Raw genomic sequence first — 72089 nt, forward strand, 5'->3', positions numbered from 1 at the left:
TGAGAGATAGATAGAGAGAGAGAGACAGATAAAGAGAGAGAAAGATGTAAACACCTCTATATATGGTGGGTTCATACCACTGGTAGAGGTGTGCTTGAGAGATGTAGTTCATAGTGACTAGTGAGTGATGTATTTATGGAGTTTTAGATCTAGTACACTTTTTGTACTCATTTACTATGATCGAATACACATTTTAGCACCCAAATCTATGTCTTCATTGTGTGTTCTTTAAATCCGCATGCCAAACCAATGTTCATAATTCACTACATTTGGTATCAAAGCAAGTCTTCGAAGATCAACATGATTTTTTGAAGAAACGGTTCTCGGTTTGGCTATATTCATCACGATTGGAGCATTTATGGTGAGTCTCTCTATGATCTCTCTAAATCTCATTGCTTCGTGCGTTGAGTTCTTGATTTGTGATTGTTTTGTCTCATTGGATCGAAATTCCTTTTAACCCCATTGATTGATCCATTTTTTGTTACCTAGATCAAAAGTTTAAAAATAAAAATCCAATTCTAATTTTTTTTCAAAGTTACTATTCATAATCACATTTGAGCCCAAATATATAATTGTTTTTGTTAAATTTCTTGATCTAATCAAATACCTTTCCATTGAGCCCATTAATCGGTTACTATTCGAGCCCAATCCAAGTCGTAATCTAGTTACTGTTCATCAATTGTTATTGTCGTATTCCTATGTTCATTCTCAACTTCAGTACTCAAATCGATCAAAGCAATTAAATCATTTGTTGATAGTTTTTTAGTTGACTTGAAATCGGATATGTACTGGGATTGATTTCAACTTTTTGTTGATAGTTTTTTAGTTGATTTCGAAAATGGTTGGGTTAATGGTCGAATGTGTTTGAGTTTAAACTAACATCGAAAATGCATGTATGATTGCTTGAGTCAAGCAATTCGACATGTGATGGTTTCCTTTGATTGTTCGCATCATCTATGTTTGTGTGATTTTGTTTGGTCATACGAGTTGATATGGAGTGCGAATAGTGAACAGATGAAGTTTAGATCGAATGTACTTGGAATCAAAGTCGAGTTCAACTTTGATTATTTGGAATCTATGCCGATTTCAGAATTCCAAATCGGAAAAACAATCAGATGGGTTTCGAGGTTTAAGAACAACATAGTGATGGCTTCGCAAATAGGAACAAAAACTTTCCAATCTGGGTTTCTGATGTTGGTTCGATATAAAATGGAAGTTGATTTTGGTGTGAAGAATTGACTGTTGAAAGGTTTGTTGTCGAATGGGAAGTTGAGATCAAGACTTGGAGTTCGTTGTTGGTATTGTGATCTTGGAGATCGAATTCAACTGTTGTTTGGGTTAGAGTCAATAATCGATGTCGAGGTCTTAGTATTGATGGATTGAATGTTAATATAGATGGAGCAAATGACTTTATTAGAGTCGATTGCATATGTGGATTGGTGATAATTGGAGTCGACTTTGATGATGCTCGGGTATCAATAGTCGATTTTGGCAAGATGGATTGGCATCGAGATCGAAGGCAAGTATTTTGGATCGATTTGGGTTGAAATTTTGGAAGTAACGGCTTGTTGTTCAATTCTATTTTCAATCAAATAACGAAAGTTTTTTTTTATCATGAAGGTTTTGATAACGAAAGTTTTTGATCACTATAAGCAAAGATTTTTGATCATGAAAGGCATTGGAAGTCGATTTTGAATTTTATTAGTCAATCTCATTCTTCGTTGTGACACAAAGGAATTGTGGAAGAAAAACAAAATGTTTCGATATTGGCCCCTTAAGTTTCGAACATATAGCATAAATGGTCCAGGTTCGCAAGTGCAGCCAGAGTTGGAGAAGAAACCAAAAAGTTTCGAAATTCACCCTTAAGCTTTCGAATGTTTGATAACTTTTGTCTACCTTTGAAAGTTGGACTGATTTTCGAAAGTTTGGAAGTGAAGAATGCAGACGTTTTGAAATTAGTTCCTGAAGTTTCAAAATTTTGGCAGACCATACCCAAATTCGAAAATGGACAAATTTTTTGATAATTTAAAGATTGTACATTTCAGGCCCCTGCATTTAATGCAAACTGACGCTTTCTACCTAGTTTCGCAAATGGGGGAGAGTTTCACATTTTTGGCTGTTTTGGGCGCACCAGGTCAACGAAGAATTTTGAAATTGACAATTTCTACCAAATTTTGAGAAATTTTGTCAAAGGTCGTTCATGGACGAAGCTAAAAATTGAAGATTTTTTTGGATTTTCTAGATTGAAGCTAAATGTTTATGACATGTGTTAAGGGGGAGTTTTGGCTAGAAAAATTCTGAATAGAGCACTTTCTTATTCCTTTTTGGGATTTATAATCAATTTTCGATTATAAAAAAGGGGAGAATTTTATATGGGAATTTGAAAGTTGAACTTTTCATATTACGCGGGCTTGAAGACTGAAGTGACCTTGAATATTTGAAGTACATGAGATGATTTGATTGGAGATTCGGAAGTGATTTCGGTTCATGATGAGTTTGAACTTATTGAAGATTTTTGGGGTGTGCTTTTGTGCTCAACTTTAGGGTGATCATTTGGAGATTTAGAAACTCCTAATTATCCGTTGATGCTCGGTTCGTATGGTCTCACATTCTAGAACCCAAATTAAAGAATCATGGAAGAATTGAAGATTTGAAGTTCATCTCTACATATGTTATGCTTGAGGCTCGATTCACGTAGTTGCTTGATTTTGGAAGATTTGAAGTGGGTCATCCATTCATAACTTTGAGGGCGAGAATGTTGGGTACAAAGTTATCCATGTATGACTTTGTAAATGGTTTGACTTTTGTAGACCCACTTGCATGTAGTACATTAGCCTTGTGACATGAGATATATATATATATATATATATATATATATATATATAGAGAGAGAGAGAGAGAGAGAGAGAAAGAGAGAGAGAGAGACATGTAAACACCTCTATATAAGGTGGGTTCATACCACTTGTAGAGGTGTGCTTGAGAGATTTAGTTGATAGTGATTAGTGCGTAATGTATTTATGGAGTTATATATCTAGTACCTTTTTGTACTCATTTACTATGATCGAATACACTTTTTAGCACCCAAATTACCGTGTTCATTGTGTGCTCTTTAATTTCGTATGACAAACCAATGTTCATAATTCACTACAAATCCTCCAAGTATTAAAAGGAACAGATGAAATTCGACTTATATGCTTGTACTAACTACTTGTTAAATCATATACAATAGCATGTTTTATAACACCAAGTTACTGATGTGTTTCCATACTATCAATCAACAACCAACTTGTAGTCAACAACTCATATATCTTGGTTTGAAGACTATACAATATTATCATCTCAAAATCACTAGTGATAAATTCCATGAAGTGATTCATGTGAGCGTGGGTTTCATCCAATACTCAAATCTTATTTCAGAGCACTCATGAATGTTGTAGCAAACTTTTGCTATATCTAAACACTTTAGACAATCTACAAGCCAAATTCATGAAAGTCTTGCCTCAATACCTACTTCTAAAGTATGATTGACTGTGGATAGTTTGAATAATCTTATTATTCTTGAAGTCAAAATGCAAAATGACACAACAGTAAACAATTGACACAAGATAGTAACTTTACTCATAAATAAAACTCGTTTTATTTAATCATAAAATGCCAATTATATTTTATCTATTACAAGTTTCTAAATAGCTCTCTAATCATTAAAACTAATGTCGTCCTTTAGTCCAACGCTCCTCGCATGTTGCAAGTACTTAACCCTACTCAGTCCCTTCGTAAGGGGATCTGCTAGGTTCTCCTTTCACGATATCCTCTTTAATACGATGAATATTACTTCTACTCGATGTCTTATGAAGTGATATTTTCTATCGATGTGCCTGGATCTACCATGATCCCTTGGTTCCTTAGTTAAGGCGACCTCACCCTCATTGTTACAGAAAATCTCCACAGGCTTCTTTACTGTTGTGTACAACTCCAAGGTCTTTGATGAAGTTCTTCAACCATATCGCCTCCTTCGACGCTTCGCTTGCTGCTATTGTGACAACCCGAAATTTCCATTCGGTCAAACCCTAAAAGTCAACCACTTCGTGTCATAAGTCAATGTCATTATTTCTTATTTTTAAGAAATATAAAGTTCGTTTGATTATTTTAATATTATTTTTAAGCGAACGGGTGTAAGAAAGTGCCGTCTCGGGTTTTGATTTTTGAAAACCGCAAACACTTCGCGTATTAGAAACACCCGACCAAACTTTCATGTTTGGGTCGAAAAATCATCCAAAAATCCATAAACTCATGCTTATACATGAGTTTACTCCCCATTTGTGTTTACTCCCCATTTATCAAAAGAGTAAACTCCAAAAATATTCTCTGAAGTATCATCCAAGTTTTTATTCCAAATCTTCAAACTAGTAAGTGTTTCTAGTCTTTCAAGTTAGTATATCACTTAATCTAGTGATTTTACATCCTTTAATCCATTCATTTATGTGTTTTGATTAGTTTTTCCAAAACACCAAGAACACACACTAGTGTTCTTGGACTTAAAGTTCATTCCAAGCTTCCCCAATGTAAGTACTTCTATCCTAGAGTCATTTTAAGCTTGCTATACATGTTTATACCAAAGAAAAGTCCCAAGAACACCAAAATAAATGTGTTCACAGTTTTGGGAGATCGCAAAACCGTAAACACCAAGTATTGGGTCAAAATGGTGTGTTAAGGTGCCTAGATGCTTCATTATACCTTAAGGACTTGTCTAGATTCATCCTTGATGAGTTTATCACCCAAAATGCACCAAAACCTTCCATTTTCATGTGTTTACGGTTTAAGGATGTCCTAAAACCGTAAACACCTCAAATGTTGTGTAAATGTCCCATAAGTGTGCCCAAGTCCCAAATCTAAGCCCTAGTTGATGTATAGAACATCCTTGACATGTTTAAACCTTTCCTTCTTGTGTTTAAGCCTTGAAAAAGCACCAAAACCCCCAATTTTATGTGTTTATGGTTTAGGGATGTCCCAAAACCGTAAACACCCCAAAAAGTGGGTAAATGTCCATTTAAAGTCCCATAGTTGGTTCTTATGGCTAAATATAACCTACACTAGTGCCATGATTGAGCTAAGAACTTGAAAACCCCAAATACCATAAATTAGGAGTTTAAGGTAATAAACTCATGAGTTTAAGGTAGTAAACTCATGAGAAATGGTCCTTAGACTGTAAACTCCATTTAGGAGTGTTTTGATGCCACACAACACTTCCTAAGGCTAATTCGTGAAGTAGGAATGCTTGGAATAGCCTAGAAGACTTCAAATCACCAAATGGTCAAAAGATTTGGAGTTTACGGCCATAAAATCAAGAGTTTACGACCATAAACTCAAGGGGTGTTGATCCTTAGGGAGTAAACTCATTTTAAGAGTTACCCTTGAACCCCAAACACACTAGCCTTTCCCTACAACACTTAGATGCAACCCTTGAGACTTTTAACACTTGTATAAAGTGTTTAACATGTCCTAGATTGTTTTAACTTTGTTTATTAGTTGTTTAAAGATTAATTATGTATATAAATATATCCTTATATGTTATTAGGATCTTTGTGCGTGTCTAAGTCTTCACTTGACACCAAGCACTTATCCGCCACTTCTTTCCGATCCACTTACCACAGGTGAGTTCATACCCCTTAATCAATATTTTAAATGTTTTTAAATGTTATATGGGGGGGGGGGATACAAGTAGAATGATGCTAGTTATTATATCAATCACATGTGATTAATAAGTAGAATTATGCTAGTTATTATATCAATCACATGTGATTAATATGCAACATTCAAATGATTTACTACACAGTAACTGTTTTACCAAACAAGTTCTTCAAATGATTTTCTAAAATGTTTTATATGTTTCAAAATCCTTATTAAACTGTTCATTACACACTGTATGATCCTATTTCAAACCATTTTACTCCGATCTGTTTTACTCCCAGCTGTTATCAAATCGTTTTACTTCAAACTGTTTTTACTTCAAACTGTTTTATAGATTGACATCAAGTCGATCTTTTCTTAGATAATAATTATGTTCAAAGGTTTTACAAAACTTATTTTGTACTTTTATATTATCAATTGCATGCCTATATATATGTATAGTTATATAAGAAATGTTTAAAAGACTTAGGAAGGCTATCCACACTATTTCCTTTTCCTCGATTTGGATGTGGTTTGGTGGGATATCGGGTAGCCGTCCGAAGGTCGTTTCAATATTAATTATATATCATATGTACATATATAGTCATAAAGGTCCTTCCAGTTCATCAAATGCCCTTGGGTAACAAGGGTATACATCCATGTCCATACGTACCAGTTAGATTACTAGTAGACTACCATGGGGGTAGTTTAGGAAGATACTAGAACTATTGCTAGATCACGATATCATACAATGAGTCAGTTCATTCATGAGTCAATACTTTCTAGAACATTACAGTACATTACTGTACATGCTAGATAGAGAGAGAACACACGTTATAGCTAGCACACGTAGAACATTATAGTACATTAGTATACTATTACAGAGATACATATACATGAGTACACACACATATGTACATTGACAAAATTGTGATCCACTGTATCGGAGCATGCCTTAAATGTCATGGCCCGAGTTGTCGCCATAATTATCTTGAAGGGAGAGCGTGAGTTTACGTTTAGATCTATACTGGATTGACTATCCTACACCTTGCTGCTAGCTACAGCTGGACCTGCAGGTCTGCGGGTGCCAAACATCATTTCTTTTTACGACCATTCATTTGTCGTTGTTATCCAGTCGATAGTATGGTACAACAAATCACATGATGCCTTAATATAAATCTGGTTTAAGGTAGTTAGTACGGCAGTAGTTCTTATAGCACTACACCATAGTACTATTTCATTTTCCCATTACATTCACTTCGTGAACATTCACACGACGCACGGTAATGTAGAAACTATATTTTTGGTTAATGATAGTCATACTTGGGAAAATACATACTCTTACAAGAGACACACATTCAGAGCAATTAGGTCTTGGTAGAAGACTACATTCAGAACAGTTAGGTCTTGGTAGAAGACACCATCATTATACTAGTAGGAATCATAGGGATTTTTAGGGTTTTTCAAACATTTACAGTTGTTTTACAAACATTTTCATACTTACAGTTCATATACACTTTCAATACTTACAATTCATACATACAAATCCTTACATACAAATTTATACATACAAATACTTACTTACAAACTAAGACACTAAAATGCTTATGATCTCACCAACTTCAAAGCTGATACTCGCTTTCAAAATTACTTGTACCCTCAGGTCATCTATAGACAGGTACCGATGCAAGGTTTAGAGAAGATGGAGCTTGTTCAAGACTCATCTTTCATTTTGATTCATGCTTTAGTGTCTATTATAATTTGACAGAACACATTTGTATAATAATTATTTTATTAATGCAATGGATGGTGTTGTTGCTTGTTTACTACTTTTCATTGTTGTGATACTGTACATGACGTCCTCCGCCCCATAACGTTTCCGCCGTTCTTGGTTTTGAGGTGTGACAGATTGGTATCAAAGCATTGTTGGGCAATGCAAGTGGGCTTAGAGACATATGGTCGAAACTGGGAAGATATAGCCTGATCACCTATATTATCCGAGGGTTGACTAGCATGTGCCTAAGTTTAATTGTGTGGTTGCAACAATGCTAAAATCTTACCAACCCTACCACAATGAGAACAGTAGAACATAACATTAAACTTAAAATACTATAGGAGTATTTGGTGTTACTATAAGTAATTCATACTTGAGAACTAAAACGGAATCTTCATTACTAAGTTGATAGTTCCTAAGTGGATACACTAAGGCTATATGTAATTAGGATGTTATAGACTTAGAATCCGTGAAAATTTTACTTTACCCCTATTCTGTGTGAATTTGGAGTTAAGGTCACTTATTCGAAGGCCTATCCTGTTTCAATTACATATAACTGGTATGCACTTAACAAATAGCGATGTAACTGATGAAGATTTTCTAAATAATTATCTAGATAGTTCGTCTAATAATTATTTTCTTAACCCAATTCTCGCGTAGATAACATGGCTGGACACCATCCCCACGGCAACCTGTTCCTTCCGAACGAAGTTATTGCTGGATGGTTTGAAGAAGAGCCAGAAAATGATCATCCTATCCCTCTGAATGATCACCATGATGAAGACCTTTCAGATGGTGCTAACTCCGAACCCGAGGTTGAAGATTTACCCCCGACAGCTCCCTTTCCAATTCCTAACCCTCGTCCGGCTTTTCATGGCCCGACGCCTCCATGGGTGGAATGTTTGGAAACATGGAGCGAAGGCCAAGATCAACCTATGCCGTTTAATGGAGACCGAAGCTTCTACAACGTAAGCGACGGGAGCACAGCAGATAGATTTCTACCAATACTGATCCGTAGAGTTGCCCGAAACGAGATTCAGGGCATGACAGCCCTACAACGTATCACAGAAGTTGATATAAATGGAGGAATGCATATGCTTCGCACCAGTTGGCTTGAAAATGCTCGTGAGAGGTCTGAGAGAGACCATGAGACCTTGCTGCAAGCACTAGCTGAAACTCAAGCCGAAGTCATAGAGATCCGAGTACGCCAGAGGGTGTACGAAAGATACCTTCTCGATATGGAATGCCAACTAGCTGAACTGAGAGTTCACCAGAGGGATGACCGTCGCCAGGAGTAGATGCCTTACTTTATCTTTCTGGTTAAATCAAATCGTTTTTTTGTCTATGCCCGATGTGGCATTTTCTATGAAATTATCTTGTAACGACCGAAAAATGCAACCAATTTTAAAATTTTCAAAACAGCTCGATTCCATTAAAATCTTTACAAAAAGGTTTTCAGTACAAAACACTTAATGTGTTCCCAGAATCACAATACTACGAAATCATGAGGAGCGGTACGATCACGCCTTCGCCTTGCCACAAACTCCTGAAGAACCTGAAAAACATGAAACCACAACTGTAAGCCTGAAAGCTTAGTGAGATACCCCCAAAATACCAACCACATATACGCCCTTCCAGGCCACGACCTTCCGGTCCAAAACATATTGCCTTCCGGCCCATAACATATTGCCTTCCGGCCCATAACTTATTGCCTTCCGGCCCATAACATATTGCCTTCCGGCCCATAACATAACAACATACATAACATAACAAAACATAGAACAACCATGCATACCGGGTCACATTCCAGTCCTAGCAACCGTGTGCACATAACACATAATCATATAACAGTTCACAGTTAGCAAATCGGTCAAACAGATCACATAACATATCATCACCTTAACCAAGATATCGGTCTAGCCGATCACTAGCATACATCCCCCTACGACTCATCCAACATACCAATTACGCACATACGCCTTTCCAGGCCATGACCTTCCGGTCCATATCACAATGCCTTTCAGCCCACAACATATAACGCCTTCCGGCTCACAACATATAATGCCTTCCGGCTCACAACATAATTCCTTCTGGTCCATTTCCCGCAATATCATAACAACAGACAACTATCCGGATTTCCATCCGATAAAGGGTCGGCCTTGGTGCCTTAAACCCTATTGATATAGTGAGGATAACTCACCTCGAAACTGCCAATTTGTGACAACCCGATATTTCGAGATAATGTAATGTAAAACCAATCAAATTTAGTTCAAAATATGACTTTCCTAAAATCTTATTTGGGTTAAATAAAGTAGTAGGAATCGTATCAAGGTTTTCGTACATATAAAGAACCCTAAAATCCGAGTTAAAACGAAGAAGTTATGACCAACCGAAGATTCTCGGCAAAACCGGCAACACCGATTAAAAGAAAAATGCGAAGTTTCAATACAATAGTTTTTAGCCTTAAGTATCTAAATGAAAGTTATAGATAACCTCAAACCGTGAGCGTACATAAAAAGAACGTCCAAATCTGACTTTGGATGAGGAAGTTATGATTTTTCCAAGATTCGGGTATAGTAGTAGACAGCTAAAAACTCGAAATAGAGCTCGAGATACTTTTGACCGAAACAACCTAAATGAGAATCTAAGGTCTCAACATTAGTAGCGCAACGGCGAAAAGTCTGACAAAAACGGACACCAGATGATGAAGTTATGGATTTTTAACGGACTTTTCGTGTCCCGGCCCGTTAAAAATAAATAATTAAAAATAAAGTCAAAATTTGCCGATGAAGTCTAAATGAGAGTTGTAGATAACATTTTCAGCTATGCGTGCATATAAAGAACGTTGAAAACGGAGCTCGTATGCGAAAGTTACGGATTTTACAAGTTCGGGGTCCAAAATCCGAGGCTGTCAGGCCCCCACGACGTGGCACAAGCTTGCCGCGACCCGGCAAGTGACTGAGGGCGTCCAATCAATGGAAGAGGATAAGTTTGACTCCCCACGACGTGGCCATCACTTGCCACGACGTGGCACACCCCAAAAATGCCCCTATAAATAGATTTCCAGGGCTCCGAGTTCCATTGCTCAGTTCCCTTCTTTCTCGCGCCGAAAGTCTGCGTTTAAGCACCCGAGACCCTCCCAAAGCCCCGATTTTCACCTTCAAATCCCGAAGGAAGGTTTTGTGTTCCCGAGATTCCCGAGATTCCCGAGAATCCCGAGATTTTTCCCCTGCTTCCAACTCTTCCTGTCGAAGTTCTGCTCGATTCTTCTCTAGACTATTTCAAATCAACCACTTCAATCAAGTGAGTTCATACCCCTAATCAATATTTTAAATGATTTTAAATGCTTTAATGGGGGGGGGGGAATACAAGTAGAAACAAACATGTTATTTAATCATTGATATGTATTTTATAACTGTGTTTGTCATTTAACATATTTCACATGCTACAAAATGTGATGCATGAAATGGTTTTACATCTTAAAAACACATTGTTACCAAATGTTTTACCTTTGAAATGTTTATTAAAATGACATCAAGTCATTGTTAATTATTGTTCAAAACCCATAGATGTCTTACAAAAACCATTTTTCATTCTTGAACTAAACTATGCATATACACTTATATTCTTATATATGTATTGATGTTATAGCGTACATCTTTCATTTAGTTTCCCACACTCTTGAGTAGTAAGAGTGTACAAACCTACATGATCATCTAGTTATATTACAGTAGATTATCATAGGGATAATTTGAAGATATCAAACATTACTTCTATTACAAGGAATCACACAAGAGTCAGTTCATTCATGAGTTCTTACTAGAACCTTACCTGATACATGAGTACCTTTACATATGCTTACATGATACATGAACACATTACAAGAGTACCTTTACGTAGATACCTTTACCTGTGTATACTTGTTTATAGTGAATATTTGTATCTCAAATTGCGAGGATGATTTATTAGTACCTTCTGTGTAAATCTTCCTGCCTATCCCACAGTACCTCGGGATATCTAAGACAGGACCCTATCCCACAGTACCTCGGGATACCTAGATGGGCCTCTATCCCACAGTACCTCGGGATATACGTACGGGACTAACCATTCCGGAACCCATCTGTTAGCAACATTGGGTGATGAACATCTACGGATGCCTACGGTTATTACTTATACTAGGAGTACTTTTACGGGGACTAACCCTTCCCTCGCCCGACTGCTGCTACAGAGGACAATTGGACAATCTTCGGATGTTCATTAGGTTATATAAGTACATGTTAGCACCAGTACCTCCGGCTAACATTTACTTTATTACGTATTTCCTATTACTTTATTTTGTGATACCTTTCGTATAAACGATGAGTTAGACTAAGCACTTTTAGTACTAGTCAATACAAAGGAAAAACCACACTTCATACTTAGAAAACATTCGGGTCTTGGTAGAAGACTACACTTCATACTTACAAAACATTCGGGTCTTGGTAGAAGACTACACTTCATACTTACAAAACATTCGGGTCTTGGTAGAAGACTACACTTCATACTTAGAAAACATTCGGGTCTTGGTAGAAGACTACACTTCATACATACAGAACATTCGGGTCTTGGTAGAAGACTACATTTCATACTTATAGAAAATAAGGGTTTTTCTAGGGATTTCATACTTACCTCAACATTTTCATTTAAAGGTTTACATGGCTTTCATAACAGATTTTCACAAACAAGGCAATGACACTTATATACTTATGAATTCACCAGCTTTAAAGCTGATACTCGCTTTCAAAATAAATTGTATTCTCAGGTCATCAGTAGACAGGTACGGAGGCCAGGTTTTGAGAAGACGGAGCAGACAAGTCTCGTCTTTTATTTTTTTTGTATATTTTTGGTGTCTTATTACAAATAAAGAACACACATGTATTAAACTTTACTTATAATGCAATGGATGATGTTGTTGCTTGTTTATTATATTACACTGTTGTGATACTGTACATGACGTCCTCCGCCCCCGAACATTTCCGCCGTTCTGGTTTGGGGGTGAGACACAATTGAACAGATAACCCAAGCTGCTCCGATCACTGATACGATCTCCACCACCGGACAACCACCAATGCACTGAACTCAAAACATTAATCAACAATTACCAAAATGCCCCTGGAAACCACTGGTCAACCCTTGGTCAAAGACAAGGTCAAAGTCAACCCCTGACTGACTCTACTCGCCGAGTCAACCCGATGACTCGCCGAGTCCCCATACTCAGAACTTCCCTCAATCCGTGACCTAACTCGCCGAGTCACCCCGAGACTCGTCGAGTTCAACAACTCTGAGTCCACTCGCACACAACTCACCGAGTCATCCTTGACTCACCGATTCTCGACTCGACCAGAAAATATTGGGACTCTTCGACAAGACTCGCCGAGTCCAAGAACAGACTCGCCGAGTCTAAGGCTATCTTCAACCTACTCGCCGAGTTGTTCATACAACTCGCCGAGCTTCAGGCCATCTTCATCCAACTCGCCGAGTTGTTCTTCCAACTCGTCGAGTCCCAGCTCATCTTCAAGCAACTCATCGAGTACACCCATGTGACTCGCCGAGTACCACCGGTCTGAATCCATTCAGAACCATTCCAGGCCATGCAATTGCTCCAAAACATAGATCTAGCCTCCTACAACTCATCCATCACGTAAAGTGGCAAACTTTACGTGAATCCCAAGAGATCTATGCATTTTGCACATTAGGGCTAAGGTTTGGGACATGATAGCTGCATCCAACACTCCACACACGGACTTTCATGCATTCCAACTCTTCTCCATTACAGATCTGAGGTAGCAACCTCAGATCTAACCTCTAAACTCTAATACATCCAAAGATGTGATCCCTAATATCCACAAAATGAAGAAACAACATAACAACAGCCCAAGAATGAGATATTACCTCCAAGGGACGCCCCAACTGCAATGAAACTCGAATCCAAGCAAAGCCCCTTGCTCCAAGCCTCTCTTTCTCTAATATCTCTTCAAAAACCACCTCTCCAAGCTCCAATTTGCTCAATAATGGTGCTTCTCCACGATTTTAGGGTTTCTGGGACTCAAGGGGGAATAAAGAGGCTGGAAGGAAAACATAATGTTCTTTATATAGGGCTCAACCCCGAGAATTAGGGTTTTCTCCACTCAGCGCCTACTCGCCGAGTCCACCTCATTTACTCGCCGAGTCGACTACTTAACACGCGACCAATTCGCGACCCTACTCGCCGAGTCCATCTATGGACTCGCCGAGTCACTCTTTCCCAATTTACTCTTTTAGCCCTTCCACTCTACTCTTGATATTTCGGGATGTTACAATTCTCCCCCACTTAAATTAGGCTTCGTCCTCGAAGCCTACAGCAATTCAATTCCAAAGATACTCCCACAACGCGCCACCTGGCCTTAACCGGGCCAAGTCCCTCGAGGCACACCCATCGAAACTCAAAACACCCTTTCTCTCTCCTTACGGTGTCCTGACCACTGTCTCGAGCCGGGCACCGACTGTACCCTCTGATAATCACACTCAATAACCGAGAATTTACCCATGACGCATCACTGTCCCAAATCCCAACAATCACTCGACCCATAAGGGCTAGAAAGCCATGAACCATCGGATCCCCGATCCGAATCCCACTCTATCTATTCCGTGACGCCGGAAAGACCCCTTCTCAATCTCAGAGCAACTCCCACAAGTTCTCCTCTTGCATTCACATACACATGCTGAACTTTCTCCAGCACTCCCAGGTTGGGAAAACCTGATACGCTGATGATATCCTCCAACATCCCCCAGGATGAACCACTAATACATATCCAATACCCTGATCAGAATCACACTGAGAGCCCAAGACTCTCTCCCTGCATCCCTTCCAAGTCTCTTGGCTCTACATCTGCGGAATTCCCTCCGCGATCTCAGCAGACATCCCAAACCGGATGAGCTTCTATTCCACTGCCACAAACACGCTGCTCAAAACCATACTCGAAATACTCTCATCATAACTCTGCTCTTCCGCTTTCACTTCCATGAATGTGCTCTTCCTCTCAGAGCTACACTCCTCTCCCTCTTTCCTTACCAAGGAAATCCACTTGGCTGCCTTGTCACCATGACAAGTACCACGGTGCTCACCTAACGCTGCACCACCCCTTTAGCGTAACCGCTATCCATGCAACACATATGCCCTGAATCTGCTCGCAAGGACTCTCTAGTCCATGCACCATCTCTACTAAACAAGATCAATACCCGGAGCCAGACCTTCTCGTGCTAACACATCACAACATAACCAATCCATTTCCTCGGACCGATCCGATAATACCTGCAGAGTCTTCAGCATGACTAGACCACCTCACCAGGTCTTTAGTCTGGCTGAACCGTCATCCCGAGCATCCGGTCTGACTGATTCGCTTTCCGGCCGTCAGTCTTTCCGGACCGCTCAAACAACACTCATCATTCCGAGCCATCCCTCCGGGAATCCTCCCATTCATACTGTTCTCGCCCTCTAAGGGTTCCGAACTCGATCTCCAACACACATACTCAATCCCGGCCCGATTCCAGGCCTTCCACACTCAAATGCCCCAGGTCTGTAATCCGCTCCGAACGCCTGCTACTCACCCATACTAGCCCACTCTCGGCTGAATGAAATACCGCCGAAATCCCAAGCAGCTAAACAGCCTCTCAGGTCCATCGATCACCCGGAGAATCCTCCGATTCTCCCCCACTTGGACACTAACTATCATCCACCGGTCGCCATCACCGACCTCCCAGAACAACTCTTTCACGAGGAAAACAGTTACACGCAGACTGCTTCCCACAAGCATAAACAACCCCAACGAGATCTCAAATCAACACCGATCGACCTGCTCGAAGGAAACTCAATCTGCATCTAACCACTCCTTAGAAAGCAGATGCTACCCGGCCTGAATCCCAATGCCGGGTTGCTACTAATAACCCTCATGAATGATAACCAACGGAATTCCCAAAACAATAACCCATAACCAAAACCACAACCCGCTAAATGACGAATACCGCATCGAAAACCACACAAAGATACCAGCACAAAACACTAAACTATAACCATACCAAACCTTCAGGGAACAACAGATACCAAAACGAAAACCCGAAACACAAATCCATAATCATGCCAAACCCTCAAGAAACAACGGTTACCAAAACGAAAACTCTCCAACGGGACTAGCAGATAAATGATACTCCATAATAATCATAATTCCACAAGGCAACAAGAAAGAAACATACCCACAGCTGCACCCGGCACTGCTCTGACCTCCTCCGCTGCAAGTTGAAAAGCATGACTCTAAGCCCTTGGGGCTCCGCTCCACTCGGACCTCCACCCGATCCTCAACATGGCCGGTGCTGGAGCCTGCACCGGTCCTGCAACAAGCTGTGGACAGTTGACCCTCAAATGCCCAACTTGATGACAATGATAGCAAATCCTCAAATCCCGAACTGGCGCTGACTGCCGACAATCCCTCGCATAGTGCCCCTCCTTTCCGCACTTGCAACATGCACCACCGGACCAACAAACTCCGGCGTGACCCTTTCCACACTTCCCACAAGTGTGACTACCCTGCTCTCCTACCCTGGAATCGACGGTCTTGGACCGTTTCGGTGCCGACTGCGACTGCACCGGAGCCTGCCTCAGCTCACGCAACTGCAGCTCAATCTCTAACTCACGCTGCCTAGCGGCCTCCTGCAACTCCAACAAGGTCTCGCACCTCTGCGTAGACACCCACTGTCTGATTTCCCTCTTGAGCATACTTAGATATCGGGACATCATAGCCTGCTCCGAAGCATACTCAGGGCAAAACATCGCCCTTACAGTGAACATCCTGGTGATCTCAGTCACCGACTCCGAATCCTGCTTCAGCTTAAGGAACTCCTGAGCCAATCTCTCCCTCTCAAACTGCGGAACATAACGAGTGATGAACATCTCTCAGAACTGATCCCATGATACCGCAGCCCTCTGTGCATCTGAATATGACCCCATGGTCAATCTCCACCAATCCTTCGCCCCGAGCCTCAACAGGTTCAGAGCACACCTCACCCTCTGATCAGCAGAGCATAAACACGTGAAGAAACACCCCTCCACGTCTGATAACCATCTCATAGCAACAATCGGGTCCTGAACTCCATCGAATGTGGGAGGCTTCGTATAATAGAAGTCCCGATACTGAAAACCCCGACTAGCTCCTCCCCCTGCCGCTGCTACAACCGTTGTAGCCGCCGCGACAGCCGTCTCTGCGAGAGCTGCATAGCGCTCATCAAAATAATCAACCATGGCGGTCTTGATCGACCCAAACAACTCCGACAACTCAGCCCGGAACAACTCAGCAATCTCATCACACAGGATCTCACGAATCCTCGCATCCAACTCGCTCATGCTCATCTGACCGGTGACCTCGGGCGGCACCGATCCGCCAGGAACTCCCTCTCCTGCTCCCGATCCTGATGCGGATCCACTCTCATCATGCCTCGGAATCTCCATACTGAGAAACACCACACAAAAACTCAGACTCATCCCACTAACCTGGGATCCAACTCTCTCAACCCCCACCCTAGAGATCATGGTTTCCCTGATACGCGTATGGGTCCTGTGCTTTTAGTAGTACGGGCCCATACTACCTTCCACACCTACCCATATTTGTATGAAGTACTACCACAACACCCTAGAGAAACATGCATAATAACTCTCAACCCCTCACCACTAGAGGAACACTGAAAATCTCCCAAAGGGAAACCCTAGGCTACAGGCATCACAAAATCAGGCAATATATCATGAAATCCTAAAGATTCCTAGCCTAACTCTAGCATGCTGCTCTGTCAAAGCTCAATAAAACAAATGTCATGAATGGTAATTTGGGGTTACTTACTGGCTCCGGCTGATCGTACCTCCGCGTCCTCCTTTTACTTAATTTAAAAAAAAACATTTTAATTCCTCTTTTAAAACCTTCCTCGATTTGAGACTAGAGTCACACGAGTGTTCCTCCAATTCACTCAAACCAAGGCTCTGATACCAACTTGTAACGACCGAAAAATACAACCAATTTTAAATTTTTCAAAACAGCTCGATTCCATTAAAATCTTTACAAAAAGGTTTTCAGTACAAAACACTTAACGTGTTCACAGAATCACAATACTACGAAATCATGAGGAGCGGTACGATCACGCCTTCGCCTTGCCACAGACTCCTGAAGAACCTGAAAAACATGAAACCACAACTGTAAGCCCGAAAGCTTAGTGAGATACCCCCAAAATACCAACCACATATACGCCCTTCCAGGCCACGACCTTCCGGTCCAAAACATATTGCCTTCCGGTCCATAACATATTGCCTTCCGGCCCATAACTTATTGCCTTCCGGCCCATAACATATTGCCTTCCGGCCCATAACATAACAGCATACATAACATAACAGAACATAGAACAACCATGCATACCGAGTCACATTCCAGTCCAAGCAACCGTGTGCACATAACACATAATCATATAACAGTTCACAGTCAGCAAATCGGTCAAACAGATCACATAACATATCATCACCTTAACCAAGATATCGGTCTAGCCGATCACTAGCATACATCCCCCTACGACTCATCCAACATACCAATTACGCACATACTCCTTTCCAGGCCATGACCTTCCGGTCCATATCACAATGCCTTCCGGCCCACAACATATAATGCCTTCCGGCCCACAACATATAACGCCTTCCGGCTCACAACATATAATGCCTTCCGACTCACAACATAATTCCTTCTGGCCCATTTCCCGCAATATCATAACAACAGACAACTACCTGGATTTCCATCCGATAAAGGATCGGCCTTGGTGTCTTAAACCCTATTGATATAGTGAGGATAACTCACCTCGAAATTGCCGATTGAACAGATAACCCAAGCTGCTCCGATCACTGATATGATCTCCACCACCGGACAACCACCAATGCACTGAACTCAAAACAATAATCAACAATTACCAAAATGCCCCTGGAAACCACTGGTCAACCCTTGGTCAAAGACAAGGTCAAAGTCAACCCCTGACTGACTCCACTCGCCGAGTCAACCCGATGACTCGCCGAGTCCCCATACTTAGAACTTCCCTCAATCCGCGACCTAACTCGCCGAGTCACCCCGAGACTCGTCGAGTTCAACAACTCTGAGTCCACTCGCATACAACTCACCGAGTCATCCCTTGACTCACCGATTCTCGACTCGACCAGAAAATATTGGGACTCTTCGACAAGACTCGTCGAGTCCAAGAACATACTCGCCGAGTCTAAGGCTATCTTCAACCTACTCGCCGAGTTGTTCATACAACTCGCCGAGCTCCAGGCCATCTTCATCCAACTTGCCGAGTTGTTCTTCCAACTCGTCGAGTCCCAGCTCATCTTCAAGCAACTCGTCGAGTACACCCATGTGACTCGCCGAGTACCACCGGTCTGAATCCATTCAGAACCATTCTAGTCCATGCAATTGCTCCAAAACATAGATCTAGCCTCCTACAACTCATCCATCACGTAAAGTGGCAAACTTTACATGAATCCCAAGAGATCTATGCATTTTGCACATTAGGGCTAAGGTTTGGGACATGATAGCTGCATCCAACACTCCACACAGGTACTTTCATGCATTCCAACTCTTCTCCATTACAGATCTGAGGTAGCAACCTCAGATCTAACCTCTAAACTCTAATACATCCAAAGATGTGATCCCTAATATCCCCAAAATGAAGAAACAACATAACAACAGCCCAAGAACGAGATATTACCTCTAAGGGACGCCCCAACTGCAATGAAAATCGAATCCAAGCAAAGCCCCTTGCTCCAAGCCTCTCTTTCTCTAAGATCTCTTCAAAAGCCACCTCTCCAAGCTCCAATTTGCTCAACAATGGTGCTTCTCCATGATTTTAGGGTTTCTGGGACTCAAGGGGGAATAAAGAGGCTGGAAGGAAAACATAATGTTCTTTATATAGGGCTCAACCCCGAGAATTAGGGTTTTCTCCACTCAGCGCCTACTCGCCGAGTCCACCTCATTGACTTGCCGAGTCGGCTACTTAACACGCGACCGATTCGCGACCCTACTCGCCGAGTCCATCTATGGACTCGCCGAGTCACTCTTTCCCAATTTACTCTTTTAGCCCTTCCACTCTACTCTTGATATTTCGGGATGTTACATATCTTGTACTGTATGTACTTTTGGTTAGGTCTTTATGCTGTCAAGAACTATCTCCTCTGAATATGATGTAAGACCTTTACAAGGTCATTTTCCCGAATCTTTACGTCATGAATATCAAAGGTATTGACAGTCGGCTAACTTCTGTGTCATTCTTCATTCAAGTACTCTTATCATTCTTTCATAGGAGACTATCTGAAACATGCTTTAGTCAATTCATTGGACTATAGTAATTTAGCTCCAGCTACATTTCCAAGTCTCTTTCAGTGGTTGGATCATGTATTCACCAACCAACGATACCTCGGCCTGAACGACAAACGTATTGAGACCATTCTACAAAATCACTTCCATTCCGTACTAGGACTGCATCATAGGGATGTAGGTCAAACCTTCGTGAACACACTTCCATTCCGTGCTATGACTGCATCATAGGGATGTAGGTCAACCTTTCGAAAACATACTCTTACTCTTTTCTTGAGCAACCGAAGTACAACTAGGGTCCACCGAAATCGCTCACAAATTCCTTATCTTTCGTATTATAAAATCATGTCGTCATCCGGAAGCAATCTGTCGAACAACGAAACCTCCGCTTTTCCCATGGACGCAGCTACTTTCCAAACCGCAGTTACAACTGCAGTGATGGCTGCCGTGACAGCTATCCTTGCGCACCGTAGCGCTATCATCACAATCAATACTGATGATAGGATTGAAGTTTCCAATCATGGTATCCATACAGGAAGTCGCCAAACAGTAATAGTCATAGGCTTGCAAAGCCGAAAGACCGAGAACAAGAAACGAAAGCGTCAAGCTCAAAAAGAACGCAAGAAATCCCAAAAACTTGCCATGCAACAACAACAAGTGGAAACCCCCGCCATTTCCGTACCGAGCAGGCCATACGAGGGAAAACTCCCTAAGTGTGATAAGTGTAGTTTCCATCATCATGGGGCTTGCCATGAGATGCAATGTTGCAATTGCCTTAAAATAGGGCACCATGCTCGTAACTGTGGAGCACCGGTACGACCCATCACTCAAGTCCCTTTCATCGGGACTAACCCTACACACGAGAGTAGTGATAAAGCCAAACGCGTTAAGAAGCAATTTCCAAGGTGGAGTAATGAGGAAGGCACCTGTGTCCACATAACACTGGCTAAACACCTCACTTCCACCACCAATGTTGGTGCTGTCCAGATATGTCACCAATGCAGTGAAATTGGACACTTCAAGAAGGATTGTCCTATAACAAGGAACTCTAGCACAGATGGGAAGATTCTCAGGATCACAGCTGCAGGAGAACTCACTCCGAACCCTCGTTAATGTAATTTAGGCGTTTCGTTGTAACAGACTTATAAACCATCCGAAACTAGTGCAACTAGAGTCTTACCTTTTGCGAGATCCTGTCTGTATGGGGATTCTCGTGCTGCGTATACTTGTCTTTTGTAGTATACCTTATCCGCATCAATAGTCATGTAGTAAATCTAAAGTACTATAACTCTGTTCATGGTTGCACGGTTGTGTTTTGTCTGTAAACGTCTTATGTTCAAATCTAATGTCTTTAAGTTTCTGTATGATTCCGACATTATCATACGACCCGATTGGATTTGATCCTCACAAAAACAGCTTCATACGTACATATCCCTTTCAGTAAGCGTCGTCTTAGCAAAGCCATAATATCAAGAACACCGAAGGACTCTTGCATGGAGAACCTCATAGTTCCTTTCTTTCCGAAGAAACCCCCAAAGTACCACTCGTGCAGTACGTCAAGTTCAATCCAAGGATTCATGCGGATGATCTATGAATGAGGAATGTATACATAAGAGTGATATATAATCAAGGTTCTACAGGTTTAGAATTGATGATTTCGCTTTAACTCTTTTCCTCGTTGGGATGTGAGGGTAAAGAGGAATCAGTTATTCGACTACCTTTTCAATCTTAATTATATACGACTCGTATACATGGATTTGTGATTGTGAAACAGCGTATGAATTCTAATATGAACTTCAGGACGGAGAACTGCCTAAGTCTACGAGTAACCACATTGTCATGTGAACAAACTTAGAATCCAGTATGACTCCTGTAAACAGATCGCCCTACAGTCTAAACATCTACGGAGATACAAGAACAATACAGACGACTTAACGAACTACAAAGAAATAGAATTAGAATACTAGGGTTCTCACCCTGGAGAACCCGGTCTTATTCTTCCAGAGATCGACGGATTGCATCGTATGTACCTCGGATATCGAGGACTCCGTCAAGATTTTTCATTAGAAATCGTTACCTCTACCTCACATAGATGAAATGGTTGAGCAAACGCAAGGAAATAATTACTTTCAGAAATGGATATGAGATCCGAATATCACCATTTCAAGTATTAGGGAAGGATTTCCGGAAGACTATCCTCTGAACTCGATGCGGACACTTCGAGTCTGTAGTGATACCCCTCGGATAGGACCAATACGCCCATAGTTTTCATGAGTTTAATGAACATAGTCCGTCTTTCCTACTTGGATCAGTTTGTCATTCTCCATGTAATGACTTACTTATCTACCCTCGTAGTAAGAAGGAACCCATGGAAACATTACCTTTAAAGGAACTTACGCGTAGTTCTCTAAACACGAGTTCTGAAATTGAAGAGTCAGATTTCCTATGACACACTATTAGTGATGTGAGAAATTTTGAGTACTATTATAATTTGTCAAACCCGTTGAGAATTTGTTGACACCAGAGACGCCGACAGTCATACGCCAAATTCTAGGTCTTACACACCTACTGTCATAGTTTATTCAGAACTCCTCGCAAATTTCAAAAACCCTTTCGACTTTGACCCAGCAAGGGGTGGCCCTTGACTGGGAAGTTTAGAAAGAAAAATAAACCTTGGAGATTCCAAGTGAGAGACCAAGTTCTTTAGGAAAAACTCACTTTGGGAAATGGCTCAATACGCTTCGTAAAGTGTCGGAAGCTAAATCCAAGATAGATAGGACCTCCGGGATTCGTACCAGAATCGGTCCTGTACCTCGCACAAACTAGACCTACTCCGCAAACTCAGTAACGTACATTCTACTCTTCGCGTCTCGATCATGAAGCCATACTTTTCCATTAGGACTCTTGTAAGTCCACTCGTCGAGATACTCGCCTTCGAATTAGAACCGCAGTGACCCTTAACCGAGTGGTCAAGCAGACGAAGCAACACGATCGCCCGTTAGTGAAGGTTCGTTGGGATACCAACCGAGGACCCGATTTCACTTAGGAGCGCTAGAATGAATCGACTAGGAAGTTTCCTCCTCTCGACTCGATCATTCGTACCTACTTCCTTACCTAAATTCTAATTTCGGGATGAAATTCCCTTAACAGGGGATGATGTGACAACCCGAAATTTCCATTCGGTCAAACCCTAAAAGTCAACCACTTCGTGTCATAAGTCAATGTCATTATTTCTTATTTTAAGAAATATAAAGTTCGTTTGATTATTATATACATATATTAAATTATAACAGGTCTCGGAACAGTAAAATTTGAAAGTTTCAATTTTAACCACGTCACTTTGGACAAAATTGCTATGTCGCCCTTCTACTTTTACAACATCTGAAAATTTAATTCCTTCCCACGCCCCTTTTAATTCCTTCCCACGCCCCTTTCTTTGTGAATCGAATGTGAAAAATTATGGTTTGTCGTTAGTTCTTTGAATTACGTAACGATTTTTGATCGACTAATCCTCTTTCTGATCTTTCTGTGTTTTTGATTGTTATCTTTGACGGATTGGGTTTGACAATCATCGATTTCCATTCACGAATCAAGATTACAAATCTTCACGATTTCCATCCAACAACTGTTGTGTGAAAAATTCTGGTTTGTCGTAAGTTCTTTGAATTACGTAAGGATTTTTTATCGATTGATCCTCTGTCTGATCTTTTTGTGTTTTTGATCGATATCTTTGACGGATTGGGTTTGACAATCAACGATATCCATTCAGGAATCAAGATTAGATATCTCGACGGTTTCCATCCAACAATCGACAGCCTATCAACAAATACCGTCAATTAACGCCACCAACATCAACAGTCTGTCTGGGAAATTTCGGTATGTCGTTCGTTCTTTCAATTTTGGGTTTTGGTTCAATTGCTCGGTTCTTTGAATTACGAATGATCCATCTGTGTATATGATCGATATGTTTCAATTTCCTTAGGATTTTGGTTCCATTCACGAATCAAGATTCGATTTCTCCACGATTTCCATCCACAAATCAATAATCGATTTATGTCAACAACTACCGTCAATTCCGCCACCAACCATCAACAACCTGTGTGAGAAATTTCGGTATGTGCTTCGTTCTTTCAATTTCCTTGGATTTTGGTTTACTTGCACCTTTCTAATCATTCTGTCTTTTTGAGCAACGTCTACGACTTTTTGGGTGTGACTATCAACATCCCGTCCAAGAATCAAGATTAAGTTTCTGTCACCAACAACATCTTCCATCAATTACCGCCACCATAAGCCTGTTCTACGTTATTGTTTACAAAAGGTATGTTTTGAATTTCTGTATAATTGATGTTGGTTCTTTTTTCTTAAACAAATCCTCCCACTCTTATCCTAAGCCATAGTTTCCAAGTTCATTCAATTATAATAAAACGAATCCTCCCAACTTATCCTAAGCCATAGTATCCAACTTCACTCAATCTAAAACTATTTAGACGGATTAAAACTAATGTTAACCATGCAATTTCTGAAATGACAATAATAATTCCATTAATTTTTCAATCTACAAAGAGTCTGTTCAATAGTTCTAAACTATTGGAAATTAACACAGTTAATGCAAAAAAATAAAAGATGATTCTACCGATTACCAAAAAAAAAAAAAATTCAAATATTTTACGTCTCAACACTGTATATGAGAATTGCAAGAAAACAGAAAAATTCAGCACTGTATATGACAATTGAAGAAAAGAGTTAACTAAGTTTGTAATCTATAAAGCTATTACATTTCAATTCCTTTTTCTTAATATTTTTTGCAATTCCAACATAATCAACTCAAAGAAAACTTGCCAAGTTCTCAATTTTCCTGGAAAATATATTAACATCATTAAAACTTCCCAAAATGCCCCTGTAACTCTTAATGAAATTCAAAGAAAAACTTGTGAGGTTCTCCATTGTGGTGCAAAAGTTCTTCACATCCTTTGAATATTAATTGCATCTTTTTTAAACCAAATGTTCCTCCTATAAACAATTAAAATTAAAAACTTCCCAAAATACCCAGGACTCTTTTTATCGCATATATAAATTATCCAACAGTACCTTTTATAAATAACAACTGACAAAAAAAGAGACATCACTATTAACAATCTCATTTAAAATATGATAATGAAGTTCCATGTTTTTTTTTTGGAAATGCCCTTATGCCAATTAGATTGATATCAAACTTTTAAAGATAAAACCAACTGCATAAAAATGACGCTTTCTCTTTTATATCACATGTTAATTGGCTATGCCAATAAAATGTTACAATGTAGATATCAAGAGGTATTTCGATCATGCTTCCCACATCTCATCTTTTTTTAAAAAAATTCACAATATAAAATTTAAGATTAAGATGACATGGCACTATTTCTAAATTTATCAAAATCTGAATTTTAAAAGCAATAATTTTTCAATCTACAAAGAGTGTGTGCATTTGTTCTAAACGATTGGAAATTAACACAACTAATGCAAAAAAATAAAAGATGATTCTACCGATTACAAAATAATTTAATAATACAAAAATAAAAATATTCAAATGTTTTAGGTCTCAGCATTGTATATGACAATTGCAAGAAAAGAGATAGGATTCAGCACTGTATATGACAATTGAAGAATAGAGAAAGGATACTGTAAACATTTTAAATTGAAATTCTATGTAAAGCAAGTATGAATCAAAAATAATGAGTTTACATGTAGTTTATATGAAAAAAAAAAGTATATTACATTTTGACCAAAGGACAATAAAGCCCTTAACCATATTTGCAAATACAAGACGGAAAATCCATTTTGACCAAAGGAGAATAATGCCCTTAACCATATTTGCAAATACTGAGAAAATTTACCGAATACCTTTTCTATCACAAAATTTTCAATACCTTTTAAACTATTTAACTTAAACATAAATTATACACATTAGTAAATTTATGAAAGAAAGTTTATGTAAAAGGTATGTATCTCATTACATTCTATAGTACCCATAACCATTACTCAATAAAAAAAGTACATAGCTGTAATGTATAATATATAAATAGTATATTGCTATTTTTTGGATCCTCTCCTTCCAAGTTCATTCAATCTAAAAATAATTTCTAATAAATACAACATACCTCTAACAATCAAGTTATATTAATGTATTTTCAAATTTTAGACAATTTAACATACATTTTCTGCAATGACAATAATGCCACTAACCTTTTTTTTTTTTTTTTTTTATTTGAATATTTTACCTAATAACAACTAAAGAAAACCCTAATCAAATTCTATGATTTAATATTGCATATTCACATAACAAATAATGCACTAGAGCGTATTTAGTAATGCTAGAAGAAAAAATTTACCTACAAAAAAATAACATAACCTGTTATTATACTGTATAACACAAAGAAATGAAAAATATGATACAAACCTAAAATAATTCCATACAACAGCTCTAATCAAGTAATAGATCAACATATTTATAAGGTTCTAAGGTAAATTTGGTCATGAATAAACAAAACTATGGTACAAAAACCTTTTCCTAGATAACATGCCATATATGATACCAGGAATTTGTCTATTTGTCAATTTATTCACAAGACGTAATAGTATGCAAGTGAGAAGACTTCTAACAAATACACATGGAGCCTTTGCATTCAACTATAACTGTTAATATAGAATCGTAAATTTTTTGTTTATATCCTTTTCATATTCACCTCTACCTAGTAGCTATACAAAGATTCCATCGATTAATACAATCATACAATAGCCTATTAATCTCTTCTAAATGTGTGTTAAAAATACTCCAACAATTGGTAACTAATCAAAGTAGTTAGTTTTGAGAGTCTAATTTTCAATATCATTTACATATAAAGTATGTTAAGCGTCAATAAATTTTGATTTCCATTTCAGTAAAGCCTTCTTCACATGCCTCCAAAACGGCGACATATGGCTTCTACTTCCAATACAATAGTCCCCCGTCAAATACGTCGTTCACGCAGGATTTCACTTTTAGTGGAGATACCAGCGTTGCCTTTTTATTATGACTGTGGAAATTGTACCTGTGTATGTGAGTATTGTGGAGCTTATTTTTGGTATCAAGAGAGAGTATTGTATTTATCCAGAGCCAATCATCCACAATATACAAAATGTTGTAAGTCGGGTAATGTAGTTCTTCCTTACCCTCTTCATCCGCCTGATGTGCTTATGCAATTCTACGAAGATGATCACTTCATGCGTAACATAAGAGCATATAATTCCATGTTCTCTATGACGTCTTTTGGTGCAAACGAAGACGATTCAATCAACAAAGGTCGTGCACCATATGTGTTTAAGGTTAGTGGTCAGATTTACCATTGGATAGGCTCTTTTTATCCTCAAGACATTCATCAACCCCGTTTTCTCCAATTGTACATGTGTGATACTGAAAATGAGATCGCTAATAGACTTCGTTCTTTTCATGATGGGGAAGTACTTTTGTCTGCAGAAGTTGTAGAATCCTTAAGTCATATGTTACGCACACATAATGAGTATGTCCGTACATTTAAGACTGCGAAAGAAATAGCTCAGTCAATGAATTTAGATTCATATGGTGTACGTTTATTTAATGTTGTACCTGACAGAAGATATGGGCCACCAGCCCCTGGAACTTTAGGCTGTATTGTTTGTGGTGATGATGTTACTGGCGCTGTCTATGACATTGTCATCTATTCAAAGTCTGGGTCACCTTGGCGTGTCAGTAAGCTTCATCCCAGTTACATGCCTTTGCAATATCCATTACTGTTCCCGTATGGTGAAGAAGGATGGTCTCCTAGCTTGCATCTACATATTAAGTCTAACAAAAGGTTAACAAATAATATGTATTACAGTTATCAAATTCATGATCGACACACGTACTCTCTTATTTTACGTGCACATCGTCTTTTCCACCAGTATTTAGTAGATGCATATACTTGCATTGAACAATCTAGGCTTGACTTTATTGAACACCATCAGCAACAATTACGAATAGAGTACATCAGCGGTGTTTATGACGCTTTGTCCAGAGGTGATTCCGACAGTCAGGTCATTGGAAAGCGTGTATTTCTACCTGCAACTTTCGTTGGGGGACCTAGGTATATGTATAAACACTATCAAGACGCTCTTGCCATATGCAAGGTTCATGGTAAGCCACAATATTTCATCACTTTCACTTGCAATGTTAAATGGCCTGAGTATAGAAGATACATGGATGCTATTGGTCAACGTGATATTCAAAACAGACCAGATATCATTGCACGCATCTTTAAAATTAAAGTTCATGCTTTCATTAACTTCCTTAAAGAGGACAAAACTTTTGGAGATGTTAGTGCATGTAAGTTTTTCTACTCTTATTTCATTTTTCCTATTATTGCCTTCTATTCCTTTGTCATATATAACATCATTATTAAATATTCTATTCACATATCTTTACACAATTGAATTCCAAAAAAGGGGTTTACCACATTGCCATACATTATTATGGGTAACGTCACCCTATACAATTCAAGAAGGTGCAGATATTGATAAATACATAACCGCTGAACTTCCTGATCCCATACTTGAACCAACACTATATAGGACTGTTACTACATGCATGCTACATGGTCCTTGTGGTTCATTAAATATTAGTGCCCCCTGTATGGTAGATGATAGATGTAAGAAACGATTTCCAAAACCGTTCAACCCATTAACAACTTTTGATGCAAATGGTTACGTGCATTATAAGAGACGTGTTGGATCGTATCATGTCCTACAAAGTGGGATTAGAACTGATAACGGCTATGTAGTGCCATATAATAAACGTTTGTGTAGTCGATTTGATGCTCACATCAATGTTGAATATCGTGGTTGGAATATGATGATGAAGTACTTATTTAAGTACATATCAAAGGGGGTTGATCGCGTTCGTTTCACTCTTCAAACATCAGAGGCAAATACTCCTACTACTTCCTCTACCATACCTGTCGCAGTAAATGAAATCAAGTCGTTTCTTGATGGTCGGTATATATGTCCACACGAAGCAGCATGGCGCGTCCTCAATTTCCCCATTCATGAACGAGATCCACCTGTACAAGTCTTGGCCGTCCATTTGGATGGGATGCAACCTACTATTTTCAAAGAAAACAGTCAATTAAGCTCCTTAATTGATATCCCAGGTTTTGGTGTTACCACTTTAACGGAATGGTTGCACAATAATCAACGTGATGGTCGAGGAATTGACTTGACATACAATGATTACCCTTCTAAATATAGTTGGGACACCAAAGATAAGAGATGGATTCATAGGACTACCACAACAAATACCACCATTGGCAGACTTGCATATGTACATCCAACAGTTGGGGAGTTATTCTATCTACGGATTTTACTATTCCATCAAAAAGGATGTAAATCATTCTATGATATTAGAACCGTTCGTGAATACACGTACTCAACTTTTCGTGATGCGTGTGAAGCATTAGGGTTAACCGGTGACAATAAGGAGTGGCTAACAGCATTTGAAGAAGCATCGACTTGGGCAACCTCATCTCAACTTCGTTCTCTATTCTGCCATCTACTTTTGTATTGTGAAGTAGGAAACCCTCTTTTGTTATGGGAAACCGCAAAACCTAAAATGGGCGATGACATTACCCATACATTCACTTCCAATTCTACAGATCCAAATGTAGTTCTACATGTTAATACACTAGAACAACAAATACTTCTCGAAATTCAAAAGACACTACTAGCTTCAACACCTTCCAAATCACTTGCTGACTTTGGATTGCCAATGCCATCTCCATCTCTTCTTTCCATTCTCAGAAATCGTCTTATTCTTGAAGAGACTAATTATGATACAAATCTCTTAATTTCTCAAAATACATCCATGGTATTACAATTGAATCCAGATCAACTTACAATTTATGAAAAAGTTGTGGATGCTGAAAAAAACAAAAGGCAACTGCTATTATTTGTATATGGATCTGGTGGTACAGGAAAAACTTTTTTATGGACAACTATACTTTCATATTTCAGATCTAAGGGAAAGATTATACTTGCTGTTGCCGCCTCAGGCATTGCATCCCTTTTGTTGCCTTCAGGTCGTACTGCTCATTCTAGATTTGTTATTCCAATTGACTTTACAGACAAGTCTTCCTGTAATATTAAAAAAAAAACACAGCTTGCAGAGCTCCTAAAGAGGACTTCTATGATCATATGGGATGAAGCTCCAATGAGTGATCATCGTTGCTTTGAGTTTCTTGATAAATCACTAAAAGATGTCCTTGAAGATGATAACCATCTTTTTGGTGGAATGTCAATGCTCCTAGGAGGTGACTTTCGACAAACTCTTCCTGTTCAACCTAAAAGCAGAAAATCACAAATAATTGGCCTAACTCTACCCAATTCCTATCTATGGTCACATTTTACGGTATTCAAATTGCATCATAATATGCGTTTATCCCAACCAGTCAATCCAAATAAGGATGTTAATCAAATATCACAGTTTGCTTCATGGCTTCTCGATATTGGAAATGGAAATATCGGAACACCAGACAAGAATGATCCAGAAAGCACAAACGTTATACAAATACCTCATTGTTTCCTTATCGAATCAGGAGACAACGAATTAGAATCACTAATACATTTTGTCTATGGCAAAGATATAATTTCCAATCCATCACCTGAAGAGTTATCTGTTAGAGCCATTATTTGTCCGAAAAATGAAACAGCTGATCAAGTCAATGCTTTAATTCTATCAAAAACTAATAGTCAAGGGGTAGTATACAACAGTTGTGATTCTATTAAGTCACAAACCCATGATAGCTTAGAATTAGATACCTTATATCCCCAAGATTATTTAAACAATCTTCACTTTTCTGGTATTCCTTCACATACATTAAATTTGAAAGTTAATACCTCAGTTATGCTAATGAGGAATATCAATCAACGAGAAGGTCTTTGTAATGGAACACGTTTGATTGTTACACAATTATTACCATCTGTGATTGAAGCTTCCATAATAACAGGAATATCTGTTGGGAAAAGGGTGTACATTCCAAGAATAAAATTTGTACATAATACCTCTGACCTACCTTTTATATTTATCAGAAAACCATTTCCTCTTAAAGTGTGTTATGCAATGACTATAAACAAAAGTCAAGGCCAATCTCTTAAAAAGGTAGGTTTATACCTCACAAACTCTGTTTTCACACACGGACAACTATATGTGGCTTTGTCAAGAGCTACCTCACCAGATTCGATAAAGATTCTACTACAACAAGAAGATACATTACCATTCAACTGTACCAGAAATGTCGTCTTCAAGGATTTGTTAGCAAGAGTTAATATGCAAGAGGTTATTACACCACATTTATATTTTCAAATCAATCTAATAGCTAAGATAATTCTATCACCCAAAATCTCATCTTTTCTACCTGTTTTGCAATTATACTTAGAGTAAATTACTGAAATCGTCCCTGTGGTTTGGTAAAAATTGCACGTTTAGTCCCTAACTTTTTATTTGCACTCAGATCGTCCCTATGGTTTGATTTTGTCGTTTTTCGTCCCTATGGTTTGGTAAAAAATTCATGTTTGGTCCCTAACTTTATGTATGTAAGGGACGAAAAATACAACAAAATCAAACCACAGGGACCAAAACGTGACAAATAAAACCATAGAGACAATCCGAGTGCAAAAAAAATATTAGAGACCAAACGTGAAATTTTTAACCAAACCATAGGGACGATTTAAGTAATTTACTCTTATACTTATTATAAACATCTAATACCTAAAATATATGGTAGGAAATAACGATCATATTTTTAAAATCTATTTTAACAATGTTTTTTATAATTGCAGAGCAATCTCCTCAAACATGGATAGAATATCAGACCTCCACTTTGGCTCCCCAGGAAATTCACTTGAAGTCCGTGTCTTGCGAAAATGGACACTACAATTCAGAAAGGACGAGACATGGTTTATCGTGATTGATGAGCATGTAAGGATATATATATATATATATATATATATATATATATATATATATAATTCACTCTTATACAAAGTAATTCATATATAAAACACGCTAACACATTTTTTTGACCAGGGAGATACAATTCAACTACTTGCTCGAAAGACAATTCAAGGATCGATACAAACTTCATTATTAGTCACTCGATGTTATTGTATTAAGGACTATACATGCACTGAGCCAGACAAATATCAGAAGGTCTTAGATCACCCAGTACACATGAATATTGGTGAAGCATCAACAATTGAGGAAATACCAAATCGCAATGCACTTCCACTAATATGGTTCCGCTTCAGTCCAAGATCACACTTTCAAATGATAGCAGACAAAAACTTAGAGCATCCAGGTACATTTATAACATCAACCCAAATATCATTACTTTAATGCAAAAAATTGTAATAGTCTAATTTGTCACAAATATTACACTTACAATTACATTCAGATTTCATAGGCGTACTCATCAACATGAAAGATCGGAAAAAAAAGACAAAGAACCATTCATGCTTATGACTTTAACAGATGAAAAGTAAGTACATATTCTTCATAACAAAAAAATTACCTACTATATTTCCTTTAATTATTATTAATGACAAAACTGGTTCAAGTGCGGAGGAGATTACCATACTCTTATGGAAGGAATGCATAGATTCGCCAGACAAATTCAATCGAAATGCCCTTACATCAAACTCTAACACAGTGGTACTAGCTTTCACCAATCTCAAATCCACTATGTACAATGGTAAGTAATAACAAAGACCCTTATTATAATACTCACTTCACACTATGCTAAAATACCATCTTACTACACAGGATAATTAACATTGACAAGCACCAGCGCAACACACATGTACGTCAATCCCAATTTACCAGAAACGGACACACTCATTACAAGGTATGTTATACTGCTTCTACCAAATCTTAACCATACTTAACCAAACTATAAACTACATAGTAAACAACATATATTCACTAACAAGTATCCATGAATACAGATTTGGTACCCAATTTCACTCAAAATCATCACCAAATGTGATAAATACTACATTACAACGCTTAAAGAGCTCAAATTTCTCTCAAATAATGGTAATTAGTTTTCTTATGTATAATACTACTATTTCATACATAACAATCACTAACATACATCTATAACATGTTTAAGGACAATGTATATGTTTTAAAGACCATACTATCTGATTTCACATTCAAAGATGTCTGGTACCACGTTACATGTACCACATGTGGTAAATCAACACACAAAAAAGGTGATGGATGGTTTTGTGTTTCCCATGGGCCCATAAATGAACCAAAATTTTTTAAGTACTCCCTCTCATGTTTACCATATATATATATATATATATATATATATATATATATATATATATATATATATATATCACTTAAAATTACTTCTCTTTCCACAGATATAAAATCTCAGCAGTACTCACAGACAATACAGATACCACAACAGTTTTCATGTCTAATGAAGCAACCTGTACTCTGCTAAATGCGACTGCACAAGAAATCATAGACAACTTTCCTAGTCAAGATAGAAAAACTTTACCTGAAACACTCGAACGTTGTAAAGGGTTGACAAAGAATGTCTATGTAGAATGCACAAAACTTTCTTCCACTAGAAATATCCGTTTCACAGTCACTACAATCAGTGACATAAAAACACCACAACCAACAATCTTATCAACACAAAAAACACAAACTACACGTTCAACACCAATGGAACAACAAACCACAACAACTATGGAGTCCCAAACCCCTACTAAATCACGTGAAACTGGAAAACGCCTCCAAATGGAAGATACAGGTAAAACAACTTATAGCAGTTTATTTAATTCATACATGTAATGAACATCTTACATTTGACAGATACACCAAAAAAACCACGTCCCAAACGAGAGAAATACAGAAACCACGGCGAAGCAGACGAAGGAACACATGCCAAAAAGCAATGAAACTATTTGATCTTATCATAACATACTTAGACTTAACCTAAACTCTCTTTATATAGCTTTATGTCCATATTATAAACTACATTACACACATTATGTTTATATACAATAATCTGTAAATATTCAATAAAACTATGTCATATTCTGACAATAATTGTTTCTATAGATTTGTTTGATATCTAATGACATTTACTTTTCAATTTGTAGTTTTTAGTGTGTTTATTGTTATGTTTATAGTCGTCTGTATGACAAGTGTTGTTATCTATTGAACGATTTTTGTTCATGTTGTACAAAATAGAAGTTTGTTATACGTTGCAAAAGCAATACTTTACGACATCATTCGATTTTGAATCCATTCAATATTTCACGTCATAAACAAGTTATTTCGTGATTTAAACATTTGCATGGGTAAATCACTTTCTTCAACTATATACATCTATCATAACCAACACAACTAACAATACTAAACTTTATGATTACTAAAATTTCACCATATAACTCAATAAATATTCAACATCTATATTTTGACTACTACCAAACACTCAATAGTGCTCTATTACTACTACCAAACGTCCGACAATAACGTGACCCGTGGTTCACCACGGGTTCATACACTAGTTTTAATATTATTTTTAAGCGAATGGGTGTAACAAAGTGTCGTCTTGGGTTTTGATTTTTGAAAACCGCAAACACTTCGCGTATTAGAAACACCCGACCAAACTTTCATGTTTGGGTCGAAAAATCATCCAAAAATCCGTAAACTCATGCTTATACATGAGTTTACTCCCCATTTGTGTTTACTCCCCATTTATTAAAAGAGTAAACTCCAAAAATATTCTCTCAAGTAGCATCCAAGTTTTTATTCCAAATCTTCAAACTAGTAAGTGTTTCTAGTCTTTCAAGTTAGTATATCACTTAATCTAGTGATTTTACATCCTTTAATCCATTCATTTATGTGTTTTGATTAGTTTTTCCAAAACACCAAGAACACACACTAGTGTTCTTGGACTTAAAGTTCATTTCAGGCTTCCCCAATGTAAGTACTTCTATCCTATAGTCATCTTAAGCTTGCTATACATGTTTATACCAAAGAAAAGTCCCAAGAACACCAAAATAAAGGTGTTCACAGTTTTAGGAGATCCCAAAACCATAAACACCAAGTATTGGGTCAAAATGTTGTGTTAAGGTGCCTAGATGCTTCATTATACCTTAAGGACTTGTCTAGATTCATCCTTGATGAGTTTATCACACAAAATTCACCAAAACCTTCCGTTTTCATGTGTTTACGGTTTAAGGATGTCCTAAAACCGTAAACACCTCAAATGTTGTGTCAATGTCCCATAAGTGTGCCCAAGTCCCAAATCTAAGCCCTAGTTGATGTATAAAACATCCTTGACATGTTTAAACCTTTCCTTCTTGTGTTTAAGCCTTGAAAAAGCACCAAAACCCCCAATTTTATGTGTTTACGGTTTAGGGATGTCCCAAAACTGTAAAAATCCCAAAAAGTGGGTATATGTCCATTTAATGTCCCATACTTGGTTCTTATGGCTAAATCTAACCTAGACTAGTGCCATGATTGAGCTAAGGACTTGAAAACCCCAAATACCATAAACTTAGGAGTTTAAGGTAGTAAAGTCATGAGTTTAAGGTAGTAAACTCATGAGAAATGGTCCTTAGACCGTAAACTCCATTTAGGAGTGTTTTGATGCCACACAACACTTCCTAAGGCTAATTCGTGAAGTTGGAATGCTTGGAATAGCCTAGAAGACTTCAAATCACCAAATGGTCAAAAGATTTGGAGTTTACGGCCGTAAACTCAAGAGTTTACGACCGTAAAATCAAGGGGTGTTGATCCTTAGGGAGTAAACTCATTTTAAGAGTTACCCTTGAACCCCAAACACACTAGCCTTTCCCTACAACACTTAGATGCAACCCTTGAGACTTTTAACACTTGTATAAAGTGTTTAACATGTCCTAGAGTGTTTTAACTTTGTTTATTAGTTGTTTAAAGACTAATTATGTATATACATATATCCTTATATGTTATTAGGATCTTTGTGAGTGTCTAAGTCTTCACTTGACACCAAGCACTTATCCGAGACTTCTTTCCGATCCACTTACCACAGGTGAGTTCATACCCCTTAATCAATATTTTAAATGTTTTTAAATGTTTTATGGGGGGGGGGGATACAAGTAGAATTATGTTAGTTATTATATCAATCACATGTGATTAATAAGTAGAATTTTGCTAGTTATTATATCAATCACATGTGATTAATATGCAGCATTCAAATGATTTACTACACAGTAACTATTTTACCAAACAGGTTCTTCAAATGATTTTCTAAAATGTTTTATATGTTTCAAAATCCTTATTAAAATGTTCATTACACACTGTATGATCCTATTTCAAACCATTTTACTCCGATCTGTTTTACTCCCAGCTGTTATCAAATCGTTTTACTTCAAACTGTTTTTACTTCAAACTGTCTTACTTCAAACTGTTTTATAGATTGACATCAAGTCGATCTTTTCTTAGATAATAATTATGTTCAAAGGTTTTACAAAACTTATTTTATACTTTTGTATTATCAATTGCATGCCTATATATGTATAGTTATATAAGAAATGTTTAAAAGACTTAGGAAGGCTATCCACCCTATTTCCTTTTCCTCGATTTGGATGTGGTCTGGTGGGATATCGGGTAGCCGTCTGAAGGTCGTTTCAATATTAATTATATATCATATGTATATATATAGTCATAAAGGTCCTTCCAGTTCATCAAATTCCCTTGGGTAGCAAGGGTATACATCCATGTCCATACGTACCAGTTAGATTACTAGTAGACTACCATGGGGGTAGTTTAAGAAGATACTAGAACTATTGCTAGATCACGATATCATACAATGAGTCAGTTCATTCATGAGTCAATACTTTCTAGAACATTACAATACATTACTATACATGCTCGATAGAGAGAGAACACACGTTACAGCTAGCACACGCAGAACATTATAGTACATTACTATACTATTACAGAGATACATATACATGAGTACACTTACATGAGTACACACACATATATACATTGAGAAAATTGTGATCCACTGTATCGGAGCATGCCTTAAATGTCATGGCCTGAGTTGTCGCCAAAATTCTCTTGAAGGGAGAGCGTGAGTTTGCGTATAGATCTATACTGGATTGACTATCTTACACCTTGCTGCTAGCTACAGCCGGACATGCAGGGCTGTAGGTGCCAAACATCATTTCTTTTTACGACCATTCATTTGTCGTTGTTATCCAGTCGATAGTATGGTACAACAAATCACATGATGCCTTAATATAAATCTGGTTTAAGGTAGTTAGTACGGCAGTAGTTCTTATAGCACTACACCATAGTACTATTTCATTTTCCCATTACATTCACTTCGTGAACATTCACACGACGCATGGTAATGTAGAAACTATATTTTTGGTTAATGATAGTCATACTTGGGAAAATACATACTCTTACAAGAGACACACATTCAGAGCAATTAGGTCTTGGTAGAAGACTACATTCAGAACAGTTAGGTCTTGGTAGAAGACACCTTCATTATACTAGTAGGAAGCATAGGGATTTCTAGGGTTTTTCAAACATTTACAGTTGTTTTACAAACATTTTCATTCTTACAGTTCATATACACTTTCATACTTACAATTCATACATACAAATCCTTACATACAAATTCATACATACAAATACTTACTTACAAATTAAGACACTAAAATGCTTATGATCTCACCAACTTCAAAGCTGATACTCGCTTTCAAAATTACTTGTATCCTCAGGTCATCTATAGACAGGTACCGATGCAAGGTTTAGAGAAGATGGAGCTTGTTCAAGACTTATCTTTCATTTTGATTCATGCTTTAGTGTATATTATAATTTGACAGAACAGATTTGTATAATAATTATTTTATTAATGCAATGGATGATGTTGTTACTTGTTTACTACTTTTCATTGTTGTGATACTGTACATGACGTCCTCCGCCCCAGAATGTTTCCGCCGTTCTTGGTTTTGGGGTGTGACAACTATGTACTCTGATTCTCACATTGAATTAACTACCGTCTCCTGTTAGGAACTTTTCCAAGTCATTGCTCCCCCATTCAGGGTAAATACCCAGTTCTGGTGAGAGCAGAAATTATCTCTATCGGTCTAAAAGTTGGCGTCACTATACCTTGTTGCTCTTAAGGCATCACTCCCACCGAGGGTAAGGACCCAGTCTATAGTCCTCCGCAGGTACTTAAGAATGTTTTTTACCATAGTCTAGCGAGCTTTATCAGGATTCCCATGATATATGCTGACCATGCTCAAAGCAAAGGCCATATCAGGCGAGTACAAGTCATAACATACATGATCGAGCCAACTACGGAAGCATATGGTATTCGACCCATCTCTGCTATCTCGGCCTCTGTACTCGGATTCTGAGTCTTACTCAGTTTGGTATTGCTTTGGATAGGTAAGTCAGCTTTCTTGGAATTCTCCATTTTGAAACGCTTCAACACCTTGTCCAAGTAAGTACTTTGACTAAGTCCTATTAGTCTTTTACTCCTTTTTTTCAATATCCTTCTCCCTACAATATAAGCAGATTCCCCAAGGTCCTTCATAACAAAACACTTCCCAAGCAAGGACTTAAACTCAGGCAAGGTTGGAATGTCATTTCCTATGAGAAGTAGGTTATCCACATACAACACCAGAAAGCTAACTATACTCCCACTAGCTTTGACATATACACATGACTCATCCTCGCTTCTTGAAAATACAAACTCTTTGACTTTCTGATCGAAATAAAGATTCCATTTGCGAGATGCTTGTTTCAATCCATAAATGGATTTCTCAAGATTACACACTCTATTAGGGTACTTTGCATTGACAAAACCCTCTGGTTGACTCATGTAAACATCTTCAGCGAATTTCCCATTACAGAAAGTGGTTTTGACATCCATTTTCCATATTTCATAATCATGAAATGCAACTATGGCTAGCATAACCCTTATAGATTTAATCTTCATTACTGGTGAGAAGATCTCATCATAATCAACTCCATTACTTAGAGTAAACCCCTTCCTAACCAATCATGCCTTATATGTATGTACTTTCCCATCCATGTCGGTCTTCTTCTTGAAGATCCATTTGCACCCGACCGTCTTAGGACCTGTTAAATTGTCAATCATGTTCCAAACCTGATTGTCATACATGGACTGAATCTCGCTGTCCATAGCCTCTTTCTATTTTGTAGACTTAGGGCCTGCCATTTCTTCCTTGTAGTTATTAGGTTCATCCAAATTTATCAATGTGATATCACTGATAAACATATCACCTTCAGTTGTTATATGAAAACCATATAACACAGGTAGAATAGTAACTCTACTGCAACATCTCAGAGGTAAGGACTCCTTAATTGGTTCAACATGAGTTTCCTCCTTAGGTTGAGTGCTAGTGTTTGAAGTTACCTCGTCACTTAACTCTTGAATCTCTTCAAGGTCAAATTGCCTCCCGCTGTCCTCTTTGCATACGAGTTCTCTTTCACGGAAAACCCTTCTCCTCGCAACGAAGACAACATTGTCACTTAGTCTGTATAAAATATATCCAAAGGATTTCTATGGATAGCTGAAGAAAATACATCGCTCAGTACGAGGTTCGTGCTTGTCGTGAGTCTCCCATATTATGAAAGCCTCGAAAACCCAAACCTTTATATGTGCTAACGAGGGAAGCTTCCCTGTGCACATCTCGTGAGGTGTTTTGGTAACCTTCTTAGTTGGGACTATAGTAAGGATATGGGCGGCAGTCTGTTAGGCATACCCCCAGAATGAGATAGGTAACAAAGCTCGACTCATCAAGGAACGAACCATGTCCAACAAGGTTCGATTGTGCCTCTCAAACACACCATTAAGCTGTGGTGTCCTAGGTGGTGTCAATTGTGAAACAATTCCACAATCCTTAAGATAATCATGGAAATTGATACTAAAATACTCACCACCTCGATTGTATCGGAGCATATTTATCTTCCTCCCCAACTGATTCTCCACTTCTTGTTTAGACTCTTTAAACATTTCAAAGGTTTCTAACTTATGCTTGATTAAGTAGATATAGCCATATCTACTGTAATCATCAGTAAAAGTCACATAGAAGCAGTTAGCATCCCTTGTGGTAGATCTGAAGGGTCCACACACATTAATGTGTATGAGATCCAACAGACCCTTACCCCTTTCAGAAGTACTAGTGAAGGGTGACTTCATCATCTTTCCAAGCAAACAAGATTTGCTAGTGTCATCCGATTTTAAGTCGAATGACTCCAAGACTCCATCCTTTTGGAGTTGGGCTATATGCTTCTTGTTGACATGTCCAAGACGACAATGCCACAAGTATCCCTTGTCCAAACCATTGGACGAATCGATGTGCAATACATTATTTCCTTTTCTACAACCATCATAGTTTCATATATACCATTACAAGGCAATGCATTAAAAATAAAATATACCATTATAAAAAGTATTAATAGAACCAATTTCATTATCAAATGAAAATCTAAAACTTCGTTTATACAAACCATGAAAGGAAATAATGTTTCTCGCCATATCAGATGAGTAGCAACAATTATTGAAATCTAATTCTAACCCACTACTAAGCAATAAAAATTAAACTCCAATGTTGGTGACAGGAGACACTTTCCTATTCCTCATGATTAAGTTTATCTTCCCGTGCTCCATATCTCTACTTCTTTTTAGTCCATGCAAATCAGAAAAAATGTGAAAACCACAACCTATATCAAGGTCCTAAGAATTAGCATGTGATGAGTTATTAGACATAATAGTGTAAATACCAGCATAGGTGGGTTTTAACTTCCCATCCTAGATGTCCTGCAAGTATCTGGGGCAGCTTCGCTTCCAGTGCCCTTTGTCATGACAGTAGAAACACTTTGCTTCCTTTTGGTTGCAAGAGGGAGTAGCAAAACCACGTTTGGTTCCACTAGAAGAGGATACATCATGGGACTTTCCCTTGTGGCTCTTATCATGAGCCTTTCTCTTCTTCCCTTTCCCATGTCCAATTGCTAGGACTAGGGAAGCAGCAGTAGGAGTAGGAACAACAAATTTGCCTTTCAAACTACTTTCAGTAGTTCTAATAGGCCTTGAAGCTTGGATAGAGTGACCACCTCCTTTTTCATATGATTGATGGGTTTTGAGCATTCGAACACTCCTAAGTGTACATGCAACCCTAATAACCTTGTATCTATGTTGGTCTAATTATCATGCAAAGTTGAATTCCACAATTATATTCCTATCTAGCATACATGGGGAACAATTTTTAACTTGAATGAAAGATAGAATAACTTACCTTGTTGTTGCTTATGATCCTTGAAACCTTGTGAGCCTAGCACCCCAAGTGTGATGCCTCAAATGCTTCACACAACACCAAATGCAAAGGAGTAAACTTTGAGAGAATATTACACTTGAAAAATCAGCCTAGCCCTCTTGTTTCTTGTGTGTAGCCGATTTTGATGGAGAACATGTTCTTTATATAGTGTTGACACATCTAGGATTACACCATGTAAACCCTAATGTGTCATGACTCTTCATTTCCATGACCCATGGGTTTGTAACTCCCATGGAGCATCCTATAGTGTCACACCCCCGAACCAGACGGCGGAAACGTCCGGGGGCTGTCGTGACTCAATTGAATACCATAACATTGAATATATATGAAACAAAACAACATTCGTCACCATTCATCAACATAGTACAACCAGTAGTGTTTACATGTCATACATTGTCTTAACATTACATTCCCCAAAAATTAATTTGTTCAATTCATACAAAAATAAACTGCAACCGTCACTGTGTATGATTTCCCTTGATTCACTGGTTCCCTGAGAATACAAGTATTTTGAAAAACGTCAACATATGAAATGTTGGTGAGTTCATAAGTAGTGTTTGAAATCGAATGTTTATATTGCTTGAAAAACCGCCAGAAAATCCGATATTTTCTGAAAAGAAAAGCTTTCGAAAACGTTTGTGAAGATCCATAGGTATGCTTGTTTGTTTCTATACTTGTAAAAAAATATGTTCATTGAAGATGTATGCGTTTCAAATCGGTATGTAATAAAAACCCTAGGGAAACCCGATGTTCCCCGAGTTCTTTTGGAATCCATTAAGTTGCGTTGAAACCATTACGAAAATAGTAGTGTCTGTCCCAGGCGACGTTGGAAGGTTCTCGAGCATTGATTATTTACTACAAACCCGCATTACACAAACGCCCAGTTTATAGTTATACTAACGAACCCGAAGGCGTCGTCCGTACTAATCACGTTATCCAATCGCCCGGACTAAGTGTAGTCCCACATCCGTAGAGAAAGAGGTCACGAAGACCCCGGTGACTCCATTTACCGGTTGGGGAAAATATGCGTGCGAGGGGTCCCCGACCCGCCTCGTAAAATATGCAGACTCTTCTAGCAATACCATGGACCCTTGGGGACCAGTGGTACAAGCCATTGAAAGTCACTCTACGTTGTGCCAAGTCGGTAAAACTCAACACTCCGTAGAAAATATGTGTCTTCGGGCCTTAAGATCAGGTCATTGGGCTAGCTAGGCCCAACAAGCAAGATTTTACACTTTTGGGGCCCGAAGATGGTGCGTAGACGTCTGTGCACACTCGTATGTATATGTATTACCAATCATTATTTGTATGTATCGAAGAGTTAGTAGTTGTAGATTTCCATTGGCTCGAGACCGAGCCAATTCGTTTAACGACTTTTGGTATTGTAATGAGTTGTATTTCGTCGATAGTCGCGGTGTCATTATTTGATCAAGTTGTACATATTGAATTAGCCTTGAAATATTTCTGTTTTCAGCCCCTCATTAGTTGTAAAAATTTACATTTTCAACCCTTTTTCTGTAATATTTCCCGGTTTGGTCCTTAGACTATTTTTCTTGACATTTTAACACCAAAAAGTATTGAAATTAATATTTTCCAGCATATTTTTCATAGAAAACAGTTTAAGTCCCTGAAAATGCAGTTTTTCTTGGTTTTAGCCCTTCTTTTCGCAATTTTGACAATTTTGGCCCAAATTGGAAAATTTTTGCAACTTTGGTCCTTTTTAAATTTAAAAAGCATTTTAAACCTTTGAAAAGGATTTGGGACACTTATAGTCCACTGTTTTACAGAAATTCACAGTTTTGGCCCTCCAAAACAGAAAAATTCGCATAATGGGCCTTCTTGGGCCGAAATTTTCATTTTTAGCCCAATAAGCTTGAAATTTATGTTTTTAATCCTCTAATTGAATATAATTCCAGAAATAGTTTTATGGAAACTGTTTTGGCATATTTGATCCATCAGAATCTGCGAAATGTCAATTTGGGCCCTTAATTTTGTATTTTTCACATTTTTGGCCCAAAATGTGTGTTTTTAGCTTAAAGAAAATTGTTGCTAACCACTTAGCTATTTTTCTTGTATCACTTATTATGTAGGAACATGTTTGAAGCTAAAATCATAAAACATAAGTTATATCTCGGTTTTGAGGGGTTTAATGGCTAGATCCCACATTAAAACACATATAAGCATACATATAAGCATGGAAATCATACAAGGCATACAAACACATATAGATCTACACTTTCACTTGTATTCCCCCCCCACAAAACTCATAAAAACAGAAAATAGGGGTATGAATCTCACCTTGGGGTGTTGACTCGGTTTTTGGAAGAAAAGATGGAAGAAAAATGAAGTGTTTTTGGCCTTGGCTCCCTTTGATGAAGATCTTGAGTTTTGAGATGATTCTAGGGTGTAAGATCACGATTTTTGTATAGATTAGGAAAGGATTTTGATAACAAAAGAATTTAAACCATAAATCTATGCATAATCTTACCTTAGATGATGATTTACTTGCAAAATCCTCTTGGAAAGTCCCTAAATTTCGAGATTTTTGGAGAGGGGAGGAAGGAGAGTTCTTGAGTGTTCTAGTGAGAAAGTTGAGATATTTTTGGTGTGTGTGGTGTTGCTCTCGGCCGAACAAGAAGAGAAGAGAGAAAAGAAGTGACTCTTGAAGTGATACATGCATGGAGGTATGTGATATGTGCCTAGAAATCCATTAGATAATAGTGAGGTGTCAACCAAAGTCAACTTCCCTTGGATTTGGGCCTTGGGCCGTGAATATGAAGGGAAAGAGGAAAAATTTGGGCTTTTGCCCCCAAGCCCAACATTAGAGGTAGTTTAGGGTATTTATTGGACTTATAAAATAAAATTGTGATTTTTATGCTTTATTAAGCTAGGTTAGGTTAAATTATGGATCAAAACTTGTGTTTTATTTCCTTCTAGGTTCTACCTAGCCCAAAATATTGAAATAAACGAATGTGGGTCCAATTAGAGCCCAATTAGGGTCCTAAACCCATGATAGTCCAATTGGAAGCTTATTGGTCCATTTGGATCCAATAAGAAAGTCTTAGTCCAAAATGGACTTAACCAAAACTTCTAGGGCCTCCAATTGTTTGATGACTATTTGTAGTTCTAGCATGTTGTATTTGATTGAAGTTTTTGATTCACCTTAGGTTGAATGCATAGATTACATAGCTTAAAATTTACAGTTGTGACATCATCCCCCCGTTAGAGGGAATTTCGTCCCGAAATTCTGTTTGAAAGCTAGATTTGAGAAAACTAGAATAGGTGAGGGTACTTCTGCTTCATTTGATCCTCGCGTTCCCATGTGAATTCTGGCCCACGCTTTGCGTTCCACCGTACTTTCACGATCGGGATGCGACTTTGTTTAGTACGCTTCACCTCCCTGTCCATGATTTCGATTGGCTCTTCGACGAACAGGAGATTCTCATTGATTTCGATTTCGTCAAGAGGAATGACGAGAGTTTCATCTGATAGGCACTTTTTCAGATTAGAAACATGAAACACGGGGTGCACACCGTTTAGCTCCGGGGGTAGTTGTAGTCTGTAGGCTACCGGGCCTATTCGAGCGACGATTTCGAAAGGTCCAATGTATCGCGGGTTCAGCTTTCCTCGTTTTCCGAAACGTATAACTCCTTTCCAGGGTGAGACCTTCAACAATACTCGATCACCGACCTGGAATTCTAAGGGCTTTCGCCGTTTATCAGCGTAGCTCTTTTGCCGGTCACGCGATGCTCGTAATCGAGCTTTGATCTGGACAATCTTTTCTGTGGTCTCGCGAATGATCTCCGGTCCTGTCATTGCCCTATCCGACGTATGTGTTCTTGCTAGCTGGGTGTCACCTACTTCAGCCCAACATAACGGTGATCTACATTTACGCCCGTACAGTGCTTCGAAAGGGGCCACCTTAATGCTCGAATGATAACTATTGTTATATGAAAACTCGATCAATGGTAGGTGGGTATCCCAAGACTTTCCGAAGTCTATCACGCATGCACGAAGCATGTCTTCAAGCGTCTGAATGGTTCGTTCGCTTTGACCGTCCGTTTGTGGGTGATACGCGGTGCTCATATCAAGATGAGTTCCCATGGCCTTGTGGAGCGACTGCCAAAAGCGTGACGTGAACCTACTGTCCCTATCCGAGATGATAGATTTTGGCACTCCATGAAGCCTTACAATCTCTCGTAGGTACAAACGCGTCAGCCTCTCCATCTTGTAGGACTCTTTGATTGGCAGGAAATGGGCAGATTTCGTCAGTCGGTCGATTATTACCCATATGGTGTCCAATCCTTCCGACGTCTTGGGTAGCTTGGTCACGAAGTCCATAGAAATCCCCTCCCATTTCCACTCAGGGATTGCCGGTTGCTGTAACAATCCGGAAGGTTTCTGGTATTCCACTTTTACTTTGGCACACGTAAGGCACTTACTAACATAAGTTGCGATTTCCGCCTTCATGTTAGGCCACCAATAGTGCTGCTTAATGTCCAAATACATCTTGTCCGAACCAGGATGAATGGAGTATCGTGTCTTGTGGGCTTCCTGCATAACGGTCTCTCTGAATCCTCCGATTTTTGGGACCCAGATACGGTTCATGAAGTAGTATACCCCATTCTCTTTGACTTCCAGGTTCTTCTCCATTCCGCGCAATGCCTCGCTAGTTCTATTTTCCGCTTTCATAGCCTCTGCCTGGACTGATGCAATTTGAGTGGTCAGATGAGACTGAATGGTTATCGAGTGCGTTTTCGTGCGGCGATTTGTGTATTCCTTCCGACTTAATGCGTCAGCCACCACGTTGGCCTTGCCTGGATGGTACTTGATCTCGCATTCGTAGTCGTTTAACAACTCCACCCATCTTCGTTGTCTCATGTTCAGCTCCTTCTGATTCAAGATGTGCTGGAGGCTCTTGTGGTCTGTGAAGATGGTGCACTTAGTACCGTACAGGTAGTGCCTCCAAATCTTTAGGGCAAAGACCACGGCTCCCAGTTCTAGGTCATGGGTCGTGTAATTTACTTCGTGCGTCTTTAGTTGACGGGACGCATATGCTATCACCCTTCCACGTTGCATGAGTACGCAACCTAAGCCTTGATTCGACGCGTCACAGTAAACTACAAAATCTTCCGTTCCTTCAGGTAGAGATAGTACAGGAGCGCTGCAAAGAGCTTGCTTCAAGGTTCGAAACGCAATCTCTTGTCGGTCTGTCCACTTGAATGGCACGCCCTTTTGCGTAAGCAAGGTAAGCGGCTTGGCGATCTTAGAGAAGTTTTGGATGAATCTCCTATAGTACCCTGCTAGGCCTAAGAACTGACGAATTTCTGTGGGCGTAGTCGGAGTTGCCCATCCTTCCACAGCTTTGACCTTAGAGGGATCCACATGAATTCCATCTTGGCTAACTACGTGGCCTAAGAAATTCACACTCCGAAGCCAGAACTCGCACTTGGAGAGTTTGGCGTAAAGCTTTTCCGTGCCTAGAGTCTCTAAAATTTGTCGGAGATGTCGGCCATGCTCCTCTTTGCTTCGAGAATAGACGAGGATGTCATCGATAAACACAATGACGAAGTTGTCCAGAAACGGTCGACAGATTCGATTCATTAGGTCCATAAATGCGGCAGGTGCATTTGTTAGACCGAAGGGCATTACGACGAATTCATAACGTCCATAGCGAGTTCGAAAAGCGGTTTTTGGAATATCCTCTTCTCGGACCTTGAGTTGGTGGTATCCGGATCGTAAGTCTATTTTAGAAAAATAGCTAGCTCCTTGGAGCTGGTCGAATAGATCATCGATTCGCGGGAGTGGGTAGCGGTTTTTAACAGTGAGTTTATTCAACTCTCTGTAATCGATACACATTCTGAAAGATCCGTCCTTCTTTTTGACAAAGAGCACCGGAGCTCCCCATGGCGAGTAGCTAGGTCGGATAAATCCCTTGTCCAGAAGCTCACTGAGTTGGCTGGATAATTCCTGCATTTCAGCAGGTGCCAACCGATATGGTGATTTAGCGAGGGGAGTTGCTCCTGGAACGAGGTCGATTCGGAATTCAACCTGTCTCTCTGGGGGTACTCCTGGAAGATCTTCGGGAAACACGTCCGGAAATTCACACGCTACCGGAATGTCTTGGATGTTAGTTTCTTCTTTGGTCTTGTCCACTATGTGGGCCAAGAATGCCAAATTGTTCTTTCGCAAGTGTTTTTGTGCTTTGATGCACGAGACGAGACGAAGATTCGTACTGGGCTTGTCTCCGTAAATTACTAGGGTTTCGTGATTTGGGAGACGAAGGCGAACGGCCTTCTCGTGGCACATAATCTCAGCATGGTGGGGGCTTAACCAATCCATGCCGATAATCACATCGAAACTCCTAATTGATACTGGCATTAGGTCTATTCGAAAGACGTGCTGGTTAAGGGTTAGGGTACATCCGATGTAGATCTCCCTAGTGGATTCGGTTTTCCCATTGGCCATTTCCACCGTATAGGTTTCATTTAGCTTCTGGGGTTGTTGTTTTAGTAAATATTTAAACTTCTCGCTTACGAAACTTCGCTCCGCTCCGGTATCAAATAAGATGCATGCATAAGTGTGGTTTAGGAGAAACGTACCGGTCACAACTGCGGGATCTTGAACTGCATCACTCTGACCCATAGTCAGCATTCTTCCTGTTCCTCTGTTTCCGGAGTTGTTGTTGTTGTTAGGGCAATCTCGACGAAAATGTCCCGTCCTTCCACACCCGAAACAGGTGTGGCTAGGCCCTGCGTTGTTGCCGCCGGCATTGGTGTTGTTGATGTTGCGGTGGTTGTTGTTGTTGTTCTGGTTGTTTCCCTGACTCTGGTTCTGAGAAGGATAAGTCCTGCAGAACTTTGCAGTGTGTCCCCTTCGGTTGCAACTGGTGCAATGGAACTCCTTGCATTCTCCATGATGATGGAAACTGCACTTATTGCACTTGGGAGCGCTACCAGAATAGGGCCTGGAAGCATTTGAAGCAGCTGAGGCTGGAGCATGTGAGGTGACTGGAACCGGCGCAGTAACAGCGTTAACTGCCACTGTTTGTTGCCTTTTTGAGGTCTCGGGGCCCTGACGCCCCTTTCTTTTCTGGTTCCATCCCTTCTTACCATCCCCTTCCTTCTTCTTCTCAGTCTCCACTGGTTTCTCGCCCTTTTTGTGGTTATGATCATATAGCCTCTTTGCCAATCTCTTTGCACTGTCAAACGTTTCAGGGTTAGCAGCTATCACGTTCCCTTGAATGGGGGATGTCAGTCCCCAGATGAATCGTTCAATCTTCTTTCCCTCTGATGTGATCATACCCGGGCACAGCAGGGATAGTTCGCTGAAACTCGATATGTAAGCATCGATGTTCCCATTCTGCACCGTGAGATTCCAAAGCTCCTGCTCCATCTTCTGTATTTCACCTCGGGGGCAGTACTCAGCCGTCAACATCTCTTTCATTTCTGTCCAGGGTATAGAGTTGGCAACAGGGAGTGTCATAGCTTCTATGTGACCATTCCACCAAGTGAGTGCTTGGTCCACGAAAGTGCAGGCCGCGAACTTCACCTTCATCTGCTCGGGGCACTCGCATATCTCGAACACCGACTCTACCTTCTCGATCCATCGCTTTAGAGCGATCACTCCCCCAGTGCCGTTGAAAGTTCGGGGTTTAGCGTTCGCAAAATCCTTGTAGGTGCACGTTTTAGTGAGCCCTTGGTTCGTCCCGTTGTTCGAACTTCCGGAACCTTGACCATTGCCTCCTCCATTGTTTCCTCGGTGAAGTTGTGCCATAGCTGCCGTGACCGCAGCAGACACGGCTGCCTGGAAAGCAGTGGAGTCAACTTCCGGCGGGGTTGGTTCGGGATTTCCGCGAGTAGCTGGGCGAGGCATCTTTCTGTCATGAAACGGAAAGATGTTGAGTGTACGTGGTTTCGGTGAGGTTATGATCCTACTAACTAGGTGTAGGGTACGAACCTAAGCATTACTATCATCAAGCATACAATCATAACACCTCAACACATAACAAGTTATCAACTGAGAATATCATAGCAAAACACACAAAAGTTTATTAATATTGTCCGTGTTTAGTACAAGAAAATTTGCTCGTAGGAGCATACATAAGTAACGCTAATCCGACAGCATAACGGCTCCATGAGTAGTGTAGTCACTTAAACATAGAGCCGGAGTACATAACATAGTTACTAATATCCTACTACGATAGGTCTATCCCTAACCGCGATGAGCTGCGTCAGGAGGTGGTGCCGAAGTCATATGCCGAAATGTTGCGCTAGTAGCTGCGCCATCTCTGCCATGTCTCCTATAACTTCATCCCTCTCGTGCTCTGCTCTCACTGCCCGAGCTTCCATAGCATACAACTGTTGTCGCAGTGCGGCGATCTCAGCTTCGAGGGAACGGTTCTCCCTTGGGGGGTTCACTGGTGGAGCGGGGTGATCTGGTTGTGCCTCGTCCTCGCATGGTGGGATGGGGTCCTGGCCCCCGACCTGACCCTCCTCGTCGTCATCGTCGACCTCTCCAAATTCGTAGTCGGTGTCTATATATTCGTCGGGTTCGACGTAGTGTGCTTCCCCTGGATGCTCTCCCGGCTCATCCACCAGCATCCTATAGTGTCACACCCCCGAACCAGACGGCGGAAACGTCCGGGGGCTGTCGTGACTCAATTGAATACCATAACATTGAATATATATGAAACAAAACAACATTCGTCACCATTCATCAACATAGTACAACCAGTAGTGTTTACATGTCATACATTGTCTTAACATTACATTCCCCAAAAATTAATTTGTTCAATTCATACAAAAATAAACTGCAACCGTCACTGTGTATGATTTCCCTTGATTCACTGGTTCCCTGAGAATACAAGTATTTTGAAAAACGTCAACATATGAAATGTTGGTGAGTTCATAAGTAGTGTTTGAAATCGAATGTTTATATTGCTTGAAAAACCGCCAGAAAATCCGATATTTTCTGAAAAGAAAAGCTTTCGAAAACGTTTGTGAAGATCCATAGGTATGCTTGTTTGTTTCTATACTTGTAAAAAAATATGTTCATTGAAGATGTATGCGTTTCAAATCGGTATGTAATAAAAACCCTAGGGAAACCCGATGTTCCCCTAGTTCTTTTGGAATCCATTAAGTTGCGTTGAAACCATTACGAAAATAGTAGTGTCTGTCCCAGGCGACGTTGGAAGGTTCTCGAGCATTGATTATTTACTACAAACCCGCATTACACAAACGCCCAGTTTATAGTTATACTAACGAACCCGAAGGCGTCGTCCGTACTAATCACGTTATCCAATCGCCCGGACTAAGTGTAGTCCCACATCCGTAGAGAAAGAGGTCACGAAGACCCCGGTGACTCCATTTACCGGTTGGGGAAAATATGCGTGCGAGGGGTCCCCGACCCGCCTCGTAAAATATGCAGACTCTTCTAGCAATACCATGGACCCTTGGGGACCAGTGGTACAAGCCATTGAAAGTCACTCTACGTTGTGCCAAGTCGGTAAAACTCAACACTCCGTAGAAAATATGTGTCTTCGGGCCTTAAGATCAGGTCATTGGGCTAGCTAGGCCCAACAAGCAAGATTTTACACTTTTGGGGCCCGAAGATGGTGCGTAGACGTTTGTGCACACTCGTATGTATATGTATTACCAATCATTATTTGTATGTATCGAAGAGTTAGTAGTTGTAGATTTCCATTGGCTCGAGACCGAGCCAATTCGTTTAACAACGACTTTTGGTATTGTAATGAGTTGTATTTCGTCGATAGTCGCGGTGTCATTATTTGATCAAGTTGTACATATTGAATTAGCCTTGAAATATTTCTGTTTTCAGCCCCTCATTAGTTGTAAAAATTTACATTTTCAACCCTTTTTCTGTAATATTTCCCGGTTTGGTCCTTAGACTATTTTTCTTGACATTTTAACACCAAAAAGTATTGAAATTAATATTTTCCAGCATATTTTTCATAGAAAACAGTTTAAGTCCCTGAAAATGCAGTTTTTCTCGGTTTTAGCCCTTCTTTTCGCAATTTTGACAATTTTGGCCCAAATTGGAAAATTTTTGCAACTTTGGTCCTTTTTAAATTTAAAAAGCATTTTAAACCTTTGAAAAGGATTTGGGACACTTATAGTCCACTGTTTTACAGAAATTCACAGTTTTGGCCCTCCAAAACAGAAAAATTCGCATAATGGGCCTTCTTGGGCCGAAATTTTCATTTTTAGCCCAATAAGCTTGAAATTTATGTTTTTAATCCTCTAATTGAATATAATTCCAGAAATAGTTTTATGGAAACTGTTTTGGCATATTTGATCCATCAGAATCTGCGAAATGTCAATTTGGGCCCTTAATTTTGTATTTTTCACATTTTTGGCCCAAAATGTGTGTTTTTAGCTTAAAGAAAATTGTTGCTAACCACTTAGCTATTTTTCTTGTATCACTTATTATGTAGGAACATGTTTGAAGCTAAAATCATAAAACATAAGTTATATCTCGGTTTTGAGGGGTTTAATGGCTAGATCCCACATTAAAACACATATAAGCATACATATAAGCATGGAAATCATACAAGGCATACAAACACATATAGATCTACACTTTCACTTGTATTCCCCCCCCCCCCACAAAACTCATAAAAACAGAAAATAGGGGTATGAATCTCACCTTGGGGTGTTGACTCGGTTTTTGGAAGAAAAGATGGAAGAAAAATGAAGTGTTTTTGGCCTTGGCTCCCTTTGATGAAGATCTTGAGTTTTGAGATGATTCTAGGGTGTAAGATCACGATTTTTGTATAGATTAGGAAAGGATTTTGATAACAAAAGAATTTAAACCATAAATCTATGCATAATCTTACCTTAGATGATGATTTACTTGCAAAATCCTCTTGGAAAGTCCCTAAATTTCGAGATTTTTGGAGAGGGGAGGAAGGAGAGTTCTTGAGTGTTCTAGTGAGAAAGTTGAGATATTTTTGGTGTGTGTGGTGTTGCTCTCGGCCGAACAAGAAGAGAAGAGAGAAAAGAAGTGACTCTTGAAGTGATACATGCATGGAGGTATGTGATATGTGCCTAGAAATCCATTAGATAATAGTGAGGTGTCAACCAAAGTCAACTTCCCTTGGATTTGGGCCTTGGGCCGTGAATATGAAGGGAAAGAGGAAAAATTTGGGCTTTTGCCCCCAAGCCCAACATTAGAGGTAGTTTAGGGTATTTATTGGACTTATAAAATAAAATTGTGATTTTTATGCTTTATTAAGCTAGGTTAGGTTAAATTATGGATCAAAACTTGTGTTTTATTTCCTTCTAGGTTCTACCTAGCCCAAAATATTGAAATAAACGAATGTGGGTCCAATTAGAGCCCAATTAGGGTCCTAAACCCATGATAGTCCAATTGGAAGCTTATTGGTCCATTTGGATCCAATAAGAAAGTCTTAGTCCAAAATGGACTTAACCAAAACTTCTAGGGCCTTCAATTGTTTGATGACTATTTGTAGTTCTAGCATGTTGTATTTGATTGAAGTTTTTGATTCACCTTAGGTTGAATGCATAGATTACATAGCTTAAAATTTACAGTTGTGACATATAGGTTTAACCCAACTTGATAATCCATGGAGCCTCTTAGCCCACTATACAATTTATGGATGATTTACCAAATCAACCCATATATTTAATTAGTTATCTTTTGATCACTTAATTAATTCCAAATTAATTCTTTATCAATAGTAATTAAATAATACTATTAATATATTAAAACTTATAATATATATTAATAAACCACAAGTGTTATTTCTCTCATTTAGTCTATCCAATTGCATGGTGCCATGCAACCCTAATGGACCATGCCGGGTCGGGTCAAGTACATACCAGAAATAGTTATGGACTTAGACACCTTATCCAACAGTCTCTCACTTGGATAAGTCTATTAACTATAACCGTAATACTTCAGGAACCGAATGGTAATCGTAACTCTTTCAAGGTCTCTCGGAACTGAGAAGATGATGATACGCCATTTAAGATAAGTGATCATATAATCCTCTGTTCTAGATATCAGCCGGACAAATACATGGAACAATGTCTTACTTATTGTCCAACAGTTTGTTTCTCGATTTCCGATTTGTTTGACAAAGAACTTAATTGAACACATCAACTTAGTTCTGACCGGGCCCGGTACATAGGTCAAAAAAAATCATCGAGGGGCCCAGATATAAGCTTCTAACCCAAGAAGGAACAGATAAACTTCGACTCATATGTTTGCTCTACTACTTATTGAATTATACACAAGAGCACGTTTTATAGCATCGAGTTACCAATGCGTTTACGTAAAATCAATGCATAAAAAACTCATAAGTAACAAATCATATCTCTAGGTTTAAAGTGAGCGTGCGTTGAGTCCAATACTTAGAACTTATGAGCACTCATGATTGTTGTAGCCATGTCCAACACCTTAGACCTCTGCAACCAATCATGACAGTCTTGATTCATACCTACTTCTGACATATGACCGACTGTGGAGGTTCGAATAATATGATATACCAAACATAATTATTCTGGAAGTCAAAACATGCAAAAGAAATATAGTAAACGGTTGACAAGAGATAGCAACACTTTAGTCATAAATAAAACACCTTTTATTCATCATTTAATGTCAATTACACTTTACAAATTTTGAGGTTATCTAACTACTAAATCTAATGTCATCCTTCAGCCCTATGCTCCGAGCATGCTGGAGATGCTTAAACCGAGTCAGTCCCTTCGTGAGGGGATCTGCTGGATTCTCATCCGATGATACCCTCTTGGCCACAAGGAGTCCTTCTTCTATTCGATGTCTGATGAAATGGTATTTTCTGTCGATGTATCTAGATCTCCCGTGATCCCTTGGTTCCTTGGCTAAGGCAACTACACTTTCACTATCATAGAAAATTTCCATTGGCTCCTTAATAGCTGGTACAACTCCAAGGTCTCCAACGAAGTTCTTCAGCCATTTCGCCTCCTTTGCTGCCTCGCTAGCTATAATATACTCTGATTCGCAAGTTGAATCAGCCACAGTCTCTTGCTTGGAACTCTTCCAAGAAATTGCTCCTCCGTTTAAGGTAAAGACCCAGTCTAACTAAGAGCAGAAATTATCCTTATCAGTCTGAAAGCTAGCATCACTATACCCTACAACTCTCAAGTCATCACTCCCACTGAGGGTAAGGACCCAGTCCTTAGTCCTCTGTAGGTACTTGAGGATATTCTTTACCGCAGTCCAGTGTGCCTTGCCAGGGTTCCCCTGATACCTGCTAACCATGCTCAAGGAAGAGGCTACATTAGGTCGATTACACGTCATTGCATACATGATCGATCCTACAGCCGAAACATAAGGTATTTGACTCATTTCTGCTATCTCAGCCTCGGTAATAGGGCTTTGTGTCTTACTCAATATGGCGTTACTCTGGATGGGTAACTCTCCTTTCTTGGAGTCCTGCACGCTGAATCTCTTCAGCACCTTATCCAAGTAGGTACTCTGACTAAGTCCAATTAGTCTTTTACTCCGGTCTCTCAAGATCCTTATCCCTAGAATATAGGCAACTTCTCCGAGGTCCTTCAATGAGAAACACTTCCCAAGCCAGGACTTAACTTCCGGCAGAGTTGGGATGTCATTTCCTATGAGTAGTATGTCATCCACATACAATACCAAAAAGCTAACTATACTCCCACTAGCCTTGACATATACACAAGATTCATCATTACTCCTAGAAAAGCCAAATTCTTTGACTTTCTCATCAACGAAAAGATTCCATCTGCGAGGTGCTTGCTTTAATCCATAAATGGATTTCTCAAGCTTACACACTCTATTAGGGTACTCTGTATTGACAAAACCCTCTGGCTGACTCATGTAAACATCCTCAGCCAACTTTCCATTAAGGAAAGCGGTTTTGACATCCATTTGCCATATTTCATAGTTATGAAATGTGGCTATGGCTAATAGAACTCTAATAGACTTAATCTCGGCCATTGGAGAAAAGGTCTCATCATAATCAACTCCCGGAGTTTGTGAGAAACCTTTTGCAACCAGTCATGCCTTATAAGTGTGTACCTTACCATCCATGTCGGCCTTCTTCTTGAAGATCCATTTGCACCCTATAATCTTACGACCTGGTACATTCTTAACCAAGTTCCAAACTTGATTGTCATACATGGATTGTATCTCGCTGTCCATTGCCTCTTTCCACTTGGCTGACTCAGGTCCTACCATGGCTTTCGCGTAACTATTAGGTTCATCCAAACCTATCAGTGTCTCATCACTGATAAGTGTATCACCTTCCGCAGTAATATGGAATCCATAGTAATGCTCATGTGCATTCCTAACCCTTGTGGAATGCCTCAGAGGTACAGACTTGTCAATTGGCTCAACAGGAGTTTCCTCCTCAAGTAGAGTTCTAGGGTTTGAAGTTCCTTCACCGCTTGACTCTTGAATTTCTTCAAGTTCAACTTGCCTCCCACTGTTTCCTTGGCTTATGAACTCTCTCTCTCTCTCTCTCTCTCTCTCTCTCTCTCTCTCTTAAGAAAGCCCTCCTAGCTACAAAGACCACATTTTCACTAGGTTTGTGGAAGAGGTAACCAAAGGATTGTTGTGGGTAGCTGATGAAAATACACCTCTCGCTTCGAGGTGCGAGCTTATCATGAGTCTCGCGTCTCACGAAATCCTTGCAACCCCAAATCTTGATGTGGTCTAGTTTGGGTACTTTGCCAGTCCACATCTCATGAGGAGTTTTGGCAACTTTCTTTGTAGGGAACATATTAAGGATATGGGCGGCAGTCTCTAAGGCATACCCCCAAAATGAGATTGGTAGCGAAGCTCGACCCATCATGGAACGAACCACATCTAACAAGGTTCGATTACGCCTCTCAGCCACACCATTCAACTGCGGTGTCCTGGGAGGTGTCAATTGTGAGACAATCCCACATTCCCTAAGATAGTCAAGGAACTCTGAACTAAGATACTCACCACCTCGATCGGATCGAAGCATCTTAATGTTCCTGCCCAATTGATTCTTGAATTCCTGTTTAAATTCATTAAACCTTTCGGAAGTCTCTGAATTATGTTTGAATAAGTAGACATATCCATATCTACTGTAATCATCAGTAAAAGTCAAATAATAACGATTAGCATCCTTTGTGGCATGTTTGAAGGTTCCACACACATCCGTGTGTATAAGATCCAACAAACCTTCACCCCTCTCACACGAACCTGTGAAGGGTGACTTTGTCATTTTTCCAAGTAAGCATGACTCGCAACTATCATCTGACTTTAGGTCAAATGACTCCAAGAATCCATCCTTTTGGAGTTGGCCTATGTGTTTCTTGCTTATATGTCCAAGACGACAATGCCATAATGATGCTTTATCCAAGTTATTATCATTAACAGAATCAATACAAAATACACTATTTCCTAAATTATCAACCACAGATAGAGTTTCATACACACCATCACAAGGTAATGCTTTAAAATAAAGAACATTATTAAAGAAAGCATTAATCGAACCCACTTCATTATCAAATGAAAAGGTGAAACCTTGTTTATACAATGCATGAAAGGAAATAATGTATCTTGCCATTTCTGGCGAATAACAAAACTTATTCAAATCTAAACTAAACCCATTACTTAGCGATAAAGTATAAACTCCAATCTTGGTGACAGGTAAAGCTTTCCTATTCCACATGATTAAGTTTATTCTTCCATGCTCCACATTCTCATTTCTTCTTAGTCCCTGCAAATTAGAACAAATATGAATACCACAACCGGTATCAAGGAACCAAGAGTTAGAATGGGGTGAGTTATTAGATAAGATAGTGTAAATACCTGCATGGTTGGGTTTAACTTTCCCATCCTTCACATCTTGCTGGTATTTTGGGCACTTCCGCTTCCAATGTGATTTGTTTATGGCAATAGAAGCATTCAGCCTCTTTTGGGTCAGAAGAAGGAGTGACGAAACCTTTCTTGGTTCCACTTGAAGAAGAGCAATCAAGGGTCCTAGCCTTGGTACCCTTCGAAGAGATCTTCCTCTTCTTCCCTAGACTTTTCCCGATTGCCAAAACCGGGGCGGAGTTTGGAGTAGGAGTGTTAACAACCGACTTCCCCTTAAGACCTATTTCTGCGGTCTTGAGAAGTCCCTGAACTTTGCTGAATGTGACCTCTACCTTATTCATGTGATATGTCATGCGGAATTGATCATAGCACGATGGTAAGGAGTGCAAAATGATATCTATTGCAAGCTCCTTAGGGAAGTTCACATTAAGCTTCAGCAACCGATCCACATACCTTTGCATTTTCTGCATGTGGCTCGTGACGGATTCCCCGTCCTTCATCATGGTTGTTATCATGGAGCAAATGATTTCATACCTCTCTTGTCGTACCCTGTGATGGTATCTTTCCATCAGATCTTGGTGCATTTCAAAAGGGTAGAAGTCCCCATAGGACTATTGGAGCTCCGTGTCATGGTGGCCAACATGATGCATGCCACTTTTGTAGCATCCCTTTCATGTGCCCGGAAGTCAACGATCTCCTGGGGAGTAGCAGTGGTCTCATCAATCTCCTTAAACTCCTTGTCAAGGACATATTCTTTGTCCTCGTAGCGGGTAATCATCCTGATGTTTTGGATCTATTCATTGAAGTTGGATCCATCAAAACTGACTTTCCCACACAAGTTCATAAGGGTAAAGGAGCCATTAGGATTAGAGCCAGAAGCAGCATTGTTTGAAGACATCTGAAAGAAGAGGACAAGATTAGTTTAGATATTAAGAGAGTCCTTAATAAAACACCCAAATGTAATATTAAGGCTAGGATCCAATCACAATATATTATAACTTAGAAGAGGTATGCCGTAATCCAAGCTATAACATATTTGAAAGGTAGGTGAATGACGATTCACCAATTTCCACCATGAAAAACGAAATGTTAAATATTAGGTTTTTGATTGGTTCTTAGAAACTCTAGATTCTTTTGAGATTCAATGAACTTTTCAAAGGCATCTTTCAATCTCGAGTGTGCCCTCCAAGTTTTGTGACTGGGATATCGAGGATCACAAAACGAGGTGTGAAGTAACCATGCAAATCACTTGGTACCCTTAAAGTTTATCACTCAATCGATGTGCCGGTAAACCACACACACTCCACCGATACTATAATAAACCTTAAATCACCCTTTACCTACCTTGTTAAGTCCAAGTTAGTGTGTCGGTTAACCACACACGCTCCACCAACGACTTAAACAACGTGTAAAGTGTAATTTCATGGATTAGAACCTTATTCACATTTTTCCTAAAGTAACTAAGATTGGGAATTTAACAAAACATTTAGTTACTTTATAATATTCATAATACTTTTAATGAGAATTTATAAGTCCTTGTCTTATCCGTTCGGCTAACGACCCTCCACCGATCAAGGAAGCGGTGGGTGAGAGTGGACACCCATTGAGTTGCCATTTTATAGGAAACAACCTTATACTCCCCTTATAGACCGGCTTCGTGAATGAGGCGTACTAGCGGTAAGACGACTTGATCTTATATATATATATATATATATATATATATATATATATATATATATATATATATATATATATATATATATATATATATAAATTAACTTATAATATTATAAAGTATAAGGGTTGAATTTTAACTTTTAAAATTCTAAGGGTTAGAACTAAAGATATAATCAAGACTTTACTTGTTCCAAAACTTGAGGGCAAGTTTTGTAAACTTTCAAAACTTTTCATTTCTTATAACTTATGAATTTAATTGAGTAATAAAAATGAAGACTCTTCATTTTTATAACTCTAGTGTTCTTTTAATGGCTTTAATAAAAGTGTGACTTTTGGTTTTCCATAACTTGAGGACAAGTTATGGAGTCCATTAAAACACTTTATGATCATGAATTAAACTACCATGAAGTTTACAAGCAATTCCTCTGATCATCTAATCTTCATAAGTTCAAGAACAAGAATATGAACATTTCAAGAATAAAAAATTACACTTAAAAACTTTGTAATTTTGATAATTGCCATTGCAAATGGATTAGCATAAACATTACGCCATCTAAAACAAGTTTTCAAGTACCAAAACAGTTTAGAGTAATGTTTCTAGTCCATTTCCAGCAACAAAAGTCGAATTTCTGAAGACTGCAGCCTCTACTCGTCGAGTGCAAGAACAGACTCGACGAGTAGCTTGCATTTGTTCATGGACTCATCGAGTCCCATGGACTCGGCGAGTTCATACGAGCAAAAAACAGAAAAACGATTTTTTTCAACAGTTTGCACAAAAATCAACAAACAAGCCTAGGCTCTGATACCACTGATGGGTTTTGAGCATTCTAACACTTCCTAAGTGTACATGCAACCCTAATAACCTTGGATCTATGTTTGTGTAGTTATCATGCAAAGTTGAATTCCAAGGTTATATTCCTATCTAGCATACATGGGGAACAATTTTTAACTTGAATGAAAGATAGAATAACTTACCTTGTTGTTCCTTATGATCCTTGAAACCTCGTGAGCCTAGCACCCCAAGTGTGATGCCTCAAATGCTTCACGCAACACCAAATGAAAAGGAGTAAACTTTGAGAGAATATTACACTTGCAAAAATCGGCCTAGCCCTCTTGTTTCTTGTGTGTAGCCGATTTTGATGGAGAACATGTTCTTTATATAGTGTTGACACATCTAGAGTTACACCATGTAAACCCTAATGTGTCATGACTATTCATTTCCATGACCCATGGGTTTGTAACTCCCATGGAGCATCCATGAAGCATCCTATGGGTTTAACCCAACTTGATAATCCATGGAGCCTCTTAGCCCACTATACAAGTTATGGATGATTTACCTAATCAACCCATATATTTAATTAGTTATCTTTTGATCACTTAATTAATTCCAAATTAATTCTTGTTCAATACTAATTAAATAATACTATTAATATATTAGAACTTATAATATATTAATAAACCACAGTGTTTTTTCTCTCATTTAGTCTATCCAATTGCATGGTGCCATGCAACCCAAATGGACCATGCCGGGTCAGGTCAAGTACATACCAGAAATAGTTATGGACTTAGACACCTTATCCAACAATGATAAGTCATATGAAACTGACAATAAAAAAGGAGGCAAAGAGTGTGGTATAATATCAATGGCCAACTCTTTGTCGAGGTTGACATTCAACTTCATCAAGCGGTCCACTAACCTTTGTATCTTTTGAAAGTGGGCAGTGATGGACTCTCCATCCTTCTTCTTATTGTAATCATGGAGGCAATGATTTCATACCTTTCCTGTCGAGCACTTTGATGGTATCTTTCGATCAAGTCTTTCTGCATCTCGAAAGGGTAGTAGTCCCCATAGGACTTTTGAAGTTCAACTGTCATAGTGGCGAACATGATACATGACACCTTTGTGGCGTCCTTCTCATGAGTCCTATATTTAGAAACTTCTTTAAGAGTAGCAGTTGCTTCATCAATCTCCTTAAGCTATTTATCGAGGACATATTCCTTGTCCTCGTAACGAGTGACCATCCTAATGTTCCGAATCCAGTCATTGAATTTCGAACCATCAAAGATCACCCTCCCACACATGTTCATGAGGGAGAAAGAGCCAGAAGGGGTTGATCCAGAAGCGGTGTTGGAAGACATCTGAAAAGGAAAGACAAAGTTTAGATTCGATAAGAATCCTTAATATAACAACCCAATGTAATATTTAAGGCTAGGACCCAACACAATATTTTACAATTCGGAAAAGGGATGTCGTAATCCAATTGCAAAATATTTGAAGCTAGGTATATGACAATTTACCAATTTACACCATGAAAAACGAATCTGACTATTAAGCTTTAAATGAATTGAAATTCCTAGATTCTTTTGAGATTCATTGAACTTTTCAATGGCATGTTTAAATCTCGATTATTCCTTTCAAGTTTGTGACTGGGATACCAAGGATCACAAAAAAGGTGTGAATAACCATGCAAATATACTTGGTACTCTCGATATTATTTATCTCCTAATCAATGTGCCAATTAACCACACACATTCCATTGATCTATGACAAACATCAAGCTACCCTTCACCACCCTTGTTATTCAAAGCTAGTGTGCCGGTTAACTACACATGCTCCACTAACAACTTGACAAGGTGCATAGTGCAATTTCATGGAATAGCATCATTTTCACAGTTTTCCTAAAGTAAATAAGATTGAGAATTTTATAAAATATTTAGTTACTTTATAATCATCATTATACTTTTAATGAGAATGAATTTCCTATCCTATTCGTTCGCCTAACGACCCTCGACCAGCCAAGGAGGCGGTGGGTGACAGTGGACACCCATTCAATCGCCATTTTATAGGTAATTTCCTTATACCCCCTTATAGACCGACTTCGTGAATGAGGCCAACGCATGGTAAGAATGACTAGTCTTATACATATATATATATATATATATATATATATATATATATATATATATACATATATATATATAAGTATTAACTTTTAATATTAAAATAGTATAAGGGTTGAATTTTAAACTTTTAAAATTATAAGGTTTGGAATTGAATGTTTCATAAGTGAGACTTCACAAATGCCAAAACTTGAGGGCAAGTTTTGTAACTATTCAAAACTTTTGGTTTCCATAACTTATGAGTTTAATGTTCATGAATGAGACTTCTCATATTTCATAACTTGAGGACAAGTTATGAAGCTCTCTTTAACAACCATTTAGATCAAATATAACTAATTAAATTATCATATAATTTATTATTTACCAAGTTGATCTAATCTAACTCACATAGCAAGGCAATTCAAATGAAATAATACAAATAATCAACTTATTATCTTAAAATTTGATAATTGTCCTTTAATCGGATGAGGATAATCACTACCATATCATAAAAAAATGAATTTTTTGATACCAAACAGTTTGTGGTAATGATCCTAATCCAATTCTGGGCAAAAGGCTTGAAAATCTGCAAGTAGATGATTATACTCATCGAGTGCATGAACTGGACTCATCGAGTTGCCAGTCTGTGAGTGAACTCGTCGAGTCAAATCATTGGACTCGTCGAGTTCATCAGTCAGAGGCCAGAAATGTGACATTTTCACCTTTAAAAAACAACCATGCATCAATATAACAAAAAACTACCCTAGACTCTGATACCATTGATGGGTATTGAGAAATATAACATCCTTATGGTGCACATACAACCCTAATGCTTTGGATCTAAGTTTTCTCTAGTTATACTTGCAAATTTCTTGTTTCCAAATCATGAAGCCTATTTAGCATACAACTTGATATTTGAACCATAAAACTATTTAGAAGATTACCACATGTTGTAGCTTGTTGAATTTGGCCTTTCAAGAGTTTAGCACCTCAAATGTGATGCCTCTAATAAGTCACAAACACCACCAACTATTGGAAGACAATGAGAGAGAGGTTAGTAACACCGTAAATCGGCTATACTCTTGCTACAACACTTGTGCATCCGATTTTGGCCAAGAGGTTACATATATATATATATATATATATATATATATATATATATATATATATATATATATATATATATATATATATATATATATATATGGTGTAGAATTCCAAGAGTCATGTGTAACCCTAATTCTTACACTATGGCTTATGATCCATATCTCATATGGTCTAACTCTTCACGGACTCTCACATAAGCTTAGTCCATCATGGGTCAATAGCCCAAACCATATGTATCAATGATTTACATAATCAGTGTCTATTAATTTAATTAGTCTCTTTTGATCACTAAATTAATTCCAAATTAATTCTTGATCAATTCTAATTAAATAATATGATTTCTCCATTAATATATTGTAGTTATAATATATTAATAAATCACAAATAACCTCTTTCTACAATATCCATCCTACTAGATTGTTCTAGTGAAGGAAACCCAAAAGGACCATGCTACTATCAGGTTAAGTATATACCTATTATAGTTATGGGCTTAGACACCTAATCCAATAATTAGTACCATCCAGAGCTGGAGTCTAAATAAAAGTGGTAGTGGTTACAGTTGTTGTATCGGGTGGAATTGTAGATTCAACCATGGTTGGAGTTGTTTAAGGAAAAGAAGTAATAATGGGTATAATTATGATTGGTTGAGTTTGAATTGGTTTATTTGTAGATATATGTTTAGGAATCAGTGAAAAAATAGGAGATTGGGTTTATTAGATTAGGAATTGGATTATCGAGAACAGTCTTAAAATTTCATTCTCAGTTTGGGTTGGGATTTAATAAGTGGTAGTTGTTTGAACAAATGATAGCTTTGGAAGTTTGAAGACTTTGTAATATCAGTGGTCATCAAAGTGATAATTGTTGTTGTAGGCTTAGAGGTGTTTTGAAGCTTCGAAGATCTCACAGTATCTTCTTCATTCTTTACATCGGGCATAACACGAATGTCATTTATTTTTGGCTCATCAACATCATTATACATCTATTCATCTACAAAGGAAGGCTTCACTTTCATTTAAAGTCTCATTTTCTTATTAGGAATTTAATAACAACCTCCTTAACGACTTTTCCTTTTCTTTTTCCACCACAGGCTCTTCTCGTAACCACATTCACATAACAATTTGCTTGTAGCTCAGCTGGAACATGCCTCTAATCAAACGTTTGAATCTTTTTATAAATAGGAATAACCTTATTGTTATGAGACTCTTTGCTCATCACATCAGGAATTGAACCTATATAAGAAAAAAAATTGTATCTAGAAGTAACACAAGATTCGTAACATTCAACCATAAAATCTCTACCATTCTAACATCTTTCAACTTAGGAAACTTGCATTGATCCCTAACATGTTGGTTTTTATAGGAAAAAAATTGTACAATGCATAAAATAATTAACAATTAATAGAGTACATGCATCCTATAAAAGATCTATGTTATATACCTTGATAACAACATACAATGAACAATTAAACCTAGCATAAACCTATTAAAATTTCAAAATTACATAGTTTGGGGTTACATACCTTTGATTTGTTGTAGTAAACAAATCTCTTCAATCTTGTTGTAGTGTAGGGTCTTAGAAATCATAACATCAAAAGGATGATGCCTTTAATTGCTCACACCCAAACCCTAGAACTAGAAGACAAGAGCAAAGATGAGACAGGATATTTTCGGTCAGAGTATCAGGGTCCTATTTATAGTGTGGACGAGACAAGGAAAACCCTAGATTTAAATAATAAAATATTCAAATTTATTCTATTTAAATATGGAATCCTTATCCTCTTTCAAAAAAGTATGGAATCCTTATCCTTTTGAAAAAAATATGGATTCCTTATTAGATTTAGGAATAATCCATAAACTCTAGACTACTCCCAAATTTCGTTCACCACTATATGGGTTGTAGAATTTTATTTCCTTGTTTAATTATAAACAATTACAATTCAACCATAGGGCCTTTAATTAATTCTAATTAATACTGAATTAATTCTAGAATAATTCTAATAAATAATTAATCAATTCTAATTGGTTTCTTATTAATTTATTAACTTTATAAATTAAAAAATGAATTGTTTATTTCCAATTAATATATTAACCATAATATAATCCCAAATAATTTATTAAAATTTATTAATCATATAATTAAATATTAAATGTATATCCTTCTCTCTTTAAATGTCATTGTAATGGGTTCTTGTTATGAGGGTAACCCAAAGATGACTTTGCTTCTAACTAGAAGGATATACCTATTTAGTTATTGGCTTAGACACCTTAATCCAATAGTCTCCCACTTAGATAAGTCTATAAGTACAACTGCAAGTATAAACCTTGAACTAGACAACAAAGTGTGCTTTCTAAAGCCACCTTCGAACACTGGTTCAAATTAAACGTTGTCCCTTAGATAAGTGAGAAACTATTCCTTCGTTCTAGATGATATCTTATGGACATGAGACATGGATTTGAATAAATTTCATAGTCCAAGATGTTTTTCTCGATTTCCTGATTTATGACAACTGAATTCAGACAACTACTGAAAACATTAAGTTAGTCCGGGCTGGTCTAAGCACTTTAGATGTTGGTAAGAAGTCATCGAGGAGTCTAAAGATATCAATTTTCCTATTAATGCAATCGGAACAAATTACTTTGACTATATAGTCATACATTTTACTAACCAAATCATGCATGTAATTACTCTTTATAACACCCAGTTATGATATGTGTTTGGGTAAACCAATGCACAACTGATTCGTAAGCTAAAAACTATACATCTCCACTTAATAATATGTTAGTGTCAAATATGTTGTAACGTGTCGAAGTTATTTGAGTCAGTTCCGAAACTTATTTTATCTATTTACTAAGGCATAATAGTTTGGAAGTCTTTATGTTTAGTTGTTAGTATTTTTTGTATACTTTCCGATTCTCCTATAAATAGGGGTTGTACTCAGGGTTAGATAAGAACTTTTCGAGGTCTTTCCATCTAATAATCTTTGTGTATGTGAAAGTATAATGGAACTATAAACCAGATCTTATTTACTCTTCGTGTTCATGCTATTTTGATTACTCTGATTACATTCATACTCGATTAAATCTCTTATTCAATTCGTATCAGAGCAAGAATCATACTGCAATGATATGATTTTCATTTTGTATCAATCGTATTTTGAATCTTATCTTGGATTCAAAAATTTCTACTCATTTGATACTGAAAATCACCCTGGATCTTCAGTTGTGATTTGATTCTGCAACAACTTTGTATAATCAAGTGTTCTTCTTGTTCTTTCTGTTCAATTCATCTATTTATTCTTAAATTTATGAAGTTTTTCTATTCAATTCATCCGTTTATTCTCAAATTTCTGACGTTCTTCTGTGAATTCATCCGTACATCCATGGCTAATTTCAACATGAACACGATGACATCTTATTCTCATCTCGTTGGATCATATACGAAGATTCCTATGTTGATTCCAAAGTATTACGATCAGTGGGCTGAGCGAATGGAGGATTACTTGAACGACATAGATGAACAGCTATGAAAATGCATTACAAATGATATAATTCCACCTGCCTCTGTGAAAAGCATTGGTACTTCTTCATCAACTCCAAGTGTTACTGAACCAAATGAATGGTTGAAGAAGTATGAGAAGAAATGCATGAGAGCGCTTCGTGGTGCTCTTCCTCCTATTGTGTATAATCATGTTCGCACTTGCAAAACTTCAAAAAAGATCTGGAATACATTGAAGGAAAAGTACCAGGGGAGTGAGAAAACCAAAATCAGTTCTGTGAAATAATGTGTGATTGAATTAAGAGAATTCAAGCAGAAGGATGGAGAAAGAATGAAATGTATTATGATCGTCTGAACAAGCTTATCTACAAGTGCACAAGGTATGGAATTAAAAGGACAAACATGGAATACACCATTACGTTTGTAATGGGTCTTCAAAAAGAATGGAGGAACGTAGGCTTGATTATTAAGATACAACATGACATCGATTTTTTTCCTTAAATGATGTTTACAATCAGCTAAAAGCTCATGAAACTGAAGTGAATGAAATGGCAGAAGAGTCAAAGATCATTTTGGGTCAATGGTAGAGAAAGTGAGAAGGAAGTTGTTGACAATGAGGTTTCGGATGAAGAAGGTCTTATTGTTAATTCAGATGATGAAGTTATTGCATTCTACTCCAACAACAAGGTGAAAGAGTTTTACAAGAAGCCATTTAATATGAAGATGAAGGCTGGAGAAACAAAGGGAAGTTATTTTGGGAAAGCTAGTGAGGAGAAGAGGTTTGAGAAGAAAGAGGTAAAAAATGAGGAATCGAAACAAGAGAAGAAGCTGAATGGTGACTCGGGTATAGATTGTTATTATTGTCATGGAGCAAACCACATGGAAAATGATTGTATGCTGAGAAAGAAAGAAGAGAAGAAGAACATAATGAAGGATGAGGCTTATTACCCTGAGAAGCTGGAGGAAATCAGGAAAAAGTCAATAAATCTTTCAATTGTGGCTAGAGGAGAAGATGAAGATGAAGGTATGCATCAGATATGGTCATCGGGGTCTGATGATGAAGTGATGAGAAATCCAACCCATGGGGCCATGTATGCAAGGTACAAGTATGTCGAAGAAGAGAATGTTACAGGCAAATGATTTGTTTCGAACTCAGGAGATAATGCACCAATGACTGCAAAGGTATATTCTCTACTTCAATCTTTTAACATTCCTTCATTTGCTTATAATTTTATATTAACTAAGTTTGATGCTTCTGTTACTTATGTGAATAATCTATTATTTCTGCTAGCAATGAAGCTAAGAAAGCTAGTACTCAGTTGCTAGAAACTCAAAGAATCCTGGAAAAAAAGAAGTCTAAGATAGATTGTTTAGAGCTGCAGATTACAAATATTATGATAGATAGATATAATCTTAGCACTGATAATAAGATTCTATTGAAACAGAGGAACATCTATTGTAATACTGCTAAGAGACTCTATGGGAAATTAACTGAATTACATCATCGGTGTGAAATTAGTAGAGAAAAACATAGGAAGCTTCTACCATTCTTTGTTTTTGAAAGACAAAAAGTAGATGAAACTTCTAATGATTGCGAAAAGAATATTTCAAATTTTGATAAAGTTCTAGATAATCGATATGCATATGGAATTGTCAAAATTGATGAATGTCTGGATTCTAATGAATTAGTTGACATTGTGAATGAAACCTTAACCAAAAACAAACAATTTCAAATTTTGAAAAGAACTAAGAATTCGAAATCCGACAATCAATATAATTTTGCTAATCTTAAAAATAATTGTGACAATTTTAGCGAAATCAAGTAAATTGAAGATGTTGATTGTTCACAGTTGTCTGTCATTAATGCCACATGTTTGAGTAGAGGAAAAGAAAAATATAATGATTTGTTAGCTAAGACTGACACCGATCTAGCCTCCACTTCAAAAGTTTGTGATTTAGATCATGTTAGTGTTAGAGATAGTCAAACTGACAGTAGTGATGATGACGAAAGTTCAAAAGACAGGAACACAACAAAAGATGTTTCAAAAGAATGTTACAACTCAAGAATTGTTGTTGATTAGGTGTATGGTGGAACAGAGATTTTTGACAAAGTGTTCAACTAAAAAGGTGCGGATTATCTTGAAAAAAAATACGGTTGTGTATCCCAATTTCAAGTGCACAGATGATGTTATTTTTCCAAATCAAGTATTTGTTACGTTTGGAAATTTTGAGAAAATCAAACTTGAATTTAAAAAATTAGTAGATGAAGATAATAAACAAACTTCAAAGGATGGTTTTTCTCAAATCAAAGTGTTGTCGAAAGTAATCAAACAAAGAATTCATACATTTTTCAAAGACAAAAACCTTAAAGAACATGGATTGAAAAATCAACAATCTCGAAAGAAGTTGAAACACAATTGGAAGTTAAAACAGAAAATGTGAAAATAAATTCAAAATAATTTTAGGATCAAATTGACAAAGTTTCGAAAGAAAATGGAGTATCAAAGAGACAGGCAAGAAAGAAAATATTTTGGCAAATTGTTGAGTCTCGAAAGAAACACAATGATTTGCAAAAGAAAAGAACTGAAAAGAAAATGTCAGAACCAGTTAAGACAATGTCTTCATCTAGTTCAAACATAAAGAAAAATCCAACTTTTTCTAAAATGCATCTGTCTCAATCAACTTCACTTGTTGATGTTTCGAAAATACATAATTGAGAAACTAAGTTTTTGTCACAAACTCAAAATCACACATCTCATGACAACAAATTTTTAAATTCGAAAAAGTCATCATCTTTGAGGAAACCTCATTTTGATAATCAAACACGGTCTTTCAGTAATGGTTTTTCAAAAACATTACCATCTAAAACCAATTCATTCTCAATGAACAAGTCTTAAAAGTGTTTTGAGTCAAAGGTTGAAACACAAAAGGTAAATAAATTTCACTCAAAACGAAATGTCAAATTCACACCACAACTACCAAAATTTTCCAATCCCCCAACACAAGAAGCCTTTAAATTTTCGTTTATCAAGGGAAGATCTAGTGAGAAAAATTCCGATTATTGGCTCGAAGGCAAAGGAAAGTGTTATCAAACAAGAAAATAATCTCAACAACAAATCAAAAATGCACATGAAAAGATTTTGAATGAAATTTCGAATGTCAGTTCATCATCGAAAGAATCAACATATTAAGTAAAGGTATGGCTCTGTTTCGAAAGAAAAGGTAACAAAACCACATTCTGAGAAAGCAAAGGTGAAAGTCACTGAAAGTCCTAAACTATCAAAAAATTATATATTTGAGCCTTTACCAAATGAAGTGGACTTAATTGGTAGCGTTAAATCAAAAGTTTGTAATTGGATTTTAGGATCTTCATTTCACAATGTGTTTCAAACTAATCATAAAGGACCTAAACAACCTCGGGTACCTAAAATTTTCCACTGATTGCAGGTTTTATGTGACGAGCAATATGATTAAAATTGGTATATTGATAGTGGTTGCTCTAGTCACATGACTGGAAGGAAAGAGAATTTATGTTATTATCGATAATTGGAAAATGTTGGTGTTGTGAATTTTGGTAACAATCGAAAGTGTCAAGTGAAGGGATATGGTAAAGTCACAAATGGGAAGTTTATTATAAATCGCATTGCTTATGTCGATGATCTTCAATATAATTTGATTAGTGTTTCACAACTTGTTGTGGGCAAAGGTACTCAAGTTGTGTTTAATGAAGAAGGAAGCATTATTTCGAATGTCAATACAAAAGAAGTTTTGCTCAAATCCAAAAGAAATGGAGGCATGTTCACTCTTGACATCAAACCTATTATTGGTATTCCCTATGTGTGTTTAATTTCGAAAGGTTCATCAGATATTAGCTAGCTTTAGGATCGAAGGCTATCACACTTGAACTTTTGAAATCTAAACACATTGGTGGTTCAGGATTTGGTAAGAGGTTTACTTGTTTTAAAGTTTGATAACGATACTTTTTGTGCAGCATGTGAACAAGGGAAGCAGCATAAGCAAGGTCATCCAATTATCATAGATTCGAAGATTGTCGAACCATTGGAATTACTTCACGTAGACTTATGTGGACCATCGACAATTGAAATTCTCAACAAGAAACGGTACATTTTAGTCATTGTTGATGATTTTTATCGATTTACTTGGGTTTATTTTCTTAGGTTAAAATCAGAAGTTGCTCAAATAAAGATTTATTTTATCAAAAAGTTAGAAACAAGCTTGAAGAAAAAGTACAAAAAATCAAGAGTGATAATGGTTTAGAACTTAAGAAAAATGTTATTGATTCGTTTTTAATTGACAAGGGAATTTCCCATAATTTTTCATTGCCTTACACATCTCAACAAAATGGTGTTGTTGAAAGGCGAAATCGATCTCTTTGTGAAGCAGCAAGAACAATGCTTATCTATGCGAACCTTCCTCAATATCTTTGCGTCGAAGCAGTCACAAGTGCATGTTTTACTCAAAACAGGTCTTTTATTCATCGAAAAATCAACATTACTTCGAATGAAATAATCAATAACCGAAAACCTAATGTCAAATTCTTTCATGTTTTTGGTTGCAGGTGTTTTATCTTGAATCTCAAGGATAATCTTTCGAAATTTCAGTCCAAAGCTGACGAAGGAATTTTCTTGGGTTATTCGCATAATTCGGTTGCATATCGAGTGTAGAAAAGGCGAACAAGGAAAATTGAAGAAACATTCAATCTTACGTTCGAGATTATTATATCAAACAAGTTGACAAGTGTTTCAAATAACGACCAATACTTAATGACTCAAAAGATGAATCTGAAAGTTTTAATGCGTCTGATTTTGATTATGATTTATGTTTTGGTGTTCCAGATAGGACTGCGGATGCTGAAATCAATGCTCAGGATAATCAACTTTCGGAGTCATCAAAACATTCTAATTGTTCGATATTTACTCAAGATGTTGTTGACAACTCGACATCACCATCTTTTGGAAATAACGAAAGGATGCCAAATGATCAAGTGGAGGGGGAGCACTTGCATTCAAATTCTCATATTGAAGGGGAGCATTCTTTCGAAGGGGAGAATAGAAGAATGGATGCTGACGTTGAGGGGGAGCAACATGTAAATCAAATTGTTGAGGGGGAGCTAAATGTCTCAAATAATAATCAGGATGAAATTTTTCATGATTTAAACGATAATATTTCTATTGGAGGTTCAGAGAATAAAGAAATGTTTGAAGATGCACCGTTAGATTTTGATCTAACATATCCACCATTGGAGAAAGAAATCATCCAAAAGAACAAGTGCTTGGAAATCCACATGATGGTGTGTTAACTAGAGCTCAACTTCGTGCAAAGAATGAGGTACATAATGCTCATTAGGAGTTTTGCACGTTTAAAGTTTTTATCTCGAAAATAGAACCGTCAGTTAAGGTTTCTATGGAACACTCAGATTGGGTAATTGCATTGCAATCCGAATTGTCTAAATCCGAAAGAAACAAGGTTTGGAGATTAATTCCTAAACCAAAAGATGTTTCGATTCTTGGTCTGAAATGGAATTTTAAAAATAAAATAGAAAAAGATGGTAATATTGTTCGAAATAAGGCTAGGCTTGTAGTTAAAGGTTCTTCGCAACAAGAAGGTATCGATTGCGAAGAAAACTTTGCCCCTGACGCAAGACTCGAGGCTACTTGAATATTTTTGGCATATGCAACACACAAGGATTTTGATGTCTATTAGATATATGTTAAATGTGCTTTCTAAATGGAGAACTCGAAGAAACAGTATATGTTAAACAACCTCCAGGTTTTCACAACGAAGAATTTCGTAAT

The 72089-nt window shown here is 38.1% G+C and overlaps 2 protein-coding genes across 3 annotated transcripts; both read left to right on the plus strand.

Annotated features, from left to right (window-relative positions):
* Positions 1-23320: 23320 nt before the first annotated feature.
* LOC128126633 (uncharacterized) lies at positions 23321-29021 on the plus strand. Of its 2 annotated transcripts, none has more exons than XM_052764475.1 (4): positions 23321-23515; positions 23615-23721; positions 23828-24163; positions 26764-29021. In XM_052764475.1, exon 4 carries the CDS (start codon positions 26779-26781, stop codon positions 28309-28311), a length of 1533 nt encoding a protein of 510 aa, XP_052620435.1. In that variant the 5' UTR covers positions 23321-23515; positions 23615-23721; positions 23828-24163; positions 26764-26778; the 3' UTR covers positions 28312-29021. The 2 variants fall into 2 exon arrangements, with proteins under 2 accessions (XP_052620435.1, XP_052620434.1); XM_052764474.1 differs by having other exon boundaries at positions 23321-23497.
* Positions 28511-33981, plus strand: LOC122194741 (uncharacterized). Its single transcript, XM_052765015.1, has 10 exons — positions 28511-31207; positions 31711-31849; positions 31958-32228; positions 32325-32408; positions 32488-32621; positions 32693-32774; positions 32875-32965; positions 33042-33144; positions 33304-33701; positions 33764-33981. Exons 1-2 carry the CDS (start codon positions 28511-28513, stop codon positions 31732-31734), a joined length of 2721 nt encoding a protein of 906 aa, XP_052620975.1. The 3' UTR covers positions 31735-31849; positions 31958-32228; positions 32325-32408; positions 32488-32621; positions 32693-32774; positions 32875-32965; positions 33042-33144; positions 33304-33701; positions 33764-33981.
* Positions 33982-72089: the final 38108 nt, after the last annotated feature.

The sequence above is a fragment of the Lactuca sativa genome, chromosome 6 (assembly GCF_002870075.4).
Source record: "Lactuca sativa cultivar Salinas chromosome 6, Lsat_Salinas_v11, whole genome shotgun sequence".
Lineage (NCBI taxonomy): Eukaryota > Viridiplantae > Streptophyta > Magnoliopsida > Asterales > Asteraceae > Lactuca > Lactuca sativa.

Coding starts and splice junctions, on each gene's coding strand:
- LOC122194741 (XM_052765015.1), top strand. CDS start 28,511: ATGGTAGATGATAGATGTAAGAAACGATTTCCAAAACCGTTCAACCCA. Junction 31,208..31,710: donor CAAGAGTTAATATGCAAGAG/GTTATTACACCA, acceptor TTATAATTGCAG/AGCAATCTCCTCAAACATGG.
- LOC128126633 (XM_052764475.1), top strand. CDS start 26,779: ATGCCTCCAAAACGGCGACATATGGCTTCTACTTCCAATACAATAGTC.